Below are 72089 nucleotides of genomic sequence, written 5' to 3' on the forward strand. Positions count from 1 at the left end.
TATGCATCCAGCATGGCTTAGAGTTTTTAGGTTATGCAACGAACATTTTAGAACCTTTAGGTTATGCAAACAACATGGTTTAAAGGTTTAAGTTTTAGGTTTACCGTTCCAAGGCGGTACCTAACAATTCTTGATAAACATACCTATTTTTTACACACACACACACACGCACACACACACACACACACACACACACACACACACACACACACACACACACACACACACATATATATATATATATATATATATATATATATATATATATATATATATATATATATATATATATATATATATATATATATATATATATATATATATATATATAGTAAGTATGCACTGTGCTGTTTGTGGAGTTTTGTGCTGTACTTCTGTTTGTGAATTTATGTAATAATTATGTCTTTGGCGTTTACCCAGTGTTACTTAACCGGTTTTATGTTTAAACTTTTTGCTACTGAGCTTGTTTCTGTAGCTTGTTGCATAAATATTAGGTTATGGAAACAACGTTGTTTTCAGGTTTTGCAACCAACATGGTGTTATTTTAATGTTATGCAATCAACATGGTCTGAGGTTGTTACATCATGAAAACGGAAACTGTGCATTCGATTTATTCAAATCAAACAGGAAGACCTCCATCAAATATGAAAACTGTTTTTCACACTCACAAAACCCATTTGACGAAAGGGAAATCACATAAGGGGCACCTTCTTTTTGACCCTTTAAACAGGAAACCACAACAGTTCTTATTGTCTTTAGATTATAACTAATATAAAAGGGTTTATAAAGGCAATCGGTTCGTGTGATGGTTTGGTCGAGGTATGAGCCGAAGAATGAGGCTGTACAGGGTCTTCACTAGAATACAAAGGAAACGGACTCAATGAGATTCATATTAGGTTATTCACGCTACAGTTTCCTGCCGAAAACGACTACGAGCCTGGACGCTGTCTTTATAATCCATGTGATATAAATGGATATAAAAAGGATGTTTCCATTTCAGATTTGATGACTATTTGTTCTTGAGATGGCTGGGCCGAGATATGAGCCAAAGGAGAAGAGTGTACAAGTAAACGAACCCAATCAAGGTACACATGAAATAAAACACTGTTTTCCCTTTAATCCGAAGATACAAACATAACGGTAATATTAACTTATTAACTACGTGCTCATGACATGGCTTGGCAGATATATGAGCCGAAGGAGGAGACTTAAAAAGCAAATGAAGCCATTTAAGTTTCACATGAAATGCAACCCTAATTGCCCTTCTCAAACATTATGGTACCATTACTTATTAGTCATTTTTAATTACGTTACTTTTATATCAAGATAAGGAATTGGGACAATCAGTTTATGAATGTTGTGTTGCAAGCCAAAAACTTAAGAAGATTACTGTGAACTCGACCTCGAATATATAGGCATGGGTCTTGTGCGCGACATGTCCTCATACTGTTGTGGTCATATCTGCCAAAAAAAATAAAAACATCTGATCTAGTATGACATCGATATGAAACGGACACATAATATCATCAGTAAAGCTTCAATTGCATTCTTAGTCAGAAGGCTGCAATGACCTTGGTATCAAAATAAGTGATACTGTTCTTGCACGGAACACGTCCTCATGATGTGGTGGTCACTTCTGCCACATAACATTCCACATTCCACATTGTATGACAACAATATTGTCCGGACACGAACTACTTTCTATTTTCTAAGAAATGGACCGTTGAAGAACTATTACCAGTAGGAACACGGGTCTTGTGGCACATTACCCTGCTTTCGTGGTCACATCGGTCAAATAATTTTACAATCCGACCATGAATGAGAAAAAAGGACCGTACAAAAACGGGACGTGTGTGATGCCTATATATTCGCCTTATTGCGGTATATGGCTTGGAAAACCGAACGAGATCCTCAAAACGAACAAACAACGCAGAAACATATCACATCACCACATCACCATCAACGACGCATCAGCACATTCTTTAAAACATTTTTTTTTTTTCAATTGATGTTTGGGTAACTGCCTTGAAACGGTCAGTGAAAGACGGGTTCACTTGGAGTTTAAACTAGTTGATGCGCAATTCTTATGTGAAAAACTACACAAACATGCTCAGTACCCAAAAGTTTAAACATTTACACTGTTTAATGGCACAGAGTAAACGCCAAAGACAAAGAACACAAAAATCATAAACAAGAAACATTGGACAAAGCACAGAACTCCAAACCCTCAAACTAGCCCTTAATCGTTTTGTATGCTACTTGATTTATCTCTGTTACGTAAAAAATAGGATAAGTGTCCAAAAGTTACGGAAACAGAGACACACATTTATCACCTAATTCTATTTTGTATGAAATGTAGGAAAAATATAGATGTTCTCTTGATTGAACCGTCAATAATAATTACATTTGTAGATCATGATGTATAGTCTACTTCTCTCAACGACGCTTTACTTCATTAGAGTGGTTCAGGATAGGTCTATTAATTAGCATTGAGTTTTCTTGATTCGAATACTGATAAGTTGTATCACGTAAAATAAGTATTACATAAATAAAAAAAATGGAAACTTCATAATCTATAAGAATAAACTATAGAACAATCTATTTATTTGAAGGTAGACTTTATCTTCATATATTTTAACAAATTAACTCTTATCATACTCGAACATAAATATTATTGCTAGGGTTATGCAAAAGAAATGTTTGTTCTATTAATTTGCAACTTTTTATCCACCTTTTTAACAATTCAGATAAAACATGAAAGCAAATGGAAAGCCCATTAGCAATTATCGCAATAAGAAGTATGATAGTATTCATCTAGATAATCCACTAAAATGGTTTTCATTTTTAATACCTGTTAAATATTCTAATAAAAAAGTATTGTTTGAATTCTTTTTTAAGCTGAGATGTTATCCAACCAGGTTTGAACAAATTTGTCACTATTTGAGATATCATAAAAATCAGCTTACACATTTCCATAATCCAGACTGTTAAACAATTTTGGAAATAGCACAAAACCCCGTATTACAGCTTAATTGGCGTATATCAGCATCAGGGGTAATACTGTATTGCCTTGGTAACATAGGGTGCATTATTGAGATTTGATTCTTATTTATTTTTATAAAATATTTCTAAGCTATCTTTGTAAACTACTGACAAGGGGAACTTTCTGAGCTCGCCCAAAACAACAGCATTTGGTGTATTTTGTTTAACACCAAGTACATGTTTCCAAATTTTAAATGAAATTTATCAAAATCACTTTGTACTCCCCAGATCTCCGATCCACATGATAACATACGTACAGCTACAGCATAAAAAAATGTAGTTCTTATAGCAAGTGTTAATCTAGTACTTACGCATTTACATGAAATACTTTTAAAGCTTGTTCATTCAACATTTTAACATCCACACATCGAATGGTGACATGCATATGATTAAGTACTAAGTGACATTTAATAAAAGTAAACTATTGCGCTTTTACCCATCAAAGAAAGCAGCTGAAAGTGCAGGGACTGACTGCGATCTTCATTCGTATACTGCAATACATTCTAATCGATGATTTAAGATATATTTTATAATGACCCTTATAATTTATTCACAAAATATGAAAAAAATACAACCAAATATTTTATTGCTTGTTAGTTTTAATAAGGCAACAACAGCAAGCTTTATTAACTTGAAAGCAAAGAAGATTTCTACAGGAAAGTGAAAAATATCATTTGAATAAAACGTATTGCGATATAATTATCGATATGACGGAAATCAAATTGGAATACCATATCCTCGGACGGTTTAACGTTCTATATCGATGTATTGGTATATCGTTGAAGCCTTACTAGATAGCATATACTTCTTGAAAATGTGATGTTGAAGATTATCATGCTCATAATGAGGCCACGGAGTTTCAAATAACAGCCCACATGCATATCAGCTTAGACTCGTTATAGTATGGTGGTCAAATGTTCATTCTCATTTTAATATAAAAATTATCACTTAGGTTTGACCTCTTGTATTGTGTAACGTTTTTATTATCATAGTTTTATATGGTGGCACAGTGTTACACCTTTACTAAGCCGAGCTGTGCCAGATATATGTCTGTGAACGGATTTAAAGCATTTTTACATTTTTGATATGTTATTGTTAGCCATATAACATATGCTTTACTGTATGATTTCTTAACTTCACAATTTCAGGAGTCGCTTTCTCTTCACCAAGCAAAAGTAAATGCTTCATCCACTTCGATATAAAGTGTTTCCAATCACCGATACATTAAAACACGGCGTGATTAGCCAATACAAGTGCATTTGATAAGCCTAGCATCAAAGCAGAGCAAAGTCATGCATGAAAAGTAATGATTGTTTTGTGGTTTTGTATGATGGATGTATTCTTAACAGTTTGAAAACCAATATTGAACCCTGTTCAACTGTTTTTCTTTACAGTACGATATGTTTTTGTTCTGTTTTTGTTTTAATAAAAAGAAAAGAAGCACAGTATTTCTTTTTTCATGCCCTAAGTTGTTAAGATTAATATTTGCCTTAATATATTCAATGCAAATACAATATAAAATGTAATAACTGAAGAAAAATTCTCTTATTTTTTATCTTGATATCCAATCCTTACTCAAGGGGATTTGTTTTGAAAAGAGTAAAAGTGATATCATATATAAAATAGCATTCCCTTATTAAATTTACTTTTTTTCAAATAATTGCATTAACCCCTAAGCATCTTCGATGCCCTAGTCAAATAAAAGTTTTTGTAGTAAAAATGATTGCCTTTCGTCCATTGTTTCGTTGAACTTTAACCATATAAGGTCAATGCATGGAAGCGCATTGTGACCATAATGTTCGCTAAACAATAATATTTTGAACAATATTGAGAAAGTCATTGCACAGAAACGCCTTGTGGCAATACAATTACCGTATGAAAAATATTGAGGAAGTTCAATGCAAGCAAACGCCTCGTGGTCAGTATGTCCACTGAACAACACCAATTGAGCCATGTTGAGAAAGGTGTGGCTATGATCTCCACTAAGCTATTTACCTAAGTATTTTAGCAATGTTGAGGAAAGCCAATGCAAAAAAGAACTATTAACAGTTGAGCAATATTAAAACTGCTTAATATTAGGAAGCGCCTTGCAGCTATAGTGTGAACTGAACTATAAAAATATAGGCAATATTGAAAAGGGTACATGAAAGGAAGCACCTTGCGGCTATGGTGTTCAGTGAGCTAAAAAATGTTCCATTTTTAGAAAGGCCAATGCAACGAAGCGCCTTGCAGTCAAGACTTTCCCTAATATTTTTACAGTTTAGCAATGTGTTCAGTTTACAATTTCCAAATATACATATTTTGAGAAAAATTAAAGGAACTCGGGATGGCGCATGACAAAGTAACAGTCCTGACACGACCACCTATGTTTTTCGCATTAATCCAGCTTTCCATAATGATAGATCCCCAAGTATGACGTTGACCTTTGAGGTAGGAACGCAGAACTACAACGGGACATTTCCCAATATGTGCTGAAAATTTGTTCTATGTTTTGTTTCGAAATCCCCCAATGCATAACAAAGTTAAAAAATAGACAGGGTTGCACCTTCCATTGATGTATCATAAACATATAAAGATTTCAACGACCATTTTACCCCTTGCTAGATACTCTTGTGCTTGGAGGCAAAACACATGCAAACACCTTTGTTAAACGTATCCAGCGGTTCTCAAGAAAATGATGTTTATACCTTTAAGAGTGTTTATTTTTAATAAGTTTTTCGTTACATTCAATATTTATAATAAAACACGAAAATCAATGCCTTCTATCGTGCATATTCACTAAATATACCAGAACAGACACCTGAACGGTACAGGGCTGCTGAAGTGATGTGTGTTCCTAGAGAAGAAACTTACTTTGGTACAAAAATATAGTCTAGATAGACTTAAATAAAGCTTTCGATCAAGTTGATTATTAATATACAGATCAGAAATGCGGTTATCCTTCAGGAACGCACATCTATATCTCCTGGTAGTAGGTAAGTTTATTTCGTCTATCTATGAAAGTAGACTGGTGCAACTATTTTAGCTGCTTTTTAGGCATTGTCCATTTAGTCTAACATGTGAGTATATTGCCATTGGGAATATGCCAGACTAACAACTGGGTAACTGTGGGAATAACAATTGGGTATCTGTCGGACTTGCAATTTGATTTATGTCGGACAAACATTGTTTTGCTATGCACTTTGTGACATGGGCCGGGTTAAAAGATACACTTTGAAGTATTATTTTCGGTAGGATCACAGAATAACTCTGGTTTTAACAGTTCATTTGAGATTGCAACGACATGTTGTCGAGGAGCGCACTCCGAGAGACAGCAAAGTTCTAGTAACGGGAAACTACGAAAGGCTTTGTTGCATAGAGTTTATTTCAAGACAGCTCGATAGCTTTAGCCTTTGAAGCAGCGCTCTAATGAGCACCGTCAGTGTTTCGGTTGAATTAATGTGTGCGGAGTGCTCGAACGCGGATTAAAATCATTTAACTTTGAGTTTAAACAAGTTAATTGTCAATATAACTTATTTGAACAACTTGACTCATTTATATAAAGGCTTGAATATGGGTAGGAATTTTGCTTTAATTCTGCGTCGGCTTTTTCAAGGAACGTATTATTAGGAATATGACTCCTACGACTTTGTTAACATTGTTGTTCTAGATAATGACATTGTGTTAAAATTGAAACAACAACAACAACAACACATGGTTAACGCTTGCCAGGGTTGAACCGTTGAAAAGGATGCAATGAATAACTAACACAAATAACAACAACAGTAATAACAACAACAACAAGTGTAGATTAAAAACTGATAAAACATTATTTTTTGAAAGAGAAAAGTCGAAAATAATGCTATAAATACTAAATTAGATGATGAAAGTCTGCTAATTAGATACTTTTATACAATGTTTGTGTTTACAAATAGAAAACAATTAATCTTTTATAGCAAACAACGTTTTGCTTTCTTTTTTGCTTCTCCTTTTGTGTTCTCAGCTTTAGATTATTTCTCATTTAGGCAAAATATATCTCCGAGGGACGATATACCAGGTTTCTACCAAATAAAACAAGCAGAAGTCACTCGGTAAGTAAAATATCTAAACAGCGGTTTGTTTTCAACTATATTATTTTGATGTTATATTAGTTTATTTTATCCCTTGACTTTTGATTAAATATAATTGTAAAACCACAGCAGTAGCTGTAGCAGCAGCAGTAGCCGCCGCAGAAGTAAGTGTAGTAGTAGCAGAAGCAGCAGCGGCTACTGCTGCTGCTACAGATACTGCTGCTACTGTAGCTTCTCAGCTACAGCTGTTACTGCTACTATTATTACTACACTTACTTCTGCGGGTGCCGATGCTGCTATATTTACTTTTCCGATCCCGACTGCCATACCATTGCCAACAAGAATGTCACGACCGCTTGTGGATACGAAAATTAGATACACAAATACACAGCACATATAAACTTTCTTCATTTTGCAGGCTTGTATTATACTGCTATTTTCACTGTCCACAGTATCATTTATATAGCCATCGTAAACACCAGTATAAGATAAATATCTATTTTTGTTCATGCTTTGTGATTGATATGAGTGGATATTCAGCGAAAATATGAACATTAATCGCAGGTTTTATTTATTTGTTATACATAATTACAAAATTCTATTTGTTTATCGAAAATTAACGCAATAAAAAACCTGATGATTGTCAACAATACATACACCATATTAAGATAAAGTGCATTGCGGTTATATGATTGCATTGTTTATTTAAGGAATTAATTGCGGGGTTGACGTCATTATCGGGGTATGAACGTAATTGGGCTGGTCAAAGTGTGTGGAGTCCAAAGGACTCCATGCGTACTTTGACCAGCCCAACTGCGTTCATATCCCCGATAATGACACCAAACCCGCAATTCATTACTTATATTTACTCCAATTGTTCATTATATCATTCAACAATTGTTAAAACAATTCTTCATTTCATTTAAGAAAACCTTTCAGTAATCCTTTCTTACACATTATGAAACGATCCGACTGTAACCGGAAACATTTTATCAAATGACGTCAAATAACGCGGGAAAAGATCAACCACTTGAAATCATTTTTAAACGTAAAATTGAAACGCTTATGACAACAATACATTTAACATATCATAAATTAACAATTTCTAAAATGTTGATTTATATTCTACAGGACTTGCTGAGACATTACAAACAAAAACAAGATGAACAATTTTCATGTATATTGTTATGCGATGAATGCGATCCGAAAATATCCGAAGATGTTGCGTTCATCGGATGATAACCGCAATTGCCGAAAGGCAGTTCATCTAAGGAATGGAAGTTTAATTTGCGTTTGCGCTAGTTTATAATGGTCCCCGAAACAACTTGGAATTGTAATGGAACTTGAGACATAAATAGAGTGCACTACACTCAAGTGGATTGCGCAAGAACCATAATCCTACCTTCTGCCATTGCTGAATTACCTCCCCCTTTCATCATACAACCACAGATTTTATTGAGGGGAAGTGCACTGCATAAAGATACAGGTTCTTGTATAATGTGAACTTACTGCTTGTAACACTTGTTCGATTCCCGGCTCGGGCGCATGTGAGTTTGGTTCGTGGTCAACAAGCCGGACAAGTGGGTTACTTCGAGTTCTCCGGTTTCCCCACAACACAAGACCACGCTCTCGCGTAAAATCGTGCCAACGACAGTGCTTAATATAATGTTGTTATAACTTCACAATCGTTGTAAAATAAATACATTCAAATCAAACTAAACTTACACGTGTAAATCGTCATCAAAATGAAGGTCAATGTTTTGTTTAAATGATTAGCTGTCATTTACTGTTTTGGTTTGCCAACATGTTTGAGAGAGACCCTTTAAAGGTGTTTTAAAGACTTAAAGCGAAAGAGGTTAAAATTGAGTTCCTTTCGGAAGAACATAAGCTTTTGTGCATGCATTTCATTTTTTTTCTTAGTTAAGAGCAGTCTGGCAAGAAATAAAAAATAATCCTACAATAACTTGTCTTAACGCGTAGGATGTCATGTACTACAGTCCTGTAACATGGTATCCGTATGTCTATCACATGTCTAGCATAAAGGCAGATAAACATTTATCACTAGCTAACTCTTATAATTCATCATAGATATTCAGCTAAACATGTTGGAACTAAATTTACAGTAAATGTTTAAAACTACAAGGGATAAGTCCAGTAGTCGAAAAAAGCCAACGAAATTTAACAAATTCACAGTAAGTGTTTGCCACTGTGTTTGTCTATGTAGTTTCCATTTTATTATTGGTGGTTGCATAAGTATACATTCATTTACCATTCGTGAAGCAAAGGTATACTGCCTGCAATGTGAATCGTTGTCCACAGAAGATCTTAAAATAAAATAATATTAAGAAATGCTGTATTGGTTTTCTTCCTGAGTCTTAAGAAAAACAAAAGGTCATAAACCTTCAGATGACCTTGAACTCGGTAAATGCAATGGTAAAAAGTATGTTTTAAGCGATTTACATCGATTACGTAACAGTTCTACGTCATTTTCATCCTGCCTCTTGTAAAGTTTTCTATTAAAGATACAGATTTACGTTTAAATATCTCCTTGAAAGCTTTAATAGAGATTTTGTGCGTGATGTTTTTTCGATGTAGGCATAATGCTGTTTAAGAAATATATCAATGTAATGATTATATTTAAAGTACAATTTTGTGTAATTCCCCCGCCCACAATTATCTTTATTATTACACTGTAGAGTCATTGTAGTGTAATCCGTGCAAGCTAAAAATTATTGTTAATCGAAATAAACAAACCAGAAATAATCTACGTGGTTAAATTTCTCTCATTCACAAACATATTTGCAGCACATTATGGGGATAATTCCTTAAATAAAAGTTAGCGTCAGATTTAAAAAAATGATTTTTCCTAAATCACTTCTTCATCAACTTAACTTTGAATCGACTTATTATTGACTTAAATTTGAAAACAGATAAACGTGAAAAGGCAACAAGCGGCAACAGGGAGACACTGTTGAACAGATAGTTCGGACATAAAGGAGGTTTTCCTGTCTGATTAATTCTTTCAATGTCCACGTAGCCTTGTTAAAAGTCATTTATACTTCAATGATTATCGTTGACATATGCCCTGTGCAATTAAAGTATTGCACAAGACTAATTTCGATACAAAGCATCAAAGACGTCGCGAATGTTTTTGAAACATGACTAAAAGGAAGCATATGCAGTTTACTAGCATACCAAGTTTGAGGAACCTGGATACAAAATTCTTCAGTTATTGAAAGAAATCGGATATTTTGCTCAATGTCACCCTTGATCTCATTCTAAATAAGCAAAATATCCTCTGAAACCTTTTTCTGAGCTTTGATGAATCGGGTCTGCGTTAACCAAGCTGTAAAAAACCCGTAGCCTACGATTTTGGGGCGAGTTATTAAATATCCATTAAATGTTAAAGGTTATTCATAACGGTAAAAGACATACATTTTTTGTATCTTGATGTTTCCTTTTTCTTTAATCAGTTTATACAATTGTTTGTTTGTAAAGGGTTTTTTTATCTGCAAATTTTATAGTTTTATTTTACAATAATGATATGGCTGATCCATTTTGATCCATTTTGATCACGTGATCTTCCATGGTACAACATTGAGACCTATCCCAAACAAATTTTATAACATACTCGTATATACTACTTTTTGTAACGTTTAACTGCTATTCGACACTAAATGAAATTTCATAGCCAAACATGGTATTTAATTGTAATAATAAAACTATTTCTGTACAAGAAGGACCCCTTTGACCTACTTTTATCACGCTGACACCGACAACGAGGTCATGGTTAAACTCCCGAAACTTCTTAAGTACCTCATAACAGTACTAAGCTTAGCTCACTAGAATAGTTATTGTATTTCTTGTGTAGTATTGACTAAAATATTTCAGTTTATAGTATTTTAATGAAAAAGAATTCACGATACTCGAAAGTTACGTATGTACAATGATTGAACTAAGATTTAAGTATTTTGTATAAATGAATTAAGCTAATATTAATCCTGTCAAGAAGGAGAAAATCAAACCAATGATATCTATCCTAATTCTTGAAAAGGAGTTTCGATTGAGCATTATTAATTCTATAACCGAAAAATTGAAGATGATGATGATTTTTAACTAATGCCAGACTTTTTTAACGTAATAGCTTTGATATATTAAGGCATATTATAGCAATATGTGGCATTATCAGAAAGAAACAGTGATTTTGTATATAATCATATACATATTAATATCTCAAGACCGTGTATTCCCTGGCAAAATACCTTTTTGGGTAAACAAAATCAAACATATATTTTCCATAAAGCGCTTGGAAACAAAACACTCGCGAAACACGTGTTAAGAATATCAAACGGTTTTCTGAAAAGACTTTATAAAAGCAACTTTTTCATATGATTATATGGTGTTTATTTTATTAAGTAGGTCATTGGATCCAATGCATATGGAAAAACAACCTATAGTTAGATGCCTTCTATCTGGCACATTTCATTAAATATACAGATACAGACAACTAACTGGTACAGGCCTACCTCAATATTTTAACTTTATTTGTGTTCTCATATATAATAAATATAGTATACATGGATTTGAATAATGCTTTTGTTCTTGTTGATTATAAATATACAGATAAGAAATGCGGCTCTCCTTTTTGAACGCATATCTCATTGAACTCAAGTGCGAGGTAAGTTTATTTCTTCTAAAAATCTTTACATAGAACAGCTAATACCTTTTTGTTAGTAAATGGTGTTTGAGGCAACATAATTTACTTTATTATAGGTGGGCTTCTTTTGAAAATATAAAAGAATTTGATAGATTTGAACACAGTATTTTGCAAATGCACGTATGCTCTCATTAATATTGCTATATTATTCTAAAATATTCACAAGGGGTACACCCTGTCTTGGAGGACTTATTATTATGAATATAATAATACAAAGAAAAACACTTCATTATCTCTTATTGATATTGTCATGTATGTTTCTAGAATTTGAATTGCATTACTTCTGAGAACAATGATTCGATTGCATCGTATGCTTTTAAAACTGTTAATTGTTATATAAAAAACTGCAGCACTATTCAGTTAAGTAGATGCACCTTCAATTGTTTTACCTTGCAGACTATTAAAGGAAAAAATTAACGAGTGATAAACGTTGTGTGTAGTAAGTTACGCTGATGGGTGTTGAAGGTTACATAAGAATCAAACTTATTGGCTTATTATCTTTTCTTATTTGCCGATTTCAGTTTGTACAACGATGACTCAATGATAGTACACTCGTGCGACTTTTTTTAGATGTTTTAAGGCTTTTTCTATTAAGTCTTACCTGTGACGAATAAAATAGCGTTATGAGTACTGCGTTTTTATCAGTGAGGTTGTATTCGACTCGAGTGAATTTTTGCAGATTCCGATTTCACGAGACGCTAATGTATACAACATTGCGAATCAAAACGCAGTATTAATAGCTCTTTTATTATATACATTACTGGTAAGATCACTTAAAAGCCACATGTTTTCATAATGAATGTCATTTTAAAGACGCACTTTTTGTTTGATGACGTCATTTTAACATCGCGCAACGATACTTGTTATGATGTGACGTCAAAAGAGTGGAATACGGCCGTATTGCACTGGAGTGGAATACGGACTACCGTATTTTGGGATATGTATTGCGTGTTGATTTATGATGGGTATATAATAAATGTGCATACTCTACAGCAGTTTCAAGATATGCCAGTTTTATTATGTTTGTTTCAAACTGCGTAATGTCAGACTTACAACTGCGTAACTGTCGGACTAACAATGGTGTAGCCATTGGACTAACAATTAAGTGTCTGCTGGTCTAACAATTGGTTAACTGTTGAACTAACAATCAGATAACTGTTTGACAAACAATTGGTTAACTGTCGAACTAACAACTAGCCAACTGTCGGAATGACATTTGGCTATCTGTAGGACTAACCATTGGGTAACTGTCTGGCTAAAAATTGAGTAAATGTCGGACCAATATTTGAGTAACAGTCAAACAACAATTTAGTATCTGTCGCATTACCAATTGGGTATCTGTCGGAATAACAATTGGGTATATGTTGAACTAAGAATTTGTTACTGTCGTACTATTAATTGGGTCACTGTCGGTCTAACAATTTGGAAACTGTTGGCCTATCGAACTAACAATTCAGTAACTATAGTATTCAAGCTGGCACTGTTTTGGCTCTAAGCAAAACGTTAAAAGGTAAGATGAATAAGTTATTATGTGTTTGCAACGTTTATTTCGGTGATGTTAGAAGCTTGGTTAGCGAAACGCTTAAAAGGCATTGACCGTGAAAATGTGTTTAGAATAAAACTGTTTTTCGTCTGCTAGTGAATCGTACCAAATTACACATATCACATATATAAACATTCGATATATTTGCATCTGAGTTGTTCACATCCGTTCAGTTTGACATTCTCTTGGTAACTAAGTGGCATGTATAAGGTTGAGCTGGCCATGCAATTCCACTTTTAACTTATTTATTTTCGGTATGACACCATAATAACTGTGGTTGAACAGTTCATTTTAGATTGCAACGACATGTTATCAAAGAGTGCTCTCCGTTAGGAAGGCTTAGCCACGGGGAACTACGAAAGGCGTTGCTGCATATAATTTATCTATTTAAGCATTGTACTCCTGAGCACTGTCAGTGTGTCGGTTGAATGAAGTGTGCTGAGTCCTCGAAAGCGGACTAAAATCGCATGAAACAACATCATTTGGTCAATAATGATAAATGGTGTTCAGCACGTTCGATCGGTTGGGAAATATAAACTGAATATGAACTTACAAAAATAATAACAACAACAACAACAACAACAACAACAACATGTGTAAATGAAACATTGATATTATATTATCATTTTAAAGAGATTAGTCGGACAAAAAATGCTCATACTAAATGATTAATAACATGTGCACATGTGTCTAATGTAAATTGATGTAGATAACAAGCAAACCTTTTATCGGAAACATAAACTTTATCTTTTTTTTCTTTTCATTTTCTAATCACAGTTATTGATTTTTTTCTCTGCTTGACAAAATATATCTGCTAGGGACGATATGACCGAGCCTCCCCCTGAACTCTAAAAATAAGAAACAATCGTTAGTCAAACAAAAAATAAAACAGCCAACTAGCTGTACAACTATAGTTGTGGGTATATTTTGGGGTGTAAATTAAGGTTGTGCTCTGGCTTCATATTTTTACATATAATTGTAAGACCACTTAAAATGCTGCTGCAATAATTACAACAACAGCAAGAACAGCAACAATAAACCTGGCAGCAGCAATATTACTAACATCATTAACCACCACTATTATTACTGCCTGAACTTTTACAACAATATTTTGGTGGATTGTTAGGTATGAGTCTTCAAGTATGCTGTCCGATCAATAACTTTAGAACCCTTTGTCCAATCATCGCACAATTTGATCAGGATATATCTTGGACAAGTAAGATAACCATTGATATCATTTTATTCAGTAAAAGGTCTTGTCCGAAGAGCTTTAATCTTGCTTTTTATCCTGCTTTATATTCATTATCTCCCATTTGCTACATGTTTAATACTTAGTTCTTGTCCGAGCATACCTCTAAAACATTTGAGGTATTCCGTTCAAACAACATGAAGAGAAACACCTTATTGAGGAGAAGTGCACTGCATAATTCAAAACAAAAATGCAAGTTCGTGTGTTATGTGAACTAACTGCTTGTCTATTGTATACTTGTAAAAGAAACAAACCAGATGTTAAGTTTTGCCCATTCAGAAAGTAGAGAAATAAGGCTCAGACTTACAATGCAATAGTTGAAAGTAATTATTTTAAGGATACCCTTGAAATCAGGATTAAAGCTCTTGTCTTCTGCACTTCCTCGCATTGATATATTACCATACATATATGATATATATACTTTTTACAGAACGTATTAATCGTGAGTCTTCATGGCAAGACCATAACTCAAAGTACTGAAGGGATATAAATTAACTGTAAGTGTATATACATAGCAAAGCTTAAAGTATATCCCTTCAGTACTTCGAGTTATGGTCTGTACAAGAAGAGTCATCTTTGATACATACTGTAAAAATAAACGGGGAGGTGATTAAGCAATGACTAATGGTAGTATTATGGTTCTTTCGCAATGTACTTGTGTACATTGCACTCAGTCTATTTTTGTCATTTTCAAGTTTCATTGAAATCCCACCAGGTTTTTGTCCGGGGATCATTATAAACTAGCGAAAATATGAATTAAACTGTAGCGCCGGATCATTCAACAAGCTCGAAAAGCAAAGGAATCAATTTTTGACTGAATGTTTCTGATTGCTCTAGCTATCCGTGCTAAGGGTACTTTGATTTTGTTAAATGATTTATTTGTAATTTTAAATACCTTTTATAAGTATTTTTATCCCAACTCTTGAGTGTCTTTCTGTTTGATTTACTTGCATATATACCGTAAACAACCACAATGCACTCAAACTATTGTGTACATAGGTGTCACGAGTGAGGTGTTCTCATCCATTTAAATTTACTTTATTGCGTACAACTTTAATCAAAAATGGATTGTGTAATAATGTATAAAAATAACTTAAACCCTGTTTTAAATGTCATTTTTCGCAGAAAATCCGATTCATATGAATCACGAACTATAAACTATAAAATAGTTATTACTCTCATACTGGTGTGAGCGTTGGCTATATAAATGATATATTGAAGACAATGATAATGATAGTGTAATTCAGTTCTGCAAAATGAATCCAGTTTATATGTGCTTTGTGATTATATATCTTGATATCGTATTCATGGCAATCGGGAGTGACTCAGCAAGGGTAAGTTTTAAAACAAATGGAGTAGTAGTAGTGTTGGTAGTGGTATTATTATAATTACTAGTAGAAGCGGCAGTGGTAGATGTAGAGGTAGTGCTAGTAGTAGTCGTTAAAGTAGTGAAAATGTTTAAGCACTTATAATAGTAGAAGTAAATTAAGTCAGGGGCAAAGGTTCTTACAGACCATCTTAGGCCTACACAATCTTTCAGAAAAAAACAACAGAAAAACAACATTGCTATATATATTTATTTTAGGTTCTTATGTAAAATGTACGAAATCGTTGTACTTACAAATAAATTTACTGGTAGGAAATATATGCCAATATGCACATCCAACACTCGAGCTGTAAAAAAGTTGAAGAGGGTATGCCCCGAAGGGACGCCAACTATGCCCCTGTAGTAGTAATTAAAGAAGTCGTTATTGTACTAGAAGCAGAAAAATGATGTTTGTAATATTGCTGCTGCTGCGTTTGTTGTTGCTGATTTTGTTGCTGGTGTAATTGGTGTAGCAGCATTATACGTGGTCTTACAATTATATGCAAAAATATCAAGCAATAACATGACCTTAATTTACACCCAAAAAATATACCCCAAAACTACTGTTGAAAACAGACAGCTCTTTGGTTGTTTTAGTTTTGATTGACTTACGTTTTTTTCCTTTTTTAGATTTCAGGATACGACAAGGTCATATCGTCCCTAGCAGATATATTTTGCCAAGCAGAAAAAGAATCGATAACTGCGAATAAAAAGGGCGAAGAAAAAAGGATAGCAAAGCGTTTATGTTTTCGATAAAAGTTTTTATTATTATCTACAGTCATATACATGTAGACACATGTACACACGTTGTCCGAACGTATCGAAGAGCAGACTGTTATCATTCATTTTAGTATGTGCGCTTTTTCCTACTAATTGTTTTACAATAATGATATTATATCAGTGTTTTATTTACACATGTTATTGTTGCTATTATTGTTGTTGTAAGTTTGACTTATTCATTTTATTTTTCCCAACCGATCAACCGTGCTGAACACCATTTATCATGATTGATTAAATGTTGTTGCTTCAAGTGATTTTATTCCGCTTTCGAGCACTCAGCACACCTTAATTTTTCGGATACACTGATGATGCTCAGGAGTGCAATGCTTAAAAGGTTAGCTTTCGAGCGCTCTTGAGATAAATTCTTTGCAGCAGTGCATTTCGTAGTTCCCCGTGGCTTAAACTTTGCTTCCTCACAGAGAGCACTCTTTGGTAACATGTCGTTGCAGTCTAAAATGTATTGCTAAGTTATTATGTGGTCCTAACGTAAATGATAAAATTCAAAGTGTAATTGCATGTCCAGCGTGACTATTTGTTAACCCGACACATGTCATTTAGTTCATTATAAAAGAATTGCAAACAGAACGGATGTGAACAATTCAGATGTAAACATATCGAATTCTTATGGGTATGATGTCAGTATTTTTGTAAGATAAGATCCCATAGCAGACGAAAAAACAACAACAGTTTTATTCTTAACACATTTTCACGGTCAATGTCATTTATATGGTTCGCTAACTAAGCTTCTAACATCACCGAAATAAACGTAGCAAATACATAATAAGTTTATATTCATCTCAGCTTTTAACGTTTTGCTTGGTCGTGGCAAAACGGTACTTGGATATAACTGCTGTCAGCTTGAATACTGACTGAAGTTACTGAATTGTTAGTCCAAGAGGCCAACAGTTTACCAATTATTAGTTCGACAGTTACACCATTTTAGTCCGACAATAACAAAAAGGTAGTTCAAAAGTTTCCCCATTGTTAGTCCGACAGTTACCCAATTGTTAGCCCAACGGTAACACAGGTGGAAGTCCGACAGTAACCCAATTGTTTGCTCGGTAGTTACCAAATTGTTAGTTCGACAGTTCCCCCAATTATTAGTCCGACAATACCTAATTGTTAGTCCGACAGTTACCCAGAAACCCAATTGTTTGGACGACAGTTACCCAATTGTTAGTCCAACAGATACCCAGTTATTGGTCCGACAGTTACTTTATTGTAAGCCGACAGTTACCTTATTGTTATTCCGACAATTACCTAATTGTTTGTCCGACAGTTTCCCAATTGTTAATGTGACAGATACCTAATTATTGGTCCGACAGTTACCCAATTGTAAGCCGACAGTTATCCAACTATTGGTCCGACAGTTTCTCAATTGTTTTTCTGACAGTAACCCAATTGTAAGTCCGACAGTTGGACAATTAATAGTGTGACAGTAACCCAATTGTTAGTGTGGCAGTTTTCCAAGTGCTATACCGAGATTAACCCAATTCTTAGTCCGACAGTAACCCAATTGTAATCTTACAGTTACCAAATTATTGGTCCGACAGTTAGCCAATTGTCAGGCCTACAGACAATTGGCAAGTTTTTAGTCCGACAGATAACCAATTATTAGTCCGATGGCTACGCAATTGTTAGTCCGACAGTTACGCAGTTGTAAGGCTGACATTACGCAGTTTGAAACTAACATAATCAAACTTTCAAACGTACGTATCTTGAAACTGCTAAATAATATGGACAATTATTTGTCACTGGTAAGAATACATAGAAAAAACCTTAAAGGCATCTAAATTAGTCGCTGCAGTGTACTGTCATTGAGTCATCATTGGACTTACAAAAATTGGCAAATAAGAAAAGATTACAAGTCAATATGTTTTATTCTTAGGTAACGTTCAAACCGCTCAGTGTCATTTAATACATACAGCATTTATCACGTGTTACTTTCGTCCCTCAAATAGCGTGCAAGGTAAAGCAATTATAGGTGCATCTACTTAATTCAATGGTGTTGCAATGTTTTTAAATAACAATTAAAAGTTATTAAAGCATACGCATGCAATCGAATCATTGCTCCTCTCAGAAGTAATGCAATTCAAATGCTAGGATCAAACGTGACAATATCAGTAAGAGATGATGAAACATTTTTAAATTACTTTATACATTATAAATGAGAGCATACATGCATTTGCAAAAGCTGTGTGCAAAACTATCAAATTCTGATAATTAAACTGTTTATATTATTTTAATGCAATTTAAAAAAAACAACATACCAGCTCATTTGTACTAAAGTAAATTAAGTTGCCTCATGCTGTCGTTGTCCGTGTCGGCGTGATTACAAGATCAATTAGGTCATTTTTGTACAGATATAGCTCGTTATATTCAGGCTTTCTTCGACCAGGAACTAAATATGTTTCATAATGACAATTAAATGCCATGTGGTTATGTTTTATGGCTATGAAATTTCGTTTAATGTCGAATAACAGTTAAAAGTAACAATATTAGTATCTATTTATATCTCAGATATTTCTTTATATAGTTTTTTATATGAATATCTAACGCATTCATGTATTCAGACTCGTGTTAATTTGAACACGTATGGTTTATGAATCCCTTGACGTGTTCATATTACAGGAACCTACATCAGTGTATGTATACCACGTGATAAATTACGTCATATATGCTACGTCGGAAAGCAACATTTTGCTTAAAATGAAGACTTAAATCAAAGATAACTTTTATTTAACCACACCATTTTAAATGAAACAAAGGGCAATCTATGTCGCTTAAAGCGCCCCACCTTCGATTTATTACCGGAGTTTGATAAGATGATTAGTTTCATGAAACACTTCGACAAACCTGTTTCCAAATTATTGTTTTGACAGTGCTCCGTCAGACGGCCGTATTGTGAAAAGGTTTGTCTAAATGTTTTAAGAAACTAAACTCTCAATCAAACTCTGGTAAAAACAATGTTTTATTTAAAATAATATCATTTTATTCTGTGAACAACGATTCATATTCTTAGCAATATTCCTTTGCTTCATGACTGGTAAGAGAATGTATTCTTATGTAACCATTAATAATAAAATGGAAACTACATAGATAATCCCAGAAGCCAAGCATTTACTATGAACTTGCTTAATGCCGAAACATGGCTTTCTTTTGACTACTAGGCTTGTCCCCTGTATTATTCAGTGCAAATTTAGTTCCAACATGTTAAGCTGATGAATTATGATTAATTGTAAGATTTTGCTATTGATAAAATAGTACATGCCTTTATGCTTGACGTGTATAAGGCATAAGGATACAATGTTACCAAACTGTAGTACATGGCATCCTACGCGCAGTGTTACGGACATTCTGGCCGACAAGTTATCGTAAGATTATTTTTTTTACTTCTCACAAGACTTCTGCTAACCAAGAAATACACTTCGAAATTCATTTAAAATTGTCTCATGTTTTTTCAAAAGGAACTTTGTTTAAACCTTTTTTGCTTTCATGCATTTAAAGACCTTTAATTGGACCCATTCACGTTGGCGGCATTTTGTTCAAATAATATTCGAATTCAATTAGTTAATTACTTTTTTATTTACTACCACAAAACAGTAACTGACAGATACTCATTTGAACAAAACATTATTCTGAATTTAAATGACGTTTTACAAGTCTTACAAGCAGTAAGTTCACATTATGCACGAACTTGCATTTTTAATGCAGTACAATTCTCCTAAATTTAATAGATCCGACGTTGAATAATGATTGAGTTTGGTACCTCAAGACTTTTGGAGTCATGCTGCGGACATGAACTATTGAACAAAATGATTAAGGGGAGATAAGTATTGAAGGTAGTATTAAAGCTCTTGCCCACTACTCTTTCTTTTAATTTTATATGTTCATATTCATTTCATTTATGTTCCTTCAGAACTTTGCGAGTAATGATCTGGACAAGCTTTCTAATGCAAACTGTAAGAAAAGAAAGGGGGATAATTCAGCAATGACAGAGGTAGGATTATGGTTTTTGCGCACTACACTTGAGTACATTGCACTCTGTTAATGTCTGAAGTTTCATTAAAATCCCATTAATTGTTTTTCGGGACAATAATAAACTAACGAACACGCAAATTAAATATCATTTAAGATAGATAAGACTTATAAATTTATCAGATCGCTTCAAAGCGTTCAGAACGCTCGAAAAAAAAAGATTTCAAAACATTTACTGTCTTTTCCGTTTAATTTATTTGCATATAATCAATGCATTCGTATAACCACAATGCACTTTATCTAATGTGTATATTGTTTTCATGAGTAAGAGGCGTAACCATCTAAGTTTCTTTTATTGCGTTAAATTTTGATTTACAAAAATGATTGTGTAATATAGATATTACTCATACTGGTGAGTGCAATGGCTATCTAAATGGTTCTGATGACAGTCATAATAATAGTTTAAGACAAACTTGTAAAATGAATCAAGAATTTATGTGCTTTGTGTTTATGTTTGTGCATCTAATTTTCGTATCAACATGTAGTTGTGACAGTTAGAAGAAGAAGAAGAAGTAGCAGTAGTAGTAGTAGTAGTAGTAGTAGTAGTAGTAGTAGTAGTAGTAGTAGTAGTAGTAGTAGTAGTAGTAGTAGTAGTAGTAGTAGTAGTAGTAGTAGTAGTAGTAGTAGTAGTAGTAGTAGTAGTAGTAGTAGTAGTAGTAGTAGTAGTAGTAGTAGTAGAAGTAGTAGTCGTAGTAGTAGAAGTAGTAGTAGTAGAAGTAGTAGTAGTAGTAGTAGAAGTAGTAGTAGTAGTAGTAGTAGTAGTAGTAGTAGTAGTAGTAGTAGTAGTAGTAGTAGTAGTAGTAGTAGTAGTAGTAGTAGTAGTAGTAGTAGTAGTAGTAGTAGTAGTAGTAGTAGTAGTAGTAGTAGTAGTAGTAGTAGTAGTAGTAGTAGTAGTAGTAGTAGTAGTAGTAGTAGTAGTAGTAGTAGTAGTAGTAGTAGTAGTAGAAGAAGTAGTAGTAGTAGTAGTAGTAGAAGTAGTAGTAGTAGTAGTAGTAGTAGTAGTAGTAGTAGTAGTAGTAGTAGTAGTAGTAGTAGTAGTAGTAGTAGTAGTAGTAGTAGTTGTTGTTGTTGTAGTAGTTGTAGTAGTAGTAGTAGTAGTAGTAGTAGTAGTAGTAGTAGTAGTAGTAGTAGTAGTAGTAGTAGTAGTAGTAGAAGTAGTTGTAGTAGTAGTAGTGGTAGTAGTAGTAGTAGTAGTAGTTGTAGTAGTAGTAGTAGTAGTAGTAGTAGTAGTAGTAGTAGTAGTAGTAGTAGTAGTAGTAGTAGTAGTAGTAGTAGTAGTAGTAGTAGTAGAAGTAGTAGTAGTAGTAGTAGAAGAAGTAGTAGTAGTAGTAGTAGTAGTAGTAGTAGTAGTAGTAGTAGTAGTAGTAGTAGTAGTAGTAGTAGTAGTAGTAGTAGTAGTAGTAGTAGCAGCAGCAGCAGCAGCAGCAGCAGCAGCAGCAGAAGCAATAGCAGAAGCAGTATTACTATTATTATTATTGTTGTCGTTGCTGTCGTTGACGTTGTTGTTATTGTTGTTGTTGCTGTTGTTGTAACAGTATCATTCGAACAATAATATTTAAAAAAACAAACAAATGTCAACATATTCTTATCTTACCTCCCATAAATAAAGATGAACACAGACAGCTATTTATTTGTTTAACTGTTTGAGTGACTTACGATTGTAACATTTATAGGGAAAAGGAGGCGGTATGGTCATATCGTCCCTCGGAGATATATTTTTCCAAGCAGAGAGAGCAACTATAACAACGAACAAAAAAGGAGAAGCAGAAAAGAAAGCAAAACGTTTTTGTTTTCTATAAAGGATTAATTATTTACAATTTGTAAACACATGCATACATTGTATGTACTAATGAGTAAACGTACATCATTCATTTAGCCTGTGCACTTTTTTCGACTGATCTCTTTTAAAATACAATATTATGTCAGTGTTTCATTTACACATGTTGTTGTTGTCATTGTTGTTGTAATTGTTGTCGTTAGTTTGAATCGTTCATTATATCCTTTCAACGTTTCAACCCTGGTAAGCACTGACCATATGTTGTTGTTTCAATTTTAACACAAATGCATGATAACTATAAATATGGCATTACCTAAAACAACAATGCGATGGGAAGTCGGAGTCAATCTGACGTATTTTGGAACTGTCATAGAGCTTGGACAATTATTAGTCACATGTTTGACTAAATATACAAAGCTTAAAAGCATCTAAAAATTTGCATCAGTGTACTTTCATAGATAAACAATTAAGAAAAAATAATCAGCCCAAATATGTTTTAAATAACCTTCAAAACCTCTCAGCGTCTCTTAATGCACACAGCGTTTATCACTTCTTTATTTTTTCCCTTTAATAGCGTGTCAAGGTTAAACAACTTAACGGGATCTATTAAACCAGATAGCGTTGCTGTTTCTAAAGCAATTAACAGTTATAAGAGCATATGCATACAACCGAATCATTGCTCTCAGAAGTAATGACATTTAAATGATTGAAACATACGTGACATAATCAGTGAGAGAAAGCGTGCTTTTTTGTCTTAATAATTATATTGTAAAAAGGCCTCCAAGACAGTTTTTACCCATTGTCAATAAATGAGAATAAAATGGCAACATTAATGAGAATATACCTGCCTTTGCGAACCCATGGTCAATAAATCAAAATAAAATGGTAACATTAATGAGAATATACCTGCCTTTGCGAACCCATTGTCAATAAATCAGAATAAAATGGCAACATTAATGAAAACAAAACTGCTCTTGCGAAAACTGTAAAAACATAAATGAGAAAACAACTGTTTATCCTATTTTACTATTGTTTAACTAAAGTGCATACAAAAATGTAAATTAAGAAACATCAAGCACCGTATACTAACACAAATCAGTAGTTTGTATTCAGTTAAGACGGAATAAATAAACTTACCTACTTATGGATGTGCGTTCCTGAAGGAGAACCACATTTTTTATCTGTATATTGATGAGCAGCCGGATCAAAGCTTTAAGTCTATGTAGACTATATTTATGTACCAATGTTAGTTTTTTCTCTACGAACACACATAATCACTTCGGTAGACCTGCACAGGTTCGCTCTCTGTACTGGTATAATTAATGAATATGCACGAAAGAAGGCATTAAACTTCGTGTTTTATTAATAATATTGAATATAATTAACAAATTATTGAAAATATACTCTCTAAAAGGTAAAAACGTATTTGCATGTATTTTGCCTCCAAGCACAAGAGTATTCAGCGGGTAGCCTTCTTAATGTGTTAGGCTGCAACCGTGTCTACTCTTAACTTTGTCATGCATCGAGGGATTTCGAAACAAAACATAGAACCTATTATTTAGCACATATTTGGACGTGTCTCGTTGTAGATCTGCGTTGCTGCCTCAAAGGTCAAGGTCATACTTGGGAATCTATCATTATGGAATGCTAGATAAATTCGAAAAATATCGGTAGTCTTGTCCGGACTGTAACTCTGTTATGCGCTGGGAGTTCCCGATTTCATTTAAATTTTCTCAAAATGTGTTTATTTGAAAATTGTAAACTGAAAACATTGCTCAATTGTTTATATATTGGGAAAAGTTATGACTGCAATGCGCTTCGCTGCATTAAACATTGATCAATTATTTCAAGCCCAGAAAACACCATAGCATTTGTTTATAGTTCAGTGAACTCTATAGCTGCAAAGCGCTTCTTTACATTGAACAGTTTCATTATTGCTCAATTGTTTATGGTTCAATGATAATCAAGATCGCAATGCTCTTCTTTGCATTGACCTTTCTCAATATTGCTAAAACACTTAAATTAATAGCTTAGTGCACATCATGATCACAATGTGCTCCGTTGCAATCACCTTTTTCAACATTGCTCAATTGCTAGTAATTCAGCGAATATCATGTCATAAAGGCGCTCCCTTGCATATACCATTCTCATTATTTCTCATCTGCGTATAGAGCAGCTGATATCATGGCTGCAATGCCCTTCCCTGCATTGGCCATTCTCAACAATGTTTCAGTGCTTATAGTTCAGTGAACACCATGGCCGCATATTGATAAGCATAATTTGTTAGTCATTATGCATCTTGTCTACACGGCCTTTACTTGCATTGACCTTCCTCATCATTGTGCATTGTTATTGTTCAGTGGGCATTATGGACAATTGGCGCTTCCTTGAATTGACCTTGCTCAACTTTTATAAGGTTATTGTTCAGTAAACACAATGGCAGCAAGGCGCTTCTTTGAATTGACCTTTCTCAACATTGCTCTGTTCAGGGGACAAATTGGCCAGAAGGCGTTCCCGTGCATTGAACTTTTTCAATACTGTTCATATGGTTATTGTCTAGTGAACAACATTGCCACAAGGCCTTTCTGTGCAATGACCTTTCTCAATATCTTTCAAAGTATTATTGTTTAGTGAACACTATGGCCACAAAGCACTTCCATGGGTTGTTTTTATATGGTTTAACGTCAACGAAACCATCACCAAAAGGCAAGAAATTTACTACAAAAAGTTTTATTTAACTAGGACGTCAAACTTGTTAGGGGTTATTGCAATATAAGACATCGGCTGTTCAAAACTAATCCCCTTGAGTAAGGATTGGATATCAAGATATAAAATAAGATATTGTTTTCTTAAGTTATTACATTTTTATTGCAGTTGCATTGATTTCAGTAAGGTAAAACAACTATAGGCATGAACATAGAAATACGGTGTTTCTGTTTATTTTTATTAAAACAAAATCAAAACAAAAACATATGGTACTGTAAAGAAAAACAACATCAGTTGAACTGGGTTCAATATTGGTTTACAAACTGTTTAGAATATATCCATCATACAAAACCATAAAACAATCATTCCCCTTCATGTATGACTTCACTCTGCTTTGATGCCAGGCTTATCAAATGCACTTGTATTAGCTAATCACGCCGTATTTTTATGTTTCACTTCATATGAAAGTGGATGACGCATTTACGTTTGCTTGAAGAAGAGAAAGCGACCCCCTGAAATTGTGAAGGTAAGGAATCATACAGGAAATCTTATATAATATGGCTGACAATAACATATCATAAGTATAAAGGTACCATAAATCCATTCACAGACATTCATCTGGCCCACTCGGCTTAATAAAGGTTCAATATCGTGCAATCATATAGACTTATTAAAATGAAATCGCTACACTTAAAAAAGGGGGCAAAACTAAGTGAAAGAGAAAAAACAACGTATCATTATTGTTTGTGCTGTCCAAATGACTTTCAAAATTGAAATGAGAAATTAATATTTGACAACAATCCTATGACGAATCTAGACTGATAACCATACAGGCTGTGATTTGAAATACCGTGGCATCATTATGAACATGGTAATCTTAACCAACAAATTTCTAAGAAGCATAAGCCTGCGCTAGTAAGGCTCCAACGATATCTACCATCAAGTAAATTAATCACAGTTTATCCTGTCGAACATCAATTCATTTTGTGCCATTTATGAAGATCACTGTCAGTCTCCGTAGTTTCAGCTGCATAAATTGATGAATGAAAGCGAAATAGTTTACTTTTATTTAATGTCACTTATAACCTGAGTATGTCACCATTCGATGTGTGGATGTTAAACTGTTGAATAAACAAGCTTTAAATGCATTTACTTTGTGTACATAGACTATTATCACTAGATATAAAAACTGAATAATCACATTTTGATGCTCTAACTGTACGTATATTATAATGTGGATCGGAGATCTGGGGAGTACATAGTGATTTAGATTTATTTGATTTAAGATTTTAAAAACATGTTCTTGGTGTTAAACAACAGACATCAAATGCTGTGTTTTGGATGAGCTCAAAAAATTCCACTTATCGGTAGGTTACACAGATAGTTTAGATATATTTGATTACAAAAAGATACGAATCCAACCTCAATAATACACCTTATGTTAACAAGGCAATACACTTTTTACCATAATGCTAATAAAAGCCGATCAAGCTGGAGTACGGGTTTAAGTGTTTTGTCCAAATTGTTTAACAGTCTGGATTAAGGAAATTGATTTTTGTTATCTCAAAAAGTAAGTGACATATATATTCATACCTGGTAGGATAACATCTCAACCGTAAAGGAGAATACTTATGTCCGACCATCTTAAGAAATTATCCAGATAAATGCTATCATCTCGTTCATTTCTGATTAAGCTGATTGCTAATGGGTTTACCATTTGGTATTCGTGTTTTATCTGAATTATTAAAAAGGGGGATAAAAAGTTCACTAGCAAATTGACAAAAAAAAATTCATTTTCAAAACCTGTAGGCCTAACATTTATATCTATATCCGAGTATGATTAGATTTGATTGGCTCAATATATTAAGATTTTGGCTACCTTTAATATAGCAAATTGTTCTATATTTAATTAGCAAAAAGTATAAAGTTTTCTTTTTATTTGTTTATGCAATATTTACTGTACATCATACAATTAATCAGTACTAGAATCTAGAATAAATCAATGCTTCTCAATTGTCCTATCCTGAACCACGCTAATGAAGTAAGGCGTTGTTAAGAGAGGTAGGTTCTTCATCATGATATACAAATGTAATTATTATTGACGGTTCAATCAAGAGAACATCTATATTTTTCCTACATTTCATACAAAATAGAATTAGGTGCTACACGTGTGTCTCTGTTTCCTCAACTTCGGGGATCTTAAACTAATTTTATAATCATTGTACGGATACGTCGTGTACAGAGAGAGAAATCAAGTATAAAACAAAATGGTTAAGGGTTAATTTGTGGCTTGTGCTTCAACTAGTTTAAACTCTAAATGAACCCTTCTTTTGCTGATCGTTCTAAGGCAGTTACCCAAACATCAATAAAAAAAGCTGTTTTAATGTACGTGTTGATGCTTGTGTGTCTGTGTTGTACGTTTTGAGACTTTCATTCAATGTCGTTTGGACCCAAGTCCTGTACGTTCAAAAAAAGGTTTACTTAAATGTTTGACTACTGGGCATGTCCCTGTAGTTTTCAATAGTTTATAATACCTCAAAATCAAAAAGGGGCTATGAAGGGAAGGGAAAATTATTTGACAGATGTGACCACGAAAGCATGAGGATGTGTGACTGGACAGTATTTTTACTGATAATATTTATTAGTACGTCCATATTTTTCTCATTCATGGTCGGAAATTGGCAGAAGTACCCACCATAGTATGAGGATGTGTCGCCCTTAAGACAGGCGTCCCTTCTTTCGATGTCAATTTCGCAACAACCTTCTGAACTAAGTATGTTTTGCTTTATAAGCTTTACTGATAGTAGTTCGTGTCCGGTCAATATTGTTGCCATACAATGTCGAATTCTTAGAATTATTTGGCAGACGTGACCACCACAGCAAGAGGACATCTTGCTATCAGCTTTACTGATGATATTATACGTCCGGTCCATATCGTTGTCATACAAGATCAGATTTTTTTTTAATTATTTGGCAGGTGTGACCACAAAAGTATGAGGACGTGTCGCGCAAAATGTCCATACACTCGAGTTCAAGTTCACAGCAGCCTTCTTAACTTAAAATGGTTTGCTATATAAGCCTTACTAATGATACTCTGTGACCGGTCCTTTCCTTGGTCATACATAGTTGGATTTTAAAACCAATAGGTAGAAGTGACCATCATGATGTGAGGACGTGTTGCGCTCAAGACCCGTGTCCCTAACTTCGAGGTTAATGTAACAGCAACCTCCTGAACTTAGTATGTTTTGCTTAATAAAGCTTATTGATAATGGTTTGTGTCCGGTCCATATCTTTGTCATTTGCAAATTTTCCTTTAAGTTTATGTGCTACATTCAGTAAGTAAAACATTACCGTGACAATTCTTTCTAATCTTCCTTATGTCTCGACAGTGTTGATAATTCTGTGGCACCTTTACTTTCACGTTCCACATAATTTCTTTAATTGTTCTATTCGGCACTTGGGTTTGCGGGGGTATTTATAGAATGATGTAATAGATCTACTTCAGTTACTCTGAAGATTGCAAACACGAACAATAAATCCAGCATACATAAAAAACTAAGAACACTTTCGTCGGTTATTATATCAGTAATCCCCCAATAGTTATCAATATGTCACTGTCCACATGGAGTTCATTAAGGTCAAACTGATGTTAATCTTTAAGAAATTAAATCCAAAAACAAGTGAATCAGCAAACAACTTAACAATGTATACTGTCTTTTTTTTAAATGGAGCTAAAAACTATCATCGATGCACTTTTGTATATAGTCTAATTTAAATTGCATTGCAAACCATGGCATGCAAAACACCATTCATAGACTGTTTGGCATTTTTCCTTATCTTGATACATAATTTACGAGAACTACTTAAAAATAATACCATGATAATTGATCTCCTTTTAGAAAGGCAATTAGTATTGCATTTCGTGTAAACCTTAAATGGCTTGGTTTACGTTTAATTTTTTTCCTTCGGCTCATATTTCTGCCATGATATCTCATGAGCAAGTAGATAATAAGGCATAGTACCGTTAAGTTTATATCTTCGGGTTGAAGGGGAAATGGTGAGTTTCTGTAAACAATAAATGGCTATGTTTGCTTGTATAGTCTACTCCTTCGGCTCATATCTCTGCCCAGCCATCTCATGAGCAGGTAGTTAATAAGTTATACTACCGTAATGTTTGTATATTCGGGTTGAAGGGCAAATAGTGCTGTGTATGTATGTACCTATTTTGGGCTCGTTACTTGTATACTCTCCTCCTTCGGCTCATATCTCTACCAAGCCATCTCAAGAACAAATAGTCATCAAATCTGAAATAAAAAAACCCTTTTAAAACCAATTTATTTTAGCGGGATTATAAAGACAGCTTTCAGACTCGATGTCGTCCTTGGCAAGAAACTGTAGCTCGAATAATCTTATATGAATCTCAATATGAATCTCATTGCGTTCGTTTCCTTTGTGAACTTGTTAGAACAGTACAGCCTCCTTTTTCGGCACATATCTCAACCAAGCCATTCAAAACAATTAGCCTTTTATAAAGATGATTTAAGTTGGATTAAAAAGACAACTTTCACTAAGAATTGGCGTGGTTTCTTGATTAAAGAATCGGGAGAATGTACATATATTATCATTGCAATATGGTCAAAAAGAGTTTGTAAGAGTGTTACAAGGTTTGTTTCATATTTGATGGAGCTTTTCTTTGAATTAAGGTTTTATGAGAGTTAGAAAAGCGTCATTGTTTTAATGATTTTAATAATACGAATGCCAGTTTTCGCTTTTATTACGTACACACCTTTCAATCATGTTGGTTGCATAACCTGCAAAACTCTTATCCACGTTTTTGCATAACCTAAAAACTTTAAGCCATGTTGGTTCCATAACCTGAGAACTATGTATCATGCTGGTAGCATAACCTTAAAACTATCAACAACGTTGATTGCATAACCTAAAAACATTAAACCTTATTGGTTGCGTCACCTTAAGATTCTAAATCAGGTTTGTGTCATAGCCTCAAGCTCTTCGCCAAGTTGTTGCACAACCTTAAATCTATACTTTATTGTTGGTTCAAACTCTATTATGTACTGAGCTTTTCTCCACGCGCAGTCATAAGATTTGTTATTATCGCTTGAATCGTTTTTTTTTTATTTTATGATTTCAATTCCTTCCGGAAACATAAAATTTAATGACACAAAAACTTCAAGCTTCAGCTTTGCGGCAGTCCAAGACTTGCGCAAATGAGAGAAGACTTCATTTTTTTTCAAAAATCGTTTTCGCTTTCATTCAATACCACACGTGACACTTTTCTACAAACTCCAACAGTTTAAACTACAGAATAATGTTATTTTAATATTATAGAAGGATTTAACTGATTGTACCAAAAAAAATGAATTTGTTTAGTTTTTGAAGTCGCCATAGCATATTCATTGAGTATACAATTGATATAACTCTGGTTTCCGTAGACTCCATGTCCATGTCCTCACGTCACCAGATTTTCATGACGTGTCCTCAACAGATACTTTACTGGCTCATTATCAACAAGGCCATCGATCTTTATTTAAGTATCAGGCGGCATTTATGATATGAAAACTACTTCAAAGCATATCTTTTCTCCAGAAATATCATGAGCTTAATTTGGTTTTTGACTCCTCAAATGGAACGAGTATGGAAGAACGGCTGCTATCTGTTCAACCAATGTGTTTGTCGATAGTCATCGCGCGGAGGTCGATAATAACAAGCACAATATAAACCATTTTCTTTTTTAACAATAAGATTGTCCACTGCAACAAGCCGACGGAACCAAATCACTTACGCCGACTTCCATCCTAATTTAGTCGCTTCATCGAAACTAGTCTGGTGTTTATAATAATGAAACTTGCTGCAAACATCTTTATCGATGTGAATTAACACGTGATTATTAAAATACCCTGCATATTTTAATTTAGATAGCATATTATGTTTGCCTACCACTATGTAAATAGTAGTTTGTATGAAATAGTATTGCTTTAAGAGTTATTGTAATGTTAATCTTTGTTATATCAACACAACCAGATCTAAATTAATTTTGGAAATATTCAGTTATCACTTTGTCGTATGCAAATAACCGAAAAAAAATCTTAAGCATATTAACCAGGAAATAAACAGTAATTTCTCACGTACATATAAAAATATATTTCCAATATTTTATTTTAGCTTTGTTTTCGAATAATTTCAGAGCACGCCTTTCTGTTCCAACAAGAGAATTCCATGAACGTCGTTATTACTGATCATTAGTGATCATTAATATTTGAATGCATTTTCGACAGATCAGTATAGAAAACGATTGTTTTATGAGGAAAGAAAATTAACATATGAACGCAATAGACATTTCAATCATCTAATGTTGGCTCCTTATCTGATTGTTTCCTAATCCTTCCCTTAAATGTATTGTCTGGTATTAGAAATGTTTATTTATAATGATTTTCATCGTCCATTGGCAAATTAATCTACAACGTTTCAAATGAGTCTGTTCTGTAATTGCTGTTTGTTGGCACATCATATCGTCAATTACATGTGAACATTTGCTTCTTTCTGTCATCTAAAACGCTTTTCGCTACCTATTTGTTTGTTTGGGAACTTAAGGCCAAGATATATTTGTTTGTTTGGAAGCCTATGGCCAAGGTCAATTTGTTGTTTTTTTGGAGCCTATGGTCAGGACCTATTGGTTTATTTGGGAACTTATGGTCAAGATATTTTCTTTGTTTGGGAACATTTGGCCATTACTTATGTTTCAACTACAGAAACAAGCTCGGTAGCAAAAAGTCTAAACATAAACCCGGTTTAATGGCACTGGGTAACGCCAAAGACATAGAACACAAAAAAATAAAATCATAAACAAGAAACATGGGAGACCTTTTTTGTATGAGTCCCTATGGCATTGACATTTTTATGCCCCCACAAAGTGGCGGCATAGAGGGTTGCCCTTGTCCGTACGTACGTACGTACGTACGTACGTACGTCCCGAAGATTGTTTCCGATCTAATTCTTGAAAACCGTTTGTCCAATCCTCACCAAACTTTAAACACATGTTTGTGACCATAATATCTTGATCAAGATCGATAGTCATGGAAATCGCTTTAGTCATTTAGGAGTTACGGCCCTTTTTTGCCAAAAATACTTCAAAAATATATGTTTCCAATCTAATTCTTGAAAAGTATGTGTCCAATCCTCACCAAACTTTACATACATGATTGTGACCATAATATCTTGATCAAGTTCGATAGCCATGGAAATCGCTTTTGTCATATAGGAGTTACGGCCCTTTATTTGCAAAAAAAGACTTGAAAAATACGTCCCGAAGATTGTTTCCGATCTAATTCTTGAAAACTGTTTGTCCAATCCTCACCAAACTTTTAACACATGTTTGTGACCATAATATCTTGATCAAGTTCGATAGCCATGGAAATCGCTTTAATCATTTAGGAGTTAGGGCCCTCAGATTATCCTGAATAATCATTATGGCTTATTTTCTGTGACAAAAAATCGAAGTGGGGGCATCCGTGTCCTATGGACACATTTCTAGTCTTTAAACATATGGCTCATACTATTTGTTTGTTTGGGAACCCAATGCCAAGACATATTTGTTTGCTTGAAATATATGGCTTAGAAAGGGATACAGGACATATTATTTGAGTGTTCATTCGATACGAAAATGGTTAAATCATGTTTAGCAACTTTATTCAAAGAGTAAATTGTGCATTGTTTGACCGCAAATGTGATATTCTGTTTAAATCAGAAATACTTATTGATGTAAAGCGCAAATTACTCAAAACGTCGCTAAATAGCGCGCACTTTTCCAACACTATTTATTTATTTATTACGTCACATCAAAAGCTAAAACAAAAGTTAAATAGCAAAGATTTTAAGTCCAAAGTAACAGTTGTATTTGTCAGTTCAATTATAGTTTACAGCATTTTGCAAGCCAAACATTGTTTAAAACAATTTGTATCGCTGCAATAGCATTGCCATAGGACTAAAATATTTTGTCCAACTATAGCTAGTCGCTCATTGGTTAATAAATTATACAAAGATAGTAAATTTTATATGAAGTGACATAACATGACATAAAGCATGTTAACATATGTATGATATGCTTACCGGTGATGTAATTAGAGGATATCATTGTAGAACGCATTTCTGGTGACCTGTATCACGTCGAGTACGGTTTGTAAACACGTATCCGTCGAGACCGCTCTATTTTATTTTTTTTAAAATTCAGTTTTAATTTGATTTAAATTTACCGGTATCTGTTAAACTTCCATAAATAGAACTATTTGCGCGTATGAATATGTTATGAACTTTTGTGTATCGAAGTTAAGGGAGTTTTTTTTAATGACACAGCACAAATACATAAAAATATAAACTGTACTATTTTATACGATTATAAACAAACTGTTTCTTTTTAGTTCAGACGTAAAACGGCAATTTTAGTAACATAGTCGAAAGTGAATATTGGTAGGATTTTTTACGATCGTTATGGGCAGATCCGAGAGTAGTTCGTGAGTTAATCGCTATTACTACCGATGACGACAATTCGCATAATTTTTTATTTGGCGAGCTGCTCATGTTCATGGTATTGTGACAATTCATTATCTTCGAATTAATAAATAGTTGACTTCATGGATCAGAAGTGGTCTCATCTGAAAAAACGTTTTTCGTGCTCATCCTCATGTTTCTTTAAATATCATGTTCATGGATATTTCCATGCTGCTGGTGGTGTGAGTAAAATTTGGTCATGTCATTTATCTAAAATTAAACAGTGGCTCCCAGTTATTTTTATTTTGGAAATTATATGATAAAGTGATTTATCAGTGCAATAAAAAAGTTCTAAGTACTGCATATTGATACGGGTGGTTGTAATCGACTCGTGTAGATATTTTGAGAGGCGCTAGAAATCCACGGGAGTCGAAAGTGATATTCCGGAAAAAAGGCAATACTAATATCTTTTTATCATTTGTATTGCTAGATTAGATCTTTTAAAAGACATATAATTTGATAATAAATGTCATTTTAATGCAGTACTAGTTAGTTTTATGACTTATGTTTAGACAGTTGCTGTTGTTGTTAAAAAGTCTATGCTTTTAACGTCACAAATGATTTCTTGTTATAACGTGACGTCAGCAGAGTAGAAAACGGACGACCGTATTAACCGCTATATATTGCGTGCTGATTTATTATGGGTAAATAAAAACAAATATATTAATTAACTGTTCCAAACAATGAAATAACAAGTTGATATTTACACTTTGAAATTTTAGCCAGTTCTCACTTCAAAATTTAACATCAGCCTACGTACAACGCCATTTTCAGAAATTACATTACGTTCGCAAACATTTCGTCGTGTTTTCGGAAAAACTACATTTAACTGTCTTTTTTCTAATCGTTTTAGGCGTAAACTAAAAGGTATTATTGTTTGTGTCATTGTGAGATTGCAATATATTTCAACTCAAGAACACCGAAAGTAGTACAGCTTTTGGTTCGCAGTCGGTGAAATCTATCACGAACCAACACTGAAACAAATTATTGTCCTCTATACATCTTTTTTTCTTTTTCATTTTGTTAACTTGTTATTGCTTGTTAGCAAATTGAAAAGTCATTCTCATTTTTCGGAATCTATATAACTTGTTTGCTAACTCCTTAAGCGACACCTCATGACTAGTCAAAACTACGTTTACATGTTGGGTATTAAATATTAACATTTTAAGAGTAACTCCAACAGCAGCTTACGTAAGGCCGTCTATTCCCCGTGACGCTCTCTTGTCGTATGACGGGATATCATCGCTGCTAACCAGGGGTTGTAATATCGCCATTTGACATTCGTTCGGACAATTCGCTGATCTGCAGGATAAGAGAGGCATATTTAAATATACAGACATACCACGTTGACATTACATTCTATCTTATTGTTTCTTGTACATTTCCTAATTCGATATAACCATTACTTAATCACTGAAACTTTCTTTATTGTACTAATCATTTTAACCATTTCTTAATAATACAACTTTCGAAAAGACTCGTTACATTGTTAACTGACACATTTTTCATGAATTGATCACTTTCCTATATCTCCAGCTAAAACTGACACATAGACGGTTAAGCTATATGATTTAATTAAACCAAACTTAGTTAAAAGGTGAGAACCCCCCCCCCCCCCCCCCCTTCCTTTTGCTTTCTACTTACTCTTCAAAACACAACTGCTCACACACTTTTCGTAAGGCGATCTTTGTGTTTTCTTTTAAAACATTTGAAGATTGCCCGTTCTGGTCCGCGGCACCTAATTGAATCAGACATAATACAACAAGGTACACCACAGTCAGGACACCAAGCTTTAGTTCTTGCATTTTTTCCTGAAATAAAAAAATATATCATTGCATGGAGTCATACATATAACTGATCAATGACTACAAAAATGTTAGCTATTCGTAAGTAAAACCATAATTAAATATTAAGATTACTAGAATGCTCAGAATCTACTAGTGAAAGGTATAATGATTTGAATAAAACCAACAATACAATAGAAAACTACAGGGACGATCCCAGTAGCATAATTAAACATCGTTATTTCGCAGCATATTTAAACCCACTTCTGTGAAAAAGATATTTTGGTGTGTTAAATGACGACTTCGGAGGCTTTAAAAGCAGACAATACGAGTATTTTATGTTGTTCTTTTAATCTTGCATTTCCCACATGAAAACCATTTATTGTTATTTAAAATTATGCCCTAAACCCTTTGGAAGATACATAAAGTGGCTCTTGATTAAAACAGTTCTTTCCATATATATATAAGTATATCTCAGAAGCCCTAAAGGTGATTCTTCAAGATTAACACTTAACACCAACCTATAAATGCCATATTTAATAGTCCCTTGTAGACCCATTTGATCAAGCTCATGGTAATGCATATGCGCGACATGCAGTAATTCCTTTCAACATTCGAATTGGAGTAACACGCATAGACATAAATTGCATAAACTCATAAGTGTCACGTTATCTGCGAAAATGAGTCATGTCGAGGTATTTATATTGACAGCAATTACATACTTTAAACAAAAAGATATAATTACAAAACAAACGTATTACAAAATGAAAATCAAATAAGAACCTTTCAAATATATTTAAATTAGCTATGATTGCATGTACATCCAACCTGGCAAATATGAAAGAGTCACGTTTACCAACGCATGACTCATTTTCGCAGATGACGTCACATATGTATGTCTATGTTGATAGGCAAAATCCAAATCAAAAGGAGTCTTTAAAAAACCGTATTTTCCTAGGGTGTAATTTTGAAGTCATTTAATTTCATTGATATACCATTTTGTATATCACTATTTTAAATCTTTATGATCAGATATAATCAGACATTGTATTAGTTTAGAAATCTATTGAACGAAATAATCAATTTGGTTGTTAAAGTCATATTTACAGCACAACATGTTCAGTTATATTTCAAGACATTAGAATGTGATGCAAATCAATTACGAATCATCCAAAACTTGTTTCTGTAGTTTTGCATATAAATATTAGTACCAGTAATAATTTGGTAATAACATGAATTTCTTTAGTTGATGAATCAATTTTATTCTTCAAATATTTTCCGCATTTTTCTTTCTTCCTTTTCTCTAGAATTATTCTGTGTTTACTACTTCATCGTCATAGGTTAATGAATACATTGATAACATTTGTTATTTAAGTTTTTACTTTGTTCGGGATTGTTGGGAAAAGATTGAGTTTGTGCACACAAACTAGTTTAAACCCCCAGTAAAACTATATTTTACCTACCGTTCAAAAGTTGTACTTAACAATCATTGATAGTTGTATATAGTATATATGTACTGTGTTCTTTGTGGAGTTTTGGAGGCTTAAGATACACATTTCATGCCGTCCTTTTAATCTAGCATTTCCCACAGGCCAACCATTTATTGGTGTTTAAAAATTGTTGCCTTAATCTTTTAGAAGAAACATTAAGACCAAGCATATTTAAATTTATACAATTATTAAACTCTCAAAATACTGCATGTCTACGAAAACTACCTTTGTATTGCAAGCATGCTTTTAAGTTACGATATAATGCTTTGAATAATTATGCTTCGCTTTATTGCTTTTAGCATATTAAAACCATTGATATACTATGTATTTGTAGATGTTCATGCATTCTCGCATTTAACAATTATTGCCATGCCATGTGTTTTTGTTATTGGAATTACGACTAGCTGTATATGTTCAAGTTAACAATAAATGTTCTTTTCTGTTCTGTACTGTTAATAATTAATTAATAAATTATTTAGTTTCTTGATTTAAAAAGTTATTTCCATAAGTATATCTCAGAAGCTCCAAAGGCGATTCTTCGAGATTAATACTTTACACCAAACTATAAATGCCTGGTAGACCGATTTGATCAAGCTCATGGTCATGCATATGCGCGATATGCAGTTATTCTTTTAACTTTCAATGGGCAGAGAAATGCCTTATATGACATAACTATACTGGCAATAATTGAATAATTTCATAATCTCATAAGTATCACGTTGACTGCGAATATTGGTCACTTCGGGGTATTTACACAAACATAAATAACATACTTTAACCAAAACATAGAATTAAAAACAAACGTATTAAAAAATGAAAAATAATAATTTAAGAACCATTATGGATGTGTGTAAAACTAGCTATGATTGCATGTTTATAAAACCTAAAATGCTAAAATGAAAGAGTCACGTTTACCAACGCATGGCTCCTTTAAGCAGATGCTGTCACCTATGTGTGTCTATGTTGATAGACAAAATCCAAATAAAAAGGAGCTTTTTAAAAACGGTATTTTTCCATTCCAGGGCATATTCATAAAGTCATGTCATTGCTTTGGTGGACCAAAAATCACCATTTTCAAAATCACATATTGTATCAGTTGCGAAATCTAAAAATTCCTTCAAATCATTTAGCAAACTATTGAAAGAAATAATCAATTTGATTGGTAAATTCATATCTTCATCGCGAGGAAGTTCAGTTACATTTTAAGACATCAGAATGAGTTTCAAACTAATAACCAATTTACGAAAACTTAATTTCTTTATGCCATTTCAGAGATATACACAAAATACATCACCATTTGAAAAAACAGAAATGTCAAACATTTGAGTGCGTAATTGTATTCAATTACATGTTTGAACAAGCCTTATCAAGTTCAATATGAAACTATCGCATTAGTTATGTCAGCCTGAATCATTATTTATGATTGTTGAATCATTTTCCATTCCAAAAAGTCAAATCGAGTAATTCTAGTTATATAAACGCTGTCAATTAACATGGTATTGGTATGGTTATCTCTTGTGCATTTGCTGAGAAATAATTGGTTGGTCTTGTATCACTGATGCTTAACATTTCTTAGTGTCGACATCGTAATTGCAAATGTGAGTTCTTTTGTTTGCAGCTTATTCTTTTCTCTATTTATTCACGCCACTCTATCACATCTGCGACCTTAAAAGTAAAACCCACTCACATGTTCCGCATGGAATGTCACATTCGTTACAAGGAACTACGCAAATCGTGCTTATTGAGCACTTCAATATTTTAAGTGCAGACTTTTGTTACCGCTGCCCTCATTCTAGTGAGACTTACGATGGCAATCAACAGCCATACCACAATTTTACTCTTTAGACAAAAAATCAAAAACGATCATTTTCATCAATACTAAAATATATATCTACTTCAATATGTAATTTATGACTTGATGTTCTTAATCCAGCAAATGATTTACTTAATGAGAATGATAAATAAAAAGTATCTCTCTATATCAAATAAAGACTAATAACATTTATATGTATCAATGCGTGATGAGCTATTAACATCACCATATTTAGTTTAAAAATGTTACATGTCATGAATTGCATCGTCGGGTAACGTCGATACACTACTATGCTATGCTTTGTTGAGTACCTTGTACGAATCGGCCAAGACATCTTACAATCCTTAATAATTTATCAGGCAGTTTCATTGATTCCTTTGGATGATTAGGGCTAACATATCTAATGCGATTTAAAAAACATTTTCGGGCGAAAGCCATAATTAAACCGGATCCGCCTTATCAGTACAATATGTTTTGACAGTAGGCAAGATCACTCGGCTATGGAGGCTGCTGACATGACATGGTTATTGGTGATTATTTAATTGTAGCAAATTTATTAACAGATATTAACAGAGTTGTCTCCACTGAAGAATGCATATTCATTTAAACGAGATTTTGTCGGTCAATTGTCCCAAGGTATATATGAAGTATAACAGAGTTAATTACCATGGTTGTCGACGATGAATTATTCATGAGCAATCCAAGCATAGATTAAACCGTATCGAAAAGTACTAAACTATCGAGGATTTTTTATTCTAATATATGAGTTTCTTGGAAGTGTGTCTTCAGACGTTTACAATTGTTTCAAAAAATACTCAATACTTGGATTGTACATGTAAATCTGTTTGTCTCAATATAATGTATGTATACGCTGATGCATAAGATATGTATAAATTGATTGCTGTATGCCCAGTTACAGATAAACTAATACTATCCTCCTGAATTTAAATGTAAGAAATAAGTATGTACTATTTTTCATCAATATGCGGGATTATTGCATTTATCTGAAAGCTTAATCTTAGTAAGTAATTATCACTGTATAAGAAACATGTGATATATAAATTGCTGAACAAATGACAGAGGTATCAACAAAGTGAATGCCAATCACAAACATTGTTTTCTATTTTCCGAAATCAAACCAACAATAAGCTTGAACCTAATAATTTGATCAGTCAATGGCAGCCAGCCATCCTCCTACGTCTAATTACAGGTATAACCGATGTAAACAACCTAACAGATCTCTTTACCTTCCGTCAACTCCCCACCCCCTTCTTAACCCGCTCACTTTTCACTTCCGCCATCATTAAATGGTTGAATTCATTATTACGGTGGCACAAAGGTGACATCCGCAACGCCTTATTTATAGTGTTGCCCCAATCAAGCATTCTAGACGCAATCATGTTTACAAAACCATATGTCAACGAGTTTTGTCGAAATGATTTAGCGTACGGACACAATATTTGGCCACCATTTTTCGTATATGCAACCCGCAGCGCCGTAGCCACACTGAGGCACACCGAGGCATCTGCCTCGGTTAAAATTTGCAGAGCAAAAACATTAACTGAATAAGTTCAAAAAAAGCAATGAAAAAACAAGAAAATCGACATCTGATTCAAGAAACGCCTACAATGCTTCATTAAATTATTCAAAAATACCATAGCAAAAGACACGGAGGTAAACCGAGGCACAATCCTCTGTCATAAGCATTGTCGGGAGTCCGTAGCTGCTTTGTTCGCGCACTGACGGCACGCCCTATGTATGGAATGGATCTCCGTAGTGTTCAAATGATTGCGCACGAATGTTTCCTACTCAAGTCAATAAATTTTGTACAGCGCCAACACAGCGAGGACAGCAATTTTAACTTCTCATGACCAGATAAGCGCATATGATGAAAGTCATTTTAGACATCTGAAAAGTAGTCCAAAGAATGCGAAGTATACATCGCCGCAATATTTTAATGAAATACTTACACGTATTGATGACTTTATACATATAAGTGATGTTTCTAATTCCCCAATTGTTGTAGCATTATGACAGACGGAATGAATGATAAAAGTGTTACAGAATAGATAAGTTTTTGTGTACGGTATATTGTGGATTAAAGAAATCCGTGAATAGACCATTGGTTTTGCAGAAGTGCCACGGACTTATGCAGAAACTATTACTGTTAAGCTCATTGGATGCCTAAAACAATGGATCATAGACCTAGAAGTAGCTATGGAAAGGGTTTGAAGGTGCATCGCCAATGAGTGGCGAGGTAAGTTGCATTCAGGCCAGGATAACTGACCTTAATCGACATGCTAATTTATTTACGCATTGTAAGAGCCATTGTTTAAGCCGTAGTTCTTTCATCGTGCACACAGGTTCCACCAATTAGCAATCTTATAAACACAATTCAGCAACTATGTTTTTATGGCTAATGGTAATGGTATTCTAAATAGATACATGTCAGGTCAAAAAGCAATGTCCGTATTTAAGTCCATGCACCAGAGTGTGAAAAGGAAAACAAATACGTCATATTTAAGTGTGGTTCAAAACGACAACTCTCTCTATAATCTCATTTATGAGACTGTTATCAAGAAAATATTTCATTTAAGCACCCTATGAAAGTATATATATGACGCACTGAGTGATATTGTTGACGAATTATCTGGTCAGTCAACTTCTGATGCGTCAAGTTATTTGACGTCAATAAAAAACTTCAAGTTAGTTGTTGTGGCATGTTTGACAAAAAAATATATTGGTATTTATAAGATCACTGTCTGTGGACTTGAAAGCAAATGATTGTGACTTGTTACGGACTCACATTGTAGCTAACAACCTTGCTGATTGCTTCAGAACTCTAACAGCAAAATCCAATTAGTTTGAAGAAAAAAGGTCAGTGAAAATAGCTGTACAAATAAATATACTGCGACGGATCGTTGGTAGACAATATCAAAGGGCAAATGTGGGTTAAAGTATATCAGTCATGAACCATCATAAGCTTCATCACTTCTTTTCGTTTTTAAACCATGAAATACAGCACCTTACTTATCGTTTTCCTGCGTTTGTAACCTGGAGATCATTGTCACTTTACGTGTAGCATTGAAGACGCACTCCTTATGATAAGCCAATTAGAAACCGAAACCGAATGTTATAAGATGGTAACAACATGCGTGTCTCAAAAAAGGATTGAAATGTTTGACGAAAACTACGAACAAGAGAAGTCATAGAAAATAATATTCCAGAAAGTGTGCCCTTACCCTTAGACTGCCTCAGTTTAAATATGTCTCTGGCTACGGCACTGAACCCTAAAGGTAGGTAAAACGGTCAATAATGTCGACTTTGGGTTTAATTGTAAAAATTACATATTGTGCTACACAAGGGAATATATCCTTTCATTTAAAGATTTCAAAAGTGTTTACTCTTATAATAAAGTTGCAATTATACTATAAGATGACCTCATTATTGAAATTGGTTTAGACCATTCAATAAAGGGAGAGACTACAGATATTTGTGGACCACTTCGAAAATCGCGGTGATCATCCTTCGCCGTGATAAACCGTTGTTTTTTTGTGTTTTCATATGGAGTGTGCTAACCTGATTTTTACCGGTTATATTGCGGTATTACGGATACCCCCAGATATTTCCAACGGCAGTCATTGGTGTGTACCAGTAATGACACTGTGTTACGTAGGCAGAAGTTTCAAGGAGGAGCGCCTGTTGTCATGGATATCAGTAAGACACCATACTGGCATTGTTTGTCATGCAAACGATTTCTACGGCATATTTCCGGACAGCTCTTTTAATGACCCCTTTTTGTGCATTATTGACCATCCATGTTGTGACTGTGTGACTGTGTTTAATACTCTACGGGTGTTCAGCATCGGACTGCCAGACGCTTTACAAGACGGTCTTACTTCTTATCTGGACCAAATCATTTATGGCATATCGATGAATATGATAAAATCATACCGTTTGGACGGACTGTGCATTCACGGCTGTATTTATGGTTTCAGCAGGAAGATGTTGTGGTTAAAATACCAATTCCCGTGGTATTGCTTGCTTTTTCATTGAAACCGTAGAAAAAAAAACGGTAGCACTGCATATATGTTCATGGTGATTTCGGAACTGAAAATGTTATGGTTCAAGAAATGCAACAAACTTTCAGAAGGAACGACAAGGCTTACATGTCTGACACAATCGCCCTAAATCAATGAAATTCTTATGTCAAAAGATTTATTATTTCTAAATATTTGTGTGTTATGTTTAGCTACAAGGCGTATTATTAATATATGAAAAGGATAATTTGAAAAAGAAATTAATAGAAAGCGTTTTCTTCTAACCAATTTGTGTTTCGGAAATTGTCTTCGCATTTCGGAAATTAATCGTATTTCAGTAAAACAAGTCTCCCTGTTATCGCCATAAAGCTGCAAAGATAAAACGGCCGTTTTGATTGGCTAAACTAAGTCGTGGCCTCAATTTTCACTTTTTTATTTTGTGGCCAAAACTATGTATCTTGAGGCCAGAATTAACGAGCCACAACTTACTTTGTTGTGGCCACAACATAACTAGAGTGTTGCTGATGTTTTAATGTATCTGAACATACCTAAAAATTATATTGAAAAAATACTCGAAATCCACCATTAACTGAGACACCTCTCGTATCCCCATATCCACTTTCAATATAGTTTGATCAGTTTTCTAAACTTATATGACCTTTCATTTTAAATACATTCATAAAATATTATGTGTAGAAATAAAATGATAATAATTGTTTCATGGTAACGTTATGTTTAAAATGGATTTGTTTCAAACACAATGCTATATAACTCGCAAAGAAGATAAACAACGCCTTTTTCCGTTTTATCGGAACATTTTTAAGTGGTCATTGTTCAGCAACGATTTCTCTGATTGTGACTGTAATCTTCCGACCGATATGTTCTTAAGCCTTTCAAACAATAAAAGACACAAGCAATGTCATTAATCAATAATGGAATTTTCCACTTGTACAAAATAAATTATCAGTCAAAGTAAAAGTGTTACCATACTTGTTCTGCACTTTGCATTGTTTGAAAATGATAAGGAACTATGATGAGTTAGAAGATCAATTTGAGAAATGAAGGAAAGAAAGAAAGAAAGGAAATAGGAAAATAAAATAGCAGATAAATCAATCCAATAAATTGTATGATTAATCGACAAATTCGTAAAGCTTATTTAAAAACAAAATGATAAGGCAGCTGGCTGTATGAATACCCAAACAAAATATACTCACCTAACTCCTTATCCTAGGCTGTATTCACGTCTTTAGTACAATACGCTCTGAGTTCAGCGTGCGCTTGCAAGTGTTCAAATACCACGCGCTCGTTGGAGGAAAAACCGATACAGTCTAACTACAACTGGCTTGAAATTATCCAGAGCCAGATTAATCTCCCTCTCGTTAAAGGACTTTATTAATTGGCACACCTCTTCGCTAGTACTTGTTCTATATAAAGGTATTGAAGGGCGTTATTAATTGGCACATTTGCGCTCGTACGTCTTCTCTATAAAGGTATTACAATACTCGTGTTGAAGTACTAACACTGTTGTTGTGTGTAAGATTATCAAATAGCAAACACATTTAAGAATATGACAGAACAAATATTTACTTCGTGTTCGTCATCACTATAATTACATTATAATATATAAAAACGCATTGGTGATAACACAGTATTACAAAAATATATAATAGAATACAAATACTAATCAGATGGACATAATCAAATTAGGTGAGGATGAACGAAACGTTTTTATATTTCAACATTGAAAATTGTTCGTCTAACTCACAAAGATTCTTTTGATATATAAAGGTACTTTTGTGTAAGTTCTTGTTTATTTTGAAGTTATATCTCGAAATTTAATCACAGGCAGACGAATATAATAAAAATCGTTTATATTATTTTTAGAATAATGTCACAAAATGGACAAAACATATAAAATGGAATTCGTCTTCTATATCTCTTGCGTTGAAACATTTACATAATCTTCTCCACTATGGATACACAGTAGTTTAATAGGAATAAACTCATGGTTACATATGACCTGTAAACATAGTGGCATTTAACCAAAATATTAAAACAAATCTTATTAGATTAATTAAAAGGCGTCTCTCTTACCAAAGATCTTGCATAACATAACTATGAACTACTGCAGTTTGACAATGTCAGAACATATCGGAATGCTTAAATATTTGAAAGTAAGTCAACTTTAATTTTGTCGAAAAGTGTTGGGTACAGCAAATATTTCAATAAAACAGAATTCTCACCTGAACATTCGTCTAGTTGAGGAAATGTGTTCAAATTTCCGAAAGTATCCAAACAAAATCCAAGCACAGCGATCCGGTTCACTAATCAACACTACGATCATTTGAAAGGAATGTACTCCCAATCAGGAGTACAGTCCCTTTTAAATGTTCATAGTTTTGATCAGTTAATGAGTAACATGTGGTTCACTTTCACTTAGTTTTAATATATATTTAAATAAGATGCAATGTAATACCAAAAAATGCACAATGTGCATATATATAAGTAATGTATCAAATTTATCTGAATGAACCGGAAGACAAGCATTTTTAATGCTTATATAAGTGTTTCCATGTTAGAGTTTGCCTGTTTTAGTTTGTAAAAAAAGTTCGGTAATATAGCTTTTAAGGGTAAGGACTTGATTTCGTTGAGAACATACTTATTAAGACTAAGTAGATAAAACGTATTTAATTGATAAACTAATGTCAAGGCTATGCGTTTTTGTGGGTGCATCTATTATGCTAAACTGAGGGAATACAATAGACGTCGAAAAAAGAGGAAGTAGTGTCACAAATATTGGCCGCAAGCCTGTTAACAAGGCTACTTCTGTACAACACTACAAGTCAAAGAGTTTAGTTGCAGCAAGTTCTGGACACGTGTGAAGAGAAGATTGTTTTCTTGAGAAGAAAGATGCTCCTTGCCGTACAGCAGATTGTTTTTTTTTTGTTTTTGCATAGTGCAGGTCAGAAAAGTGAAGTTGTCGTTTAAAAACATCGCGTATGGGAGCAGTTCGTACGCTAAGAAGTTTTTTTTTTCCAATTCCGAATGGTAAGCGGTAAGAAGGAGGAACAAAAGAAATGAGTACGAGTATGAATTGTTGGAACATTGTTAGAAGAACGCAACAGGTAAGCTTGTTTCTTATGAGCTGGAACAAGATCGGAGAGCTATGATGGGGTAAGTCCATTTTTCATCTTGCAGAATAGTAGAAGCCAATGTTTGCGCCTTCTGTTAGTCATAGAAACCCAGTTTTTTTAGAATCGAAAACAAAATTTAGTGGGTCCTGTGACTATTCCTGCAGCTTCGTTTTGGATGGATTCTATGTCATTATTGAGGTCATTGGGGGAAATCCCATGTCACATCACTGTATTCAAGAAGTGTTTGTTGAATGTTATGCATATGCGGTCAATACTTATATGCAAGCTCAGTAGCCAAAAGTTTAAACATAAACCCCGTTTAATGGCGCAGGGTAAACGCAAAAGACGTAGAAACACGGACAAAACAGCACAAAACTTCGCAAACAACACACTGCATATATACAAACTAGGTGTGTTTATCACGAATTGTTAGGTACCACCTTGGATTGGTCAGTAAAATAAATTTACTGGGGGTTTAAACCAGTTTGCGTGCACATCCTGAATAAAATAAAAACGTAAAAGGTAAAACTTATCGAAGTATGCATTCACTTGAAGAGACTTTGGCGAGATAAAGTTAATGTCTAAGAACTTAGTATTCCGATTTGCTGCCAAGCTTTTGTTTCTGTATATGATAAATGTGATGCCCATTTTACGCCGTCCGATAGGGTGAGACCAAGGTGTTTGTGTGTTTTGACTTGATTCACTGGTACTTGATCCATAACGATTCCCTTCTATTGGATCATCCACTATTATTTATAAACTTGTGCCATCAGCAAAGAGGTGAACATTTCACTTGGATATCGTCGAAAATATCGTTAATGTAGATTAGAAAAAGGAGGGGGCCAAGAATGGAGCCCTGTGGTACGCCAGCGTTGATAGATTTCCAGCTCGATGAAGAGTTTAAAATAACAACTCGTTGCTTTCGATCAAAGTAGTTGTACATATATCTGCGTTCCAGCTCTCATTTGAGAGGTCGTGTGTTCAAGTCTGTTGAAACATGAACACTTTTTCCTAGCCTCGTTTGTATAAACAAACATTAGTATAACCTTAACTAAACTATGATGTTCCTTTACCTGTTCTTGGGTGTCTACAGTTAAATAAAACTTGACCAGAAATATGGTTAATACACCACAGAGAAATCTTGTCTAGTTTTATTGAACGTAGCGGTAACCCTAACAGTTACCAATTATTGTTTTTATTAATGTTGTCTTGTACGTAGCGTTGTTAATGTGTTATGATGTTTGTTTGTTCTCAATTCACGAGCCGTTAAGCAGAATCTTGATTACATTTGAGGCTTCTGGGCTTGTTACTGTAGTTTCCGTTCTTTTATTATTCTTGATATTTGTCTAATTTAGGTTTGAACAGTTACGTATTTATAGCCCAAAAAATAGAGAATAATTAACAAAATTTGTTTTCGTTCTTTCACGAACATTTATCACACCATGTTGTTAACGAGTAAAAGTAATTCCATAGAACAACGTACTAGGGGCAATGTTTGGAGATGTATTTTCTATTAGCTTTAATGATCACCAGACGGAACATTTTCTCGTTTAATCATTCTGTTTACCCCGTAGGCATGATTAGAAGAACAATAAGAAATTATGTATTTTTCGAGAATTTTTGATATTGCTAGAAGGTTTAAATATAAATCAACCGAAAACAACCGACGTCACAAAATTCCCTAATTGAATATTAGCCAGAATACTGACACGCAGTATCTATGCAAACTCCAATACGTTCGTTGCGTACACACACATAAAGAAGACTATGGAGTGAAAATTCATGAAATAAACCTAAATAAACCAACATAACATAAACTCTTTTGCGAATCGAAGTTTGTGTTCTTTTTACCGCAAGTTGGCGTTTTGGTTCGTTAATGTCTATATTCCTTTAAATGTTCCTAACGAAGTATATACCCCTCCTGCTATAGTTCTCAACCCGAGCGTACTGAGACTTAACTAAGGATAGATTTTCAAACATCGATAGCTCGTATATTTTAGTGCATTTCTTTGTCCATTAAAAAAGTGGGATCAACGCCAAAATGTTTTAAAAAAGAATTTGTTTATTAACAATTTTTCCACAAAAGGGATGGGAGAGAACAACTAGGAAATAAGAACAAACGGCAAATCACATTTCTCAGATCGGGGAACTGCATGTCGCAAACGGGGTCAAAACAGTTATTATAAATGCAGACAAGCATATTAAAATCTCTGAATTCGACACATGATGCACTCTTCATATAAAATGAATATCACAAATATATCCATTTGATTATGCTAATTAAAGTTTTAACTAAGCTGATCATGATACCAATGCATACTCATAGATAACCATAACAACGTAATAAAAAAGAACTACTAGCAACCTTGTACGGTAACATTTGGGTCGTGGTGCAACAACAACAGTATTACTAATCCGACAGATTGAATCATGAAACAAGGCGGGGAACCCACGAGGATACATGGTTAATTACATTTCAAAGTGGAGTAAAGATAAGACTGAATTCGCGAGGAAAATCAAGGTGATGCATATAAGTGTAAAATTTAAACATAGCATTTAATCATATGCCTTTCCATTTTGTGTAAATAAGCAAATTCATGTTTTGTTTGCAACCTTTACCGTTGTCGAGAACATTTCAGCAGTGTGTCAAATTCGTGCACAATTCAACTTGTAGGCTATTGACTCAGTCATCATTTGTACTTGAATTTAGCGGAAAAGGGAATAGTTTGGTTTAAACTCATAACACTTTTTGTTTCGTTTAAAAATAACATAATAATAATTCATTTCAAAAATAAAATTTTCATGATTTTAATATCTAATGATGACGAAAAGAAAATAATAAACTGTCGCTCCGATTTTAAAGAAATAGGTTGAAGTTTCAAAGGTTGCTTGCTGTCAGGATTACCGAAGCTAAGCACCAAATGTAAGTGTTCAAACCAATATGTTACCCTATTTAAAATTTATTATTCAATCGTTGAAAGTTATAGCGTCTAGGTAAATTTGAATGTTCGTTGAGGAAAAGATATAATACGGCGAAACGGATAAGCACCAACATCACGTGTATACGTTCTGCATGTACATGAATATAATTATATAAGTTAGAATATCTTGCCGATGTATTGGGATGTGGAATAATTCGGATAAATTATATAACTTCATTTAGAAACTCAGGAATAAGGTCGTAGCTTCATTTGATGGCCAGAGCATTTAGCCAGAATGGTCATGACACATACGCCCCAGACATAATTGTATTTAAGAGTCCGTAGATGCGTATTCAAGCATACACCAGAACATAATACATGTCTCACCCTATGTCTGGAAGTTGGCGGAAACATAAATGACTTCATTGGACTAACAATAGGTCATGTAAAGGCCAACAATAGCAGAGCACAGTGATCACTTTAAGGTTTCTATTTATTTCACTTTTAGTGATCATGTTAATATAGTTTTATTCAGAAATACATGTTTACATACTGTCCATGTATATATATATAAGTTCTCAAGAGATCAATGCAATATTTATGATATACAGAACATATAATACATCGCATAGAATTCTTAACTAATAACTAGTGTATACATGTAGAGTAAAATCAACACATGACAATATATGAAGGCGAGAGATCAGTGTGAAATAACGTTTATATAGGCTATCAATAATAATGATACTTGTTTCTTAATCTAAATACATAATTTACATGCATGGCTAAATTTCTATTCACTTGAACATTTTCGAATTGCATTAATTCAACCAATTTAGGTACGTTTGGTCTATTTCGAATATTATTAGGTACATGTGACTTTCGTAATAAAACAATGGCTTTTGAAAACTTCTAATATTATGATTTAGAATTTGCTACATTTCCCGTATCATTTTTCATAAGCCTTTGAATATTTTAGCCTTTTTGGTTAATTGATATAGGGATGGGCATGGTCATAGGCAACACGCCCTGCCCCTTTGATCAGGTATTTCTACAATTATTTCACGTACAAAGTTTGAGTTTAAATCTTTAAATTCTTTCTGGAGTAATGCCAGTATAAAAGAGTTCAATATTTATTTGGTAAGTGAATTGATTGCGATTGCCAAGTGGTTTGCTTATTAGGCTCTTAATCAGGGGTTCCTGGTTTCGATCCCCACTCGGAGCTTTGTCGATTACAGTACTGGTTATAAACAGGAATGCTAAATGGTTCTTAATGACATGGTAAATTCAAATTTTAAAACTGCACATACGTTCATCGCTAAAAATCACAGTTACCAGGCATTTGGACTGCAGTTTTAGTTATTTTAGATATCTCAAATATCCTATTCGAGCAATATACATGAAAGGGATTGTGCATCATAGAATACAAGAACACATTTTGATGTTTCTCAGACCAAGAGATCAACCAAGGGAGCGAATCACTAGAATCAGGTAGTAATAATTGGGATACATTTAGCTCGTCTGGCCAAAACAACAGTCCAAATACCAGGGAACTGTGCTAAAAACTCTCAACATAGCTTATGTTACGCGTTTTTTGACAGTGTCTGATCTTTGCTACATAAAATAAATATGTATAACTTAAGACGGTAAACTTAGTGCAGTTCATCTACATACGAGAGGAATCATATGGAACCATATAGAAATGTCTAGCGTTGTTATGCACCATTTACTGAGTTCTTATCACAACTGAGGACAAAATACCACACGAAGGTTTAATGTGCTGTTTCTTGCAGTTCAGGATTTTGGAAAATATTCTGCTGCATTTACTGAAGTCAACCCTCTTTTCAAAACAGATCTTTTCTGAACTGCAAGCCTTACAGAAAAAACAACACATAACAATACTGATTTTTTGTGTGTGTATGTTTCTCAATTCCTAAACAGGATTGTTCAATTTGTGTTTATTTTTGCACTAGTTCTTTGCACTAGTTCTGCACAACTTCAGCCTGTGTCTGTTTTACTATTTTAGTAACAGTGACCTTGACCCTAGGGACCCAAAATGCAATCCATTGAAAGGTATCCATAAACTCTTCCTTTATAATAAGGTGGGTCAGGATATGTCAACCCTAACTTAAGTTATTCAGTTTCAACCATTTTTCTATTTCAAGTAACAGTGACCTTGACCTTGAATCTAGGGAGTCCAAACGCAATCCCATGAAAGGTAACTCTTCCTTTATACCTTGTTTGGTCAAGATATATGGACCCTGACTAAAGTTATTCAGTTTCAACTATTATTCTATTTTTAGTAACAGTGACCTTGACCTTGACCATAGGCACCCCAAACAAAATCCCATGAAAGTATCCATAAACTCTTCCTATAGACCAAGTTTGGTCAAAATATGTCAACCCGAACTAAAGTTATTCAGTTTCAACCGTTTTTCTATTTTTAGTAACAGTGACCTTAACCCTATGGACCCCAAACGCAATCCCATGAAAGGTATCCATAAACTCTACCTATAGACCAAGTTTGGTCTAGATATGTCAACCCTAACTAAAGTCACACAATCACATGAAAGGTATTCATAAACTCTTCCTATGTACCGAGTTTAGTCAAGATATGTCAACCCGAACTAAAGTAATTCAGTTTCAACAGTTTTTCTATTTTTAGTAACAGTGACCTTGACCTTGAACCTAGGGACACCAAACGCAATCCCATGAAAGGTCTCCGTAAACGCTTCCTATAGACCAAGATAAGTCAAGATATGTCATCCCTAACTAAAGTTATTCTGTTTCAACCGTTTTTATATTTTTAGAAACAGTGACCTTGACCTTGACTCGCAATCCCATAAAAGGTACCCATAAACTCTTCCTATAGACCAAGTTTGGTCAAGATATGTCAACCCTAACTAAAGTTGTTCCGTTTCAACCGTTTTTCTATTTTTAGTAACAGTGACCTTGACCTTGACCCTAGGAACCCCAAAACGCAATCCCATGAAAGATCTCCATAAACTCTTCCTATAGACTAAGTTTAGTCAAGTTATGTCATCAATAACTAAAGTTATTCAGTTTCAACCGTTTTTCTATTTTTAGTAACAGTGACTTTGACCTTGACCCTAGGGACCCCAAACTCAATCCTATGAAAGGTCTCCATAAACTCTTCCTATATACCAAGTTTAGTCAAGATATGTCAACCCTAGCTACAGACATTAAGTTTCAACAGTTTTTCTATTTTTAGTAACAGTGACCTTGATTGATGCTAGGGACCCCAAACACAATCCTATGAAAGGTCTCCATAAAGTATTCCTTTAGATCAAGTTTGGTCAAGATATGTCAACCCTTACTAAATTTATTAAGTTTCAACTGTTTTTCGATTTTTAGTAACAGTGACCTTGACCTTGACTCTAGGGACCCCAAACGCAATCCCATGAAAGGTATCCATAAACTCTTCCTATATAACAAGTTTAGTCAAGATATGTCAACCCTAACTTAAGACATTAAGTTTCAACAGTTTTTTTTTATTTTTAGTAACAGTGACCTTGACGCTAGGGACCCCAAACACAATTCTATGAAAGGTCTCCATAAAGTCTTCCGATAGATCAAGTTAAGTCAAGATATGTCATCCCTAACTAAAGATATTCAGTTTCAACCGTTTTTTCTATTTTTAGTAACAGTGACCTTGACCTTGACCTTGACCCTAGGCAACCCAAACACAATCCCATGAAAGTGTCCATAAACTCTTCCTATAGACCAAGTTTGGTCAAGATATGTCAACCCTAACTAAAGTTATTAAGTTTCAACAGTTTTTCTATTTTAAGTAACAGTGACCTTGACGTTAGGGAACCCAAACGCAATTCAATGAAAGGTATCCATAAACTCTTCCTATAGAACAAGTTTGGACAAGATATGTCAACCCTAACTAAAGTTGTTCCGTTTCAACCGTTTTTCTATTTTAAGTAACATTGACCTTGACCTTGACCCTATGGACCCCAAACGCAATCACATGAAAGGTCTCAATAAACTCTTCCTATAGACCAAGTTAAGTCAAGATATGTCATCCCTAACTAAAGGTATTCAGTTTCAACCATTTTTCTATTTTTGCAACAATGACCGTGATCTGACCCTAGGGACCCCAAACGTAATCCCATGAAAGGTCTCCATAAACTCTCCCTATAGACCAAGTTTGGTCAAGATATGTTATCCCTAACTAAGGTTATTCAGTTTCAATCGTTTTTCTATTTTAAGTAACAGTGACCTCGACCCTAGGGACCCCAAACGCAATCCCATGAAAGGTCTCCATAAACTCTTGGTATAGACATAGTTTAGTCAAGATATGTCATCCCTTACAAAAGTTATCCAGTTTCAACCGTTTTTCAATTTTTAGTAGCAGTGACCTTGACCTTGACCCTAGGGACCCCAAACGCAATTCCAAGAAAGGTCTCAATAAACTCTTCCTATAAACCAAATTTAGTCAAGATATGTCATCCCTTACAAAAGTTATTCAGTTTCAACCGTTTTTCTATTTTTAGTTACAGTGACCTAGGGACCCCAAACGCAATCCCATGAAAGGTACCCATTAACTCTTTCTATAGACCAAGTTTGGTCAAGATATGTCTACCCTTACTAAAGTTATTTAGTTCCATTGGTGAGTTTGACGCCGCCCGACCGCTATGTGAAAACCTGGTTAATAAATATGGAGAAATTGGATCACCCTGTCTACATTCTCTGCCTATCTTAAAAAAATCTGACAATTATCCATTTAATTGAACAGCCACCTCAGCAGTATATAAAAACATTCTAATCCACCCTTAAAACGAATTACCAAACTTAAATAATGCTTATATTTTCTCAATAAAATTAGAATATATAGAATCAAACGCCTTTTCAAAATCAGCATAATGAGACTAGGAATTTTCTTATAATCACACAATTTCATTACATCATACAATAATCTAGTGTTTTCACTTATATTCCGACCTTTGACAAATCCAGTTTGATCTTTAGAATATAACATCGTTGGTATACACACAATCGTACCCAATTTTATATTTCTAGAAAACAAATTACACTTAAAGGCATGGTTTATTGCTCTAACAACAAAATTGCCAATATTTTTCAAAAACATTTTGTAAAAATTAACTGTGAATCCATCACATCCTGGACTTTTATCAGTGTTCATATGTTTTAAAGTACATGATACTTCATCATATGTCAGAAGGCCTTCTACGGAGCTTATTTGATGTTTGTTTAATAATTATAAATACAATTATCTAGTTCTTCTTGTAGATCAAGATCAACAGATCTGATTTGTAACAAATATCTGTTTCACATTTCCTCACAAGATTTATCATATTATTTGATATAAAAAAAGTCAAGTCTACCCTGCTGAAAAGGGTTCCGCCTTCTCCAAGTGTAGGTTCTTTTCTCTCCGTGTAATTCTCTATATGGATCTAGTATTTGTTTTACAGAAATAACATTTAACAATCTTTTCCTGGCTTTTACATTATTATTTATTGTTTAATAGTTTTTATAGTCTAAATCTGGATTTGGCACTAAGTTATAGTCTCCACAAAAAATGAATCTATCAATATTTCTCAATGTATCTATTTTATTGAAAATCATTCCTGAGCCCTCTTTATAAATGTCTTGTGAAGATTCACAGGCAGTTGAAGCCCTTTCAACCATATACGTTCATCATATAAATTATTCACGAAGGCCAATGTAAGGTCAGAAGGGTAAAAAGCGATTTCAACATTTGTTCCATATTTAATTTGCGGGAATAGGAGAACCAGACTGCCACATTCAGATTTCTGAAATCAAGATATTTAAAAGTTTACTATTTCAAGACTTAGATTTGGAGTTTATTGAATAAAAACAAAGGACTAACGATACATTCAAAACGTTCTAGTATGCACAGCAATTAACCATTCACCCGTATAAACATGACCAATAAAGTAGCATATGTATACATAACATGTAGGTGTAACTTTACTGTGTTTAATCTTGTGATCTTCATAACATTTGTACATTCAATGTGATATCTCGAATTATTGTAAGAGCAAAGAGCACCATAGTATCATAGTATGACCCATAATGAACATTTGGTAAAACATGCCCCACCAGGACATTTAACGTTCTAGCCTTACATCCCTCTCCAGAGCATAATTCCAGACAATGTTTCAGATCCATCCATGACGAGGGAGAAATTTCAAGGTCACGTTTCTGTTCACTAACGTTGGCTTAATAATGGAAAGTGTTCTACAGGAAGTGGGAAGCAAATGAGCATTTCCGGCAATAACTAGAATGATACCAATACAGCATTAGACATATGGTACAACAATATTTTGCGGATAATTTGAAGAACGATAGTGCGATATGAAGATGGCGTTTCTGTTGGATGTCCCACACTAAATCGAGTGACGTCATTGAGGAATATGAAGAGACAGAAAAACGAAATCTTTTTAAAGACAACCATCAATTGGAAAACAATATTAACACATATCTGTATCAACCCAAAGCACTTACCAAAGAAACATAACATAAACATGATCAATTATATATGTACAGTTAATGCACTCATAAACGTTTTCGATTAACGGAAATTTAATACTTTCACAGTTTGCGATTGTTCTGTGAAAGCAGTTGCATGCTCTGAATCACAAAGGCTTGGCGTTTGATTGTTTGCCTTTTATAGAGATTATATTTTGAATTCTAAATAATGGCTCAGTCTAAGTTGATAAGGACAATACAAAGAACACAGCCATTTATATAACGTTTTACCGTCTTTATACTTAATAACAATTTAATCATTTTACAATGACGGGTGGCTAAAATAGCAAACTTGTAAACAAGCCGCTATATGTAAATAGATGTACAGAAAGCATTAACAAAATATCAAAGTGATAAAATATATGGGTATAAAATGTTCATCCCAAACATTGCTTGCAAATTGGATTCCGACGGAAGATTGAATGTTTTAAATATTTGATTTGAACAGATACGGTAGAAAATAATCTAGCTTATGCAACATACCAAGTATACAAAACCTATGTTATTTTCCTTATGAATGTCATATTATAATAAATACATTCTCACACACTTAGTCTACAAAACAAGGAATGGACTCCGTGGCGGAACACAATTTGAACGGATTTGGTTTTTGTATCACAATACACTCTTTTCTAAAATAAGTAAATGTCTAGTTTCCTCCTTTAAGGTATTTTATGTAAGTTATTCTTATAAATGAAGGCATATAATTAAATATGTACCCTATATATCCGAAATGCTCTGATAGTTGCTTTCGTCCTTAGTCAGTCTAAAATGATACACGCAAGTCCATCTTAAATCATCTATCGAGTGTATGTCAATTATTGAAAGAATGGTAAAAATAGTCAATTTTTGATACTTAGCAATTTTAAAAAAGTAACGTTGGCATGTATGATTTAATAAACTGAAATTCAATGGAAACGCACCACCAGTACAATATAAAACATAATGCTAATGGTAAGGTGTTTGAAGTTCATCCATATTCTAAGTGAAGTTGAAATTGATTTCTCTTCCAAAACATCTGATATTGTTTTTAATGCACCGCGTTGGTTTGTAACAGTCCTAGGATCAAACACTAAACGTAACAAACGTCTGTCAATGTAATACATGTTCCTTGCTTCTGCGACGTCAGTGATTTGCTTTTCAAAATTAAATACAGGAAATGTTTGAGCCATTGTTTTGTCTTATGATCATATTGTCAAAATCAGTTTAAGTCGCTATACGATGACGTTTTCTGTGTCTTGATAGCGCACGCGAGTTTCTGTCATCGCACGCGAGTTAAAATACTGTCATAACGATTGGAATTATATATGTTTTCGTTGTTAGGCAATGTTTATACAAACAATAATTATGTCTCCCGACGGCATAAATCATAAGTGATGTTCCCGTTTTTTATTATTTGCAACTCTCGTTAAGTCTTTGACTGCGTATGTGTGTGGAATATATATTGCGGGCGCAAATTCTTAAAATATGATAAAAATATCACTCAAAAAAGAAGAAACAAAACAACGGTTCAATTTGTAGTGCGTTTTCATTAAATTAAGTAAATTAAAAAATAGTGTATACAAATCACTTCACATATCAAATTGATAAAAAAAAAAACACGAAAAAAAAAATATTTATTTATTTATTTATTTATTTATTTATTTATTTATTTATTTATTTATTTATTTATTTATTTATTTATTTATTTATTTATTTATTTATTTATTTATTTATTTATTTATTTATTTATTTATTTATCTATTTATTTTGTTCAAGATTGAATATATGTCATTTTAAAAAATATTCAACATTTTTTCCTGAAAAAAGATAGTATGAACATGTGCAAAAATTAATGAATTCCAAATGGACCTAATCAATAGAACATAGTTCCTAAAATAATGGAGATAACCTAATAATGTTTACACTTCTGATAAGGTAAGATTCCCATCTACAAGAAAAATGTATCTTGTATGCTAGTTGGATTGACCTTTACGGCATATTCAAACAAAATGCACCGACCAGAAAGAACCGTTAGATACAGACTGACATGCAAACTTTGCGCATTCATTACAAAGAGAAGCTTGAAATATCATTCCTACCGTTTAAAACTCGTTTTTTTTGTTGCGGTATATCTACTGTTTATGATAAATACTTTTACTAATATTGAGGACCGTAGATTTAAGTATCTTCGATATTATCAAAAACAATTAAAAACCACAACCATTACCAACTTATCTCAAATAAAAAGAGGCATGTATTAGTCACAGTCTTACGTCAAACCCATCTCGACAATATTGCTGAAAGTTTCCGTTAAAAAGTTATCTGTTACACTGACTTTCAGCATCATAACAACAATGAGAGCCACAAAATGGTCAAGGGCATTGTCATAAGTCAGCCCGTTCTCGAGTCTTTATTTAAACATTATATTTGTTCTGCAATGATAAGAAATATGATGAGTGCTTGTGTATATAGTGACTGTTGTGTGTCTACATTGATTGAAATTTATCTGTTGAATCTGTATTTTACATTTTGGATGTACTTATGTGCAAAAGCGGTCGCACACATACAAAATATATGCAAAAAGCTACAGAAACATGCTCAGTAGCAAAACGTTTAAACATAAACCCGGTTTAGTGGCAATGGGCAAACGCCAAAGACATAGAACACAAATTCACAAACAAGAAACATAAAACAGCACAAAACTCTACAAACAAAACCACACACAAAAGACACAATATTACGTTCCCAGTCATCCCAGTATTCATGGCACTATTAAAAGTGTTTCAAAGTGCGGCATACAATACTCGGAAGTTAAGATGATTTTATGATGCTTTTGTTATTAAAGGATCATTTATTTTCCTTGACAGTATTCTACTGTTTTCTGGATGCTTTGTATATGGTTAATGTGCTGGTTTCAATAGTACATATTGTGTGGTTTCTTGTCTACGGTATGTCAACTTCTGCAAACAAGCCTTACTTAAAAAGCATCGATAAGTTACTGAGAGCTCAAGCCAAAGAAACTTAATGATTTAATCATATGAACTGCAATATTTGAAATATAAATCAATCCAACAGATCAAAAGTATTGATCTTCTCAAAATTGTTCTATAATTGGATATACTAAAACAGATGTTCAGATTATAAATTTTAAACCGCTGCATTTATCCGCATATGAAATACACATTTTCATTTCAAAAAACGAAAACCGTATATGTGTCCGCAAAGAAATAAAGACAATTGTATCTCTAATAAGAAATGACATCCGATTTTTTCTCAATAACAGAACCGTATTTCAATATCGTACATTATAGAATTTTGTGACATATACATACTAAACAAATCAAACTATGATTATTAAATTGTATTGAAATTGTGGAAACAAATGCGCCTTTTCAAAGACGCAATCGTTTCCATAATTTCAGTTATTAATGTCTGATTTTTAATATACATTTGACTTGACTGGAATCATGTAGAACGAACATTCAAATAGTTATATAAAGTATAAAACAATACATTCCCATGCTTTGCTCTAGGATAATGTTACTATATGTTTTAAAGCCGACACCACCTGGCTATTTTCAGGATCTTGAAAAATCACGCATTGCTCGGCTACCGAGCTGTTACATTAACAACTAAAATCAAGTAGACGTGAAAGTGTAAATAATAGTTGAGCGAAGTTTTTTTGTTAAAGTTAAGTGCGACGTGACGTACCTAATACATATTAGGACGTTGTAGCGTTATTAAGAATTGAGACATTATACCGACTGTTTGCTCGCAAGCTCGTCTAATGCCTTTCTACGTTTTGCTATAAAACGCTCTTCTTTGCAATATTTGTGCCGCGTTGTAAATATTTTGGAGAGACAGAGAATTATTATTTTAATGTTATTCCGTATAAATCAAGATAAGGTTTCACATCTTTAAGCATTTTATAACATTTAATTAAAAACTAAACTATTTCCTAAAATCTAGTTCCTCAATTACGTAGTCTAAACACAATGTTTAGTTTTGTGTACTCATTATGGAGGGGCCTTTGGCGTTTGAACGTACCAAAGTATACGTACTTATTGGAAAATGATTAAAGCCAATTGTAAACTTGAAGTTCGACTTACTGATGTTGTGTATTTTCTTTCATGGGTTTAACCCAAAGGTATTTTTTAAGAAACTGACTCTTTTAAGGTGTTGATGTCACCGACGTCATTGCGTGATTAGTTTTAAACATCTTTTTATAATACTTTTTTGTTTGAGAATGCCTTGGTGGCAACCCGTTAATTGCATGAATTCACCCCTAAAGATGTGTGTACATGAATTAATGAAGAACAAATACACGAAAAAATAACATGGAAATAATATATCAGTTACCATGTGATAGAGTGAATGAGCATAGCAATTTTACTGATACTGCGTACTGATTGAACCATGTACTATGCACGTATTCGTTAAATGTCTAATCCATTCGATAATTTTCTTACAAACGAGTAAACTCATATACAAGCTAATTTAAATTGCTAATTTTAAGTTTATTATAAAGAATGTAGTCATTCTGTTTTGCAATATTTATTACACAGTCTACGCGTTTCACGCATAATGAGTGTTGTCATATTGTTGCACAACAGGCATTACACAGTCTATGCTATATACAAAAAAGCAATGAAGTCGTCCTGTTTTGCAACAATCAATACAATGTCTACGTGTTCACGTATAAGCAAAGTTGTCAACCTTCTCGAAATTGCCATTAAACATCACATAGAAGCAATTTGGTCATCTTGTTTGGCACAACACATTACACAGTATACGTGTGTCGGATATAGGCTGTGTATACATCCTGTTTTATAACAGTCATTACACATTCTACGCTATTTACATATAAGCAATGAAGTCATTCTGTTCTACAGGATAAGAGTTTAAACAGCTTTTTCACTGTTTACGCATTTCACAATTAGGCTATGTAGTCTTCAATTTTGCAAATGTCATAGCACAATCTACGCTCTTTACATGTAGGATATGTAGTCAAGCTTGTTTTGCACAAAACATGACACAGTTTACGAGTTTCAATTATAAGGTATGTTGTCATCCTGTTTTGCATCAGTTATTACACATTCAGCTCTGTTTATACAAAATTAATTTAGTCCGATTGTTTTGCAACGTTCAATACGTTATTTACGCGTTTATATATTCAAAAATGCATCCTGGTTTACAACAATCATAACACAGCTTACACCTAAACAATGTTGTCATCCCGTTTTGCTGTTGACATTACACAATTTACGCGTTTCTACACAGCGGGTTTACGTTAGAAAAGTCAATATCTTCATACACCGTTGCTACTTTTCCTAAGGTTGGTCGTGGGACAGGTATCGGACCAGCACAGCCTTGTTGTAGATGGTCAATGTCCAGATCCGCGTAGATCAGACTGCTTTCCCCATGCGTGGACTGTAAGAGTAATTGATAAGTGGAAACATCTATTAACGCATGATGGAATAAGGATTTATAAATAACAAGTGTATTCGAGTATAACAATACAAACTTGTAATCACATTACATAACCTGATCTCATTTTCATAGCAATTTTGATTACTTAATATTTGACCTGAAAAGTCTTTGAAAAGAGAAACTTTCTCAATTTAAAAGTATTTTAGAAAATAGCAAGCTTAGCTTGATCCTGTTTAAAGGGACCTAGGATTCTTCGAAAAATGGGTGTTTAACGTACATCATGTTTTTGGACGATCGTTCTGGATGAAGACTAAACCGTTTTTTTATGCAGATTGTACAATTTTAATGGAAGAAAATGCTTTAAGTAGCGATTACCTTATTCTAAAACTAAAATAGAGTTTGATTTCTTGATTGCTTCTAGTAAAATACACATTAATTACAACAGAAAACTAATTACGAATATTCATTTGCTATGGAATACCTCAATAGGTGTAATTGGCTTCCGGGCCATGGAGTCATAACGTGTCTTCATTTCAACATGATCGTCCTCCAAATCGTGAGAGGCATTCATATGCATTGATGTCTCAGACATGTCCACATACACATTTGTATCAAGAGAGGGAGAAGAATCGATCGCTGGTGATGTGACTGTTGTGAAATGTAATGGGTTTAATTTGTTATTTTGGCTACCTGGTGTTTATTACATTGATTTAGTTACGTAGACAGATTATTTTTCATTTCATTTCCTTTTTTCAAATTTCATATCCTTAAGAGAAATATTGAAATGCTTTCCATATACTGAGAAATCGTTTAGAATGAAAACAAAAATCAAAATATTGGTTTAAATGGAAGTAAAATTTGTTTTTTAAATGCGGAAGAAGTGAAATATGACACACATATATCTCCGGTTGAAATAAATAGAACTATATCACGCCAAATTAATACATTGTGTATAAATTCAAAATTTTATACTGAAGAGTCGTCCAAACAAGAATAACTTACCTTCTGTTTTGCCCGGATCCCTATATAATACAGATTCACACAAAGTTACATTCGTACATGAAATTGTCAAGTTTATGAATTGCATATCAACAAATGAATAAAAAGGAACGTTCATAGTTCGTTTGGGACAAAGTTAAAAGACGGGTTGTTATCGTAGTTCTAACCTGGTTCTGCTTCTACCTTTAAGCCACTGTACCAGTGTTCCTGAAATTGAGTTTGGATATGTGATCTTCTGTTATGATAATCGATATTTCTAAAATAGATTTAATCACTAATATATGCTTTAGATTGTGTAGAATAGTCATAAGCTTCGACATGAAGTTTTCCCACTCATTGAACTAATGCACTGGTTACTGTTCTTCTCATTCGGAATAATTGGAAATTGAAAATAGAATACCACCGAAAATTGTATTGTGTTGACTCCGTTCAGTGATATGTGAAACAGACGAACAAACGTCCTCAATAAAATTCTTAAATAATTAAAGACGCCATAATACTTACTTGCTGACGCAACGAAAATACATAGAACAGCAAATGCTCCTATTCCTATCAAAATTAGCTCCAACGAAAACTTGAACGGCCGTGTACTGTAGTCGCCTGTAATAGCGACCAGGAAACAAGACATGAACAGGCGTCAGTGTCGAAAATAGCTTTAAATCAAACTTAATCAACACCGAAAATAAAGAATGTCAAGTGTTATGGACTATAGTAATATGAACAGGTTTGAAATACTCAATACTTGAAACAGACGTATATTCTTGGGCGGAAGTTAGTACCATTTTCCCTAGCATTTATTGGTTTATCTTTCTTTATCCCACTTTTTGTCGCTCTATTTGTACTTGGCGTGCATTTCATCTCGTTACATAGACCATTTGCACATTTTTCATGCTTTGAACTACCTTTTAGATCCGTTTCGCTTGTCGTGGAATCAAAATACGGTGAACTATTCTGTACTTTATCGAGGGAAAAGTTCAAGGGTTGAGTGTGCACTGAAATGATGAATACAGAACATTACAGAGAAACATTTAATAACAAATGAGTTTTTCTTATTAGTTACAAATGTGTATGTGTTTATGTGACACATCTTGTCTAAGAATGGCCTTTTTCAAGTGTCCAAATGTTGTTAAAAAGTGAAATTAACTTGGAATATTTATGTAATGGTTACCACACGTGGAGGATTGGATATCATCGTAAAACAAGTTACATCAACTGGTTATTTGAAGCGCAAAAACTTTATTATCAAATTCATTTGAGATTGTTATAAAATCTAAATGTCTACTTTTTTACAGGTGGCTTCTATATTTCCGTAAACTGTAGAATTTTTCCGCTAACATATTTCCTTTCCATTCCATTCTTTGTTTATCTTCAATATCAAAGCTTTACTAGCGAATGGTTTTTGACATTTCGTCCAATATATATCATTTTGAACAGCATCCATGATGGCTGTGTTGCATACTAATATTTCAATAATCGCTGGTGGTCGTATATTTAACACCTCGCAACTGATTGTCGTATTTTGATGGACGTTTTCCGGTATGTTCAAAATAGTGTCCGAACCTTTCTCTAAGTAAATGCAACAACATTTGATCCACAACGCACTGAGACGAGTATTAGTCACAAACGACTAAATACATTTCCTATATATTCTATAGACAATTTTCACCCAAGATAACACTGATTTCTAGTGCTGAACCCCAACACCATATATGGGGAAATGTTTCAAATGTGTACTAGACATTAAACGTTAGAAAAATTAGGTTTCTAAAAAGCAAATTAAAATGGACTAACAGTAACAACTTGGCTCCCAATCGAAAGGGTTACATGGGTTCTTCCTGTCGTACGACTTGTGTTGCAATAAATGATAGCGTCTGCATTACCGTAAACGCAATCATCCATTATTGGTCCAATAAGCTGCTTATCTTAAACATGAGTAGAGTGCTTGTTAACAACGTACTCATAATGTGATCGCTTAGTCTTATACAACAAAGATAATCGAGACTTACCTGTCACATGTATGTCTAATTGGTTTGTAGTGTTTGCAAATGTATGTCCGCATTGCAAAGCGTAACGTCCAGCTTCCTTTTCCATAAAATTGTGTATGTTTAGAGTGTACAATTGATCAGATATTTTCTTCTCTTCAAAAGTGTTGTTTTGAAGATACACGGGCTGTCCTAACCCTTTTAACCATGTACGTGCATTATGCAAAAGATTTTCTTCGACCGATGCATCAGAAGGGTAATAAGCGATTTCAACATTTGTTCCATATTTTATTTCCGAGGAAAGTAGCACCAGATTGCCACAGTTTTGTCTGATTTCTAAAATTAAAGATATTTTAATGTATAACTTGTTATTTAATGACGTAGATTAAGAGTTTTATAAATAGTTTCATAGGACTTATTCAAAATGCAATGAAATATATACCGCTATAACAATTACCGATACAGTAACAGAAAATGAGTATACATACCATGTAAGTGTATCTTTATGGTGTTTGATCTTGTGACATCATTTAGATTGCTACATTGAACATGAAATTGTGAATTATTGCGAGATTTATCCGCATAGAAATGCATAGTATGATAGTGTGACCCATCCTGAACAGTTTGTTGAAAACGCATCTTCAGCTCTCCAACTGCATATTTTCTTGCTTCATCTAACCCCGGAGTATACTTCCAGACAATGTCTGTGATCCATTGGTTATGAGGGATAAGTTTTAAAGTGACCTTTCTGTTCACAAATGTTGGCTTCATAATTGTCAATGCCCCACACGAGCCAGACGCATCTCTAACTAGCACTACAATCAGGTAAGATATTTAAGAGTTTATAATATATATTTATATTTATATATTATATTAGTTTAAAAATGGATACCGGCTCACCCATCTTCAATACCAAAATCATAAAGCAACCAACGCTTATCTATATTAATCTTATAAGATGTTTTGCTTGGAAGTATATTTTATCCTGCGTTATGTTTATACATCTTATATGGAATATTAAGGGAATGAAAAACGAGATGTCAATCATCAAAAATCATCAATTGTAATACAGCGTCAAAGGTAACACAATTCTATATAAATTTAAAGCACTTACCAAGGCAACATAAAATAACGTATACACTGATATCCATTTTGTTATCACTTTGATTGCTTGAATACAATTCATTTTATTATTACTATATTGATCAATTATATATGTACAGATGCAATGATGTCTTAAACAAAATCTTCTAATTACGGAAGTTTATCACTTTCACATCGCGATATTGTTCTTTGAAAAACAATTGCTTGCTATGAATCACAAGGACTTGGTGTTTGATTGTTTAGGATAAATTCCGGTTATACTTAAATTTCCTCACCAAAGAGCCCCATACATTTTGAAACGAAAACAAACGCCACAATTACCAATCGTCATAAGCCCATCATAATTAAATAATTTCGTCATTAAAATTAAAAGAAGTATATAAGAAATTTATTATTTATTCACATTAAAACATATGAATATATTAACTATTCATTAAGTTTACAAGACGGATAATTGTGGAAACAGTATACAAACAAGCCGCAAAAAGAGTTTCCCTTAAGTTCCAGGCCTAATTCAAGTATTGTTCGACAATAATGTGTAACAATAAACTGGAAAGGGGACCATGTGAAAGCACAAATATAATAAAGCAGTGTCGGATTGATTGCAACTGTCTATTGTCAGCTGTAATGGCAGTGTTAAACTGTTCATTAAAAGCCTAAAGAGCAGTGACGTATTGATTGGAACCGTTCAATGACAGATATAAGAGCAATGTCGGATTCATTAACATTTTCCCCTGCATCTATATTATAACTGTTAGATTGATGGAAACCGTTCACTGACATCTATAGTAGCAGTGTGTCGGAGAGAATAAAACTGTTCATTAACAGCTATAATAGCAAAGATGGAATTATTGAAAATGTTCATTTACAGCAATTATAGCGGTATCGATTTGACTGAAACTGATAATAGCTTTAATAACAGTGTCGGATTCACTGAAACGGTTCATTGACAGCTTTAGCAGCAACGCCGGGATGATTGAAACTGTTCATTGATAGCTGTATTAGCAGAATTGGATTGATTGAAACTTTATTGACAGCTAAATTAGCAGTGTCAGATTTATTAAAACTGTTCATTGGAAAGCATATAAGTATTGTTGGATTGACAGAAACTGTTCAATGACAGCTATATAAGTAATGCCGGATTGATTGTAACTGATCATCGACAGCTTTAATAGCAGTTTGTCGGATTGATTGAAACTGTTCATTGGCAGCTTTAATAGCAGTGTCGGATTGACTGAAACTGTTTATTGACATATTTAATAGCAGTGTCGGATTGACTGAAACTGTTCATTGAGAACTTTAATAGCAGTGTCGGATAAACTGAAACTGTTTATGTTTACTCACCGAAAGAGACGTGATGCAGGTCACCAGAAAATGGTTTTATCGTAATATTCTATTATATTATTTTTCGGTTTTAAATTGATTTCAATCTACCGCCATATGTCAAATTCGAGTATTAATTCGAATGTGTTACGTAGTTTTGTGTAATGAAATCAAGGAAGGCTACTACAGCGAAACGAAGTCAGAAGTTACAGAATTTACTTTATTGAGCAAAATAAGAACAAATATTTTGTATTTTAGCAAAAATAACAAATTGCTAATATGAAAACAAATATTAAATGTCACAGCACAAAAAAGGTACTTTTTTTAGTATACACTAATCGTCATTTCCTGTAGACGTAACGCGGCCATTTTTTAAAAAGTAAATATTCGTGGAATTGTTTTAACGATCAAAATATGCAGAATTGAGGGAAGTTCGTGAGTCAATCGTTTCTATCGATGTCGCGAACTCGCCTTCTTTTTTGTATTGGCGAGCTGCTCATATTCATGGTAATAAACATGGATAATGCAACAATTTATGAACTTCATTTACAACATATTCACTGAAGTAGCTGTCTAGATGGATTGGAAATGTTCTCTGATTCGTGCTTATCCTCATGGTTCTTTGAAGAACATAAGAACCATTTTTCTGAATATTTACATGTATGGAGCGTGAGTAAAGTTAGATAATTTAATGTCTTCAAAAGTTGACATGTTTTACCAGATTTTTGGTCCCACTATTTCTAGCAACGCGAAAATAGTTCCGATATTACACACGGTACTCGCATGATACTGAATGATCAGAAAACGACAGTATCATGATACGGATTTTTCTGGCCATCACCAAACACACCAAAATAGTTCTACAGTTGCCTAGCATTTGCATGGTATTTCGTAGGTAGATTCATGAAATATTTTTCACGGTTTACCCGCCCCTTAGCTGAGTTTATACCACAACCCACCTTAAAGAAGGGCACAAAGAAGAAAGCAGAACAGAAAAAAATGGAAATGGTCATAAAATGAAAAGAAGACATTTCAAGATTTGAAAGAGATATTGACGAGCCGACCAATATTAAACTTTCCGGATTATACTAAGCTCTTTGAATTGCACACTGATGCATGCACCACTTGATTTGTAGCAGTACTATTTCAACAGCAAGAGGGTATGAAAAGAGTTATCACTTATGCAAGCAGTGAAGTCAGTAAATTTGTGAAGAATTATTCAACTAACAGAGACGAACTTTTGGCGTTGAAGTTGGCAATAATTTAAAAAAAATGTGATTATCTGACAACAGTTCTTGAATGGTACATTGTGACAATAATCCACTAACTCAGTCTCACTCTCCACTCAACCTTGATGCTATAAGGTAGAGATGGGCAGCTGCATTGGCAGATTATGATTTTGAAATCGGACACTGACCTGGAACCAACAACAGAGACGCAGATGCCCTCGGTTTTTTGTAGTGCACTTTCTTAACCATACATCGACACTCTACCCACTATGAGCACGCACCTATTAGAGGTTAATGGAGACAATGGTTTTCCAATGACCCAAGTAGAGTTAAAGGAGATCAGAAGGAAACAGAGAGGTGACCCCTGATAGGAAAATGGAAGATTGCGTAAGAGTGAGTGGTTACAAGGTAAGAGTGCAATAGAAAATGACTACAATAAAGAAGATTCAGTAATAAAGAAAAGTTGGAAACACTTCAAGATCAAAAGAGGTTTTCTGTACAGAGAAGTAGGGCGAGATGGTGAAAGGATTAAACAATGCACCTGAGTGTAATCGACAAGATGACAGGTTTGCACACTAATGTAGGCCATCCAGGCATAGAAAGGATAAATCGCATACGACCAAGATATTTCTGGTCTTGTGGTAGAACACATAAAAGACTTATATGAAGAATACTTGCAACCTTTGCGGAGGAAGTCTGTCACGAACACACGTGCACCATCAGTATGTGTAAATACGACTTTCACCTTACAGCTTGTTTGCTTTGAGTTTGTGACAGTGTTAACCACCAAGGGAAGATACTCAAACATATAAGTTATCACCGACGATTTTACAAATTACTAACTTGCAATATCAACACGCAATCAGACTGCTAAAACAACTGCCGAGGCGTTTTACAATTTGTTCATTGTAAAGTATGGAATTCTACAGAGATCAAGGTGCCAATTTTGAAAGTCATCTAATCAAGTAGCTGTGTGAGCTTAGCAACATGAAAAAGAGTCACACTTCATTGTACCATCAACAAGGAAACGCAGGTCAAGAAAGGTGTCTCTGGACTCTTATTAGTATGATTGAGCAAGATCAGAAGAATGACTGCAAAAGTACTAAGCTCCATAGTGTTTGCCTACCAAAGCACGACTTATAAATCAACCATAGTTTTACCGCTCGAGCTCATGTTCGGTGGGAAGCCACGCCTTCCTGTTAAGGTCATGTTTGATATTGAGGAAGAGAATGAAGAAAAGGTTAAGATTCAAGAAAAGTATATTTCATAATCAAGAGAGACTATGAGGAAGACAAGATATAGTGTCCATGAACATGTAGCAAAACAAAGACAAAAAAAAAATAAAACTATGATATGGAGGTTAGAGGTGTCAACATTGAACTAGGAGATCAGGTGTTAGTGATGATTTTGGCTTGAGGGAAACACACACTAAGTGTAAACATTGAAGAGCAGATTTACACGGTAAGAGGGAAAAGGGAGAAGTACCCGTATACACATTGGAAGGTAACAGTACCAGAAGAGTTATGACCTTTTACCGGAACCATCTCATTCTCAGTGAATCATCGGGAAAAAGATTATGGTGTCCAAGACAAGAAGATCGAGGAAAAAGAAGAGATAAAGGATGCATCCAGACATGAAAAAGAGTCAGGGGGTACCATCAACGACAGCTTTGATAATGATGGAAGAAGCCGGGTGCCATTGCATCAGTCAGAGGCAGAAATTGCAATAGGGGTGATAAATATAGATGATGAAGATGAAGAGAAAAGTGAAGTTATTAAGTTATAGACTGAACAGCAGATAGAAAATGATATAATTGAAAAGCTTCAGGAGGTCCTAAGATAGATGAGAACACAAATAAAGTGGTAGAGGGTGAGACAGTTCTTGAAAATTCTTTTCGCAACGAGACGCACATAACACTTTCTGTGACGTTTGATACGACCCTTGGGGAGGTTCCGTAAGCTACAATAAAGAAAATAAAAAGCACCAAAGAATCCGAAGATCTTAAAAAGGGCTAAAAGAGCTTCTTAGAATCACAAGGGTAACGTGATGTATGGAATGGTCAGTAGACCATAAATCATGCTGCCGGATTCCATGCATTGCAGACTATCATGAGTTCTGGTGCATTGGGAAGTATGGATGGTGAGATTGCGAGGAGATAAGTGACGGAAGTTATGAAATACCATTGATATAAATAACTGTTTATGTTATTTTAATTGCAATTGTTCTTATGTATATGCTTAGTAACAGTTGTTCATAGACATACTATCAAGTAATTGGTTGTTTCGTGTGGACATTGATTATAAAAGGGGAATAATATGGAATGTGATTTATGTTCTGATGGTTTTGCTTACTAAATTACTTTGAATGTTTAGGGATTTTTATATAATATCCATTTACCTATAGTCAAACCGACAAGTTTGTAGTTGAAACTTAATTGCCTGGAAATACGGGTTATTACTTGATTTGATTGTTGTTTTTTTGTGTTAGATTATTGTTCCTCTTAATACTGCAAATACAAAAACTTATGGAAACTATGAGTTTTTCTAAAGTCAATGGTCTAGACTAAAAGTGGTTAAGTTATTTACGACTTCAACTATCCTGAAGATGTATCACAAAGCAGGGAACGAAATGAATACTTTACTTCAGGGAGCATAAGTTAAATTTACTTAATTAATGATGAAGTTCGTTGAATTTTCGGTCCATGTAATTTCAAGTTATCAATTCCACCAGCTTCACACGTTCCATCTCTCTGTGATAGGGGTCGTCTGCTGTGTATGTCCAACATCCCTTCCAAGTATTAGGTCCATGGGTCAAAGTATTTTGTAGTTATCAGTTGGTCAACCCTTTTGTGTTCAATGTCACCTTACTCTACCATTGAAATGATGATCTCAAATAAGGGGTGATCAAATGTTCATGACTAATCTCTCTAGTCTAGTTAGGGAAATGTAGGCTTGAGCATACCTTGTTTTCAGTCTTACAAGCGTTGGTCTATTGAGAGAATAACCAACATGTGCAAAGCAATACCAACCAACTTGTTTAAACTGGTGCAGAAATATAGAAATAACTAGAGAGCCAACTGTCATAAAATACACCCGTCCTGATTTTCTAGAAGACATCAAACTAAATGATTAGTAGGAGTACGCTAAGCCAAATTCAGGTAGCAGACACTGTAAAGACAGTTTTTTGCTTATTCAAGGGTCATAACTATTGAGTTACAGCGGCGACGTGGCTTATACACGTAATCGAACCAGGATATTCTGCCCATACAAATTCTGACTAAATTTGAAAATGATTGGAAATAGAAATAAAGCAATTGATCGGACAAGACCGATTTTAGGTAATTTATATAATTAAAGGATGATTACTCTTGAGTGACTTCAGCGATATGGCTGGTTAACGAACTTGCCCAAGATATTATTTCCATATTATTCTGACCAAATTTAGTAATGATAGGACAAAGGCTTCTGAAGTTATTGTTCGCACAAGAACTGAATAAAACGATATCACTGGTTATCTTACTTGTCCAAGATATGATGCCGATACATTCTGACCAAATTTGGTGATGATTGGACAAAGGCTTCTATATTATATAAGTCCAGTCCAGCTGCCGGTCTCAATTGGAAGGCGATAATTTCTAGTTCGAAACTTAACCATAAACAATATGTACGGAGAAGCTATTAAATAACAAGTCCAAAATCGAATATAGAAAACACAGAAACATACACCAAAGACATGCTTTCACTTAAAGCAACCGCAGATATCCAAGTGGTAGTATGTCAAAAAATCAACGCCAAACTGGTTTGATCCTCGTAACTGTGGGCGTTTTTTTGCTTCCAAACCAGTTTCAGTTTTGGTTTCAGATTCCAGATTTGCATACCACAGCAATGAACCGTTTGCGAATGTCTTTATCAGAACGTGTGTGGCCATAAACATGCAGTCAGCTTTAATTAATGTCGTAGTTTATCTAGTAAATCCAATCCCAGTAGCAGATTTTACATCTGTCTTGAATTATCCGTATCATGAGAAATTCTGTCAACCGAGATATATTATTTATAAATTCGTAAAGTCGTCTGCGAAGGTGACTCCTGTAAACTAAGACTAATTTTATCAACGTTGTAAAATAAATCTTCCCAACAATGTCTTCGGTCGAGAACAGTACAAAAGGGAAAATCCCAGACTGTATTGCGCATTTTTTATGATTAAAACTTTAATAGACAATTGTATTACTTGTTATAATATATTTTGATGGCGTGTCCTATTTCTACCTCATATGTGTGAGACAGTGCACATCTTTTTTTAGTTATTTTCAATCTTCAATAAGCATTGTGCTGAAATCTTGCGAGCGTGGCATTATTTTTATCTTAATTGCGTTTCGCACACAATTAAAGCTTGATTTATTTCTCAATTATCGAAATAACCAAACCATTTTTTTGCGTCAGACTCGAATGAATGTGCTGTTTGGAGGGTTATGTGTTGTTCTTCT

At 33.9% G+C, this 72089-nt stretch overlaps 1 protein-coding gene and 3 long non-coding RNA genes across 4 annotated transcripts; 2 read left to right on the forward strand and 2 right to left on the reverse strand.

The window, feature by feature from the left end:
* Positions 1-6560: 6560 nt before the first annotated feature.
* On the forward strand, positions 6561-22469 carry LOC128235008 (uncharacterized). The gene is made up of 4 exons (XR_008261103.1): positions 6561-6598; positions 7047-7112; positions 20666-20746; positions 22458-22469. It is a non-coding gene; the product is annotated as an uncharacterized LOC128235008 (long non-coding RNA).
* LOC128235007 (uncharacterized) lies at positions 15653-16878 on the forward strand. Its single transcript, XR_008261102.1, has 2 exons — positions 15653-15934; positions 16597-16878. It is a non-coding gene; the product is annotated as an uncharacterized LOC128235007 (long non-coding RNA).
* A 3170-nt stretch (positions 22470-25639) lies between the features above and the next one.
* LOC128233450 (uncharacterized) lies at positions 25640-35636 on the reverse strand. Its single transcript, XR_008260691.1, has 4 exons — positions 35477-35636; positions 35024-35134; positions 29488-29571; positions 25640-25779 (listed from the first exon to the last, which is right to left on the reverse strand). It is a non-coding gene; the product is annotated as an uncharacterized LOC128233450 (long non-coding RNA).
* Positions 35637-60082: 24446 nt separating this feature from the next.
* On the reverse strand, positions 60083-65184 carry LOC128235170 (uncharacterized). The gene is made up of 9 exons (XM_052949911.1): positions 65065-65184; positions 64439-64765; positions 63975-64286; positions 62871-62960; positions 62473-62568; positions 62136-62175; positions 61972-61991; positions 61451-61617; positions 60083-60969 (listed from the first exon to the last, which is right to left on the reverse strand). Exons 1-9 carry the CDS (start codon positions 65099-65101, stop codon positions 60802-60804), a joined length of 1257 nt encoding a protein of 418 aa, XP_052805871.1. The 5' UTR covers positions 65102-65184; the 3' UTR covers positions 60083-60801.
* Positions 65185-72089: the final 6905 nt, after the last annotated feature.

The sequence above is a fragment of the Mya arenaria genome, chromosome 5 (assembly GCF_026914265.1).
Source record: "Mya arenaria isolate MELC-2E11 chromosome 5, ASM2691426v1".
Classification (NCBI taxonomy): Eukaryota; Metazoa; Mollusca; class Bivalvia; order Myida; family Myidae; genus Mya; species Mya arenaria.

Coding starts and splice junctions, on each gene's coding strand:
- LOC128235170 (XM_052949911.1), bottom strand. CDS start 65,101: ATGGATATCAGTGTATACGTTATTTTATGTTGCCTTG. Junction 62,961..63,974: donor ATTAGACATACATGTGACAG/GTAAGTCTCGAT, acceptor TCATCATTTCAG/TGCACACTCAACCCTTGAAC. Junction 60,970..61,450: donor AGCCAATTACACCTATTGAG/GTATTCCATAGC, acceptor TTACTCTTACAG/TCCACGCATGGGGAAAGCAG.